The sequence below is a fragment of the Centruroides vittatus genome, unplaced genomic scaffold (assembly GCF_030686945.1).
Source record: "Centruroides vittatus isolate TY-2023 unplaced genomic scaffold, ASM3068694v2 contig_631, whole genome shotgun sequence".
Classification (NCBI taxonomy): domain Eukaryota; kingdom Metazoa; phylum Arthropoda; class Arachnida; order Scorpiones; family Buthidae; genus Centruroides; species Centruroides vittatus.
In genome coordinates this window covers 449,447-521,535 of record NW_027122388.1, presented here as the reverse complement: position 1 = coordinate 521,535, position 72,089 = coordinate 449,447, and the positions used below count along the sequence as shown (strand labels likewise).

General features: G+C 31.1%; 1 protein-coding gene and 1 long non-coding RNA gene across 2 annotated transcripts; one reads left to right on the top strand and one right to left on the bottom strand.

Moving 5' to 3' along the window:
• Window positions 1–9,582: 9,582 nt before the first annotated feature.
• On the bottom strand, window positions 9,583–10,335 carry LOC136979722 (uncharacterized). Its single transcript, XR_010881432.1, has 2 exons — window positions 10,233–10,335; window positions 9,583–10,098 (listed from the first exon to the last, which is right to left on the bottom strand). It is a non-coding gene; the product is annotated as an uncharacterized lncRNA (long non-coding RNA).
• A 9,083-nt stretch (window positions 10,336–19,418) lies between these two features.
• Window positions 19,419–44,002, top strand: LOC136979720 (homeobox protein abdominal-B-like). Its single transcript, XM_067275747.1, is given in 6 exon segments — window positions 19,419–19,597; window positions 31,934–31,982; window positions 35,686–35,778; window positions 38,349–39,006; window positions 41,450–41,664; window positions 41,666–44,002. Coding segments are annotated over 3 exon segments (945 nt in total). The 5' UTR covers window positions 19,419–19,597; window positions 31,934–31,982; window positions 35,686–35,778; window positions 38,349–38,360; the 3' UTR covers window positions 41,750–44,002.
• The last annotated feature ends 28,087 nt before the right edge of the window (window positions 44,003–72,089 follow it).

The following is a 72,089-nucleotide window of genomic DNA, read 5'->3' as shown; positions in this document are numbered from 1 at the left end:
ATAATCCCTCCTGCATAACAGCTCTATATCTGTATATTTACCGTAATAATCCCTGTCTCTGTATACTATAGCAGTTCTTGACTATATTAATCCAATATGATAATCCCTAACTTTTTCCTGTCCTTTCTTTACATGTTAGTCCTATATACCGTAATAATTCCTGTATTTATATAGTATTATCCTATATCTCTGTATAATCCCTGTCTTTTGTGATCCCTGTATAGCAATCACTTTCTCTTTATACTAATCCTTTATAATAATCCCTAGCTTTATGATCCTTTTTAGTAGCCCCTACCTCTACATATTAATCCTATATACCATAATAATTTCTGTATTTACATATTGTAAATCTCTACATCAGCTTCTGTCTCTGTCAATTAATCCTATACAACAATTTCTATCTTTTGATCCTGTGTTTGTATATTAGTCCTGTACACTTTCCTCTATAAGTAGCCTTTGTTTTTCCAAAATTTACTATACACGAGGGAAATAATACACAGTATTTCCCCTGTATAGTAGTCTTTGTCTACGATATTGCAGTAATGCAGTAAAGCTTATAAAAAGAAAGACTACAACATTCACTGGTGTTTTTTTTAATGTTTAAGGGTGTAAAAACTAGTTTTCATTTTTAAAAATATTAATTAAAATTAAACATTATAAATTTTTACAGAATATTTTGAAAAATTATATTAAAAATAAAAAATATTAATTGTTTTTTTGGGAGTTTTAAAATTACAAAATTGAAATTTTTCTATAAGTGAAATTTAGTAAATCGATTTTATTATTTTTATTTAAAATAAAATTTATTTTTAATTTTTAATTATTATTTTTTTACTTGTAATATTATTTTTAATTTAGTATTTTAATAATATTTAATGTTAGAAAACGTTTTGAATACGTGTCTCCAGATGTCGCTTCACTATTTAAAAAGTTCCGCTTTTCGTCGATAGATGGCGCTACTAAAATCATGCCCTCTAGTATTTTCTTTAATTTTTTTTTTTTTTTTTTTGGTCGTAAATTATTATATTTTCCAAAATACGTGCGTCATTCCTGAATTTAAAAACATTAACTTTGTTTCGTGTTTAATTTGCTAATTTGCATAAAATTTTTCAGTCGATCTTAAATGACAGCATGAATATGCATCAATATTTCAATTTTATATAGATATATGAGAGAATAACTGGATGTAATATTTCAATATAAGACTAAACTTTCATAAAAAACCCCATTTAAAAGTTCCATAAGCCAAATAAAATCTGTAAACGCAGAAACTCGAAAAGACTATAAAATCCCGCATTGATGGTGCGGACCTGCACATGGCCTGAAGGATAAATGCTGCATAAAACTATTATAGTTTACATGCCTTAAGCCTCCAGGCTGTATATGCGATAACCTTATCGGCTTTATTAAACATCGTATCAGTCAGCATGCACCTTGAGATGCCTGAATACAGGCCTTTGACCCGAAGACTATAATAACAACAGAACACAGATTAGTGTAAAAGGCCCTAGAATATATACAAGATTACCTGTTTCAGTAATATACATCCTTCAGAATCTACGTATTCGATCAATTTTCCGTCTGTTAAAAAATTTCGATGTACGCATTGTAAATCAAAATTCGATTTTACTAATTAAAAGATACAATTTATTTGCTAAATTTTTAATAAATATACAAGCGTTGCCTTGTTTCATGTGCAGGGTTAAAAATTAATTCGAAAATTTAATACCAATTTCTATGGTTAATGGTGTGTTAATAATACAGTCCTTAAAGAGTCCTTGATGTTCTTAAGATGATTTCGCTCTAAATACTTAAGGCACGTGTGACCATTAACTAGAAAACACCCCTAAATTTTGAAGGATTTAAATTTCTGTAAGGGAACACTGCCATCTGCTGGCAGTTCTCCGAAACGAAAAGACGTTAAATGAAAGTTTTCGGTCTATAGGGGGATAACGTCTCTCTGTGATTAGATGGGGGTCTCCGAGTTATAGCTCGTAAAAGCTGACAGTGGGTCCTGTCGTTAAAACTTTGTCGAAATTTCAAACTTTTCTACCCTAGAAAAAAGCAGAAGGACAAAGAAAAAAAAACAGAAAAATACAGCTAAACTTCTTTACTGTATATAGAATAAAATTGGTGATAAACCTAAAAATTTAATACAAAACAAAAAATTAATTTTAATACATTATTTTTAATTTATAAACTCGAAATTTTCAAAATATTTTTATGGCCTTGTAATTAAATATTTTTTTATATTTATACCTTTATTCAATTTATATTATTTATGCAAAAATAATTAGCTTACATTTTTAATTTTACATTATTCATTTTTATTCTTAAATATGAGGTATTTGTAAAGAAAACGTACAAGATTTCAAAAGTGACAGCACGGTACTTATTTAAAAAGGCGCTTTAACTCGAATGCGCTGTCGATTTTAATGAAATTTACTAGTTGATATTTAAAATGCCTTTACGTGCTGTAAGATTTCTCAGCAAAATTTTAATTGGTTAATAAACCTTTGAGAATTTTAAGTTTTTCTGATATTTCCAAACTTATCCGGTTTTTATTGGTTTTATTTTATTTATTCTCTACAAAATCGATTTCCAATCGTTTATGACTAACGTAAGGCCCCATTTTAACAAAATGTGATTTAGTACGTACAAAACTTTCCATTCTTTAAGATTTTGGAGACGTGCAAGAGCAGTAATGCGTGTAAGAACAGCTAAGGGTCATATACATCTGTGAAAAATGTTAGAGTATATTAATATACCTCCAATGATCTTTAAACACTAGCTATCCTCATTCCCTATGAAAAAATCGTTAATTCAGCGCGAAAAAATGACAATAAAATCGAAATAATAGAGAATTATTGAAGTAGTAAATAGTGTAAAGATTGGTTTATACTCATAAACTGTGCCAGAGATACATGCCTGTGTTAACACTATCTTGTTAGTCGGGTAACGAAACCCGTGTGCAACCAGTGTGCGGTTTATATAGGTAACAAACGAAGCGGCAAGAAATACCGACATAAATTACGTATTTACACAATGAATGACGAGTTGCTAGTGTCGAGATATGACTTGACTACCAAGAGAATCAAGGTGTTTGTCAAGTTAAAAGACAAGTGCGCATACCCGATTGCGAAACTGAGATTTACTATCCTCATTAACTAGAGTACTACTCTAGTAAACACGAGAGTTTAAAGGGGGAGGCAGGAGTTTGACGTCGTACACGAATCTTCGCTTTCCTTTCTTAGAAAGATGGCATTCGATTAATTCGAATATACTTTGTATTTTTCGACGGTGTTTATTGAACTATTTACACCAGTGTTTTAGTAAGTGTTGAGTAACCTTGAACACGGGGTTTGTTATATTCCGTAAGCAAGCCTTGATGTATCGATAGAGACATCTCTATTGATGCTATTTAACCTTGAATATCCTTCATGCTTGATTGTTTTATTGTCTGAGTGCTGCAGTATCGACGGATCTTATATTGAATAAGTTAATACTAAAGTCTAGGGTGTACTGAAGAACTTTATGTATACTGAATAATTAAACAGGTAGAAAATTTTCTGTATTTTTATTAAATTATGCCCTAGATTATGTATAGAGATTTATTTAAAGTAGTGTACAGCTGGGTGTAATAGAAAGTTTGTGTTTTCTATACACATAAGAGGTTCGAGTACACAGTGAAATACAGTTTATGTACTTGACAGTGATACACTGAAGTATAGAAGTTTATGTATTTCCCTCTGATGTAACCATTTAGAAGTCTTTATTTTCTTATAGGTCTGTATTGATGTACTCTTAAATCTTAAAACACTCCCCATTTTAAATTATATAGGCTCAGTGACGCGTTATTCTGTGAGCAAAAAGGGCAATTGCCTGAGGCCCCCACTAACAGGGGCCTCAAATTAATCTTACATAAAAAAATATTTCCTTGAAAAAACTGTCTGAAGTTAACTCCCTAATTTAAGTACTACGAAGATAATCGCGCCCATCTTTCCTGTCTTTATTTTAAACATCTATAGGCCCTTCACACTCCACGAATATTAAGGAGAAGCCAACTTTAAGGTTACATAAACCATAATATCCGTTCGAATATTTAATTATATGTATTTAAAAAATTAGGATAATCTAGTGTTTACTCCTACAGGACTCAAAGTATCCGAAGAATTATGAGTTTCCTTTTCATTCTATCCAAGTTTTAGAATGGAAGAATGACAACCCCCATAGTAACATATATCATAAACCTTAATAGAATGCCGTTAATCCTATACTTTTAAAAGGATAAATCCTAATAATTTGTTAGAAGGATTACAGATCCCAAGTAATATTGGCGAAATAAAATTTTATAATCGATGAGGGGGTAATGTAATGAAAATTTTCTAGTATGTTCGAGGCTCGAGTCGAACTCAAACCAATTTCAGTGTTCTGCCAAGCGTTAAGAAAGAATAAAAACGGTTAAAGTATACCATCCCAGGTTATACTGTGCATCGATCTGGGTTCTGACTTGGTCCAGTCACCATGGCAACCATCGTAGAAATCAGCTTAGGTGGACCGGAAGGAGTCGAGATCATCGGTGCGTTCCAATGGATCTAAAGAATTCCACACAGGAATATTTGATATTTTTTTATGTCCCGTATGTTCAAAAATAGGTTTACTCCGTAGAGAAATGCATCTCCTGCATGTTCTTATACATGTTAATTAATTTGTATTGTTCTGTGAATGTCTCCTTTTTTTTTCTGAGTTTTTATTGCTGTTTAGGGTGATTAATGTTCGTTAACACAACTATTATTTTGCCCGATAAATTATTTATTACGTGTTCGTTCGCGATCCTTCATTTTTAAGTCGGGTATATTGTTAAGTAACAATGAGAAGTGATGTGCTTTTTCGATAATCGTGATAGCGTATTGTGTTTTACGTCAGTTGAGTTGTTATTTGTATTGGTTTATTGTAATAATCGAGATTTTCTTGCTTGTTACAATGGTAGATTCTCTTGTTCGTTATAACAATCGAAACGATGCTTGTAGGTTACAACAATGGAGAGTTTCTTGCTAGTTACAACAGTCGAAATGCTAGTTTGTAGGTTACAAAAATCGAGAGTTGCATGTTAATTACAACAATGAAGAGTTGCTTGCTAGTTATAACAATCGAGAGTGTTGCTTGCTAGTTACAACAATCGAGAGTTGTTGTTAATTATAACAATGGAGTATTTCTTGCTAGTTTCAACAATGAAGAGTTGCTTGCTAGTTATAACAATCGAGAGTGTTGCTTGCTAGTTACAACAATCGAGAGTTGTTGTTAATTATAACAATGGAGTATTTCTTGCTAGTTTCAACAATGAAGAGTTGCTTGCTAGTTATAACAATCGAGAGTGTTGCTTGCTAGTTACAACAATCGAGAGTTGTTGTTAATTATAACAATGGAGTATTTCTTGCTAGTTTCAACAATGAAGAGTTGCTTGCTAGTTATAACAATCGAGAGTGTTGCTTGCTAGTTACAACAATTGAGAGTTGTTGTTAATTACAACAGTGGAGTATTTCTTGCTAGTTACAACTATGAAGAGTTTCTTGTTAATTACAATAATTGAGTTTCTTGCTAGTTACAGTCCAGATGCTATTAATAGGCTACAACAATTGAGTTGCTTGTTATATACAACAATATAGATTTTGCCTGTAAGCTACAACAATCCAGAAGCAACTTGTATGTTATAACAATTGAATAGGATACATATTTAACAATGTAAAAAATAGCATTGTCTTTGTTATGATAAATACATATTTATCTCTATATTCAAATAATAGCTTGCCTACAGCTTTATATCTAGAAAGTTATGGCCTGTACTGTGTAGGAAAAATAAACCGGACTGTAAATTATATTGTAGACCGATAATTGAGAGAATTACCTCATGTCTTTATACATAAGTAAGAACATTTGTATATTTTTATATAACACGAAGCTGGCTGAGTATTTTTGTAATTAAGTATTAGTAAAAAATAAATTTGGGGGCTTCGGACATTAAAAAATCACACATAAGTTCTTACAAATTTATAATAGTTATGTTATATAGAACAAGGCCTGTGATACAATTAAATTTTAACAATTGAACCAGTTATAAACAAACATTTTTTATTGTAAAGACAAAGAGAAACAGGTAACATTGTGCAGTTACCACTAAACTTCCTTGTAGTGTTGTTTAAATTTAAATTTTATTTTTAATCAAGAGGATAAACCCATTTTTTCTTTAAAATTCTGTAAATAGATTATCTTAGGTTTGAACTAGGCTGATAAAAAAATTAAACAGGCAAATATACTAAGCTGAATTTCGTTCAAAACAACGTACTATCAGCGATAAACACACAATTAGGCCATAGCTTACTCTCTACAGCACACACGAGCTATGAAAAAACTGTAAAATTTTACGAAATTTAGGTGTAATTTACAAGTTATACAGTTAAAAAGTTCAATAATAAGCTGCAAGAATGGAAGCCTTAAAAAAACCTTCTACATAAATTACCTATCACACTGTTAAGTAAGTCAAGTGCAGATTAGATAAATGACATTGTATAGATGTGCAGATAATGGTAAAAAACGTGCTAATTAATTTTTTAGGCCCCGTAAAGCATTACCGAATTGGCATTCAGCGAGACTCATAAGGATAAGGTTGAAGTGGGATGATAAAAGATTCATCACCAGCGCGAAGAAGGCATTAAAAATCTTACAGTTTTGATTAAACGATTGTGTATTCAGGTCCTCTCTGTACCAACCATTCTAGGACGAAGGTGAAGAGAAAGTAACTATTGGAAAACATGACTTGAATTGAATTTCTGCATCCAATGCTAGGCACGTTTACATAGGATCCACCGGGACTTAACAGGGGGACCAAAGGTTCGGGATGGGTTATATTGATGCCATGTTTACTACCAAATCGTGCGGGCTCGGATTTTCTCAACAATAAGTTTTCCCCTTTTGAAACTATTTTATTTCTAACAGAAGCTGAAGTAGTTTATATATACACTCCGTTACTGGAATATGTAGTGTTACAGGCTTTGAAACTTGGCTCCTAATTAGAGAAATTCTACAGAGAAGAGAACTCATTATCACAAACACTAGGTCCTAATTAGAGAAATTTCGTTGATAAAGATAATGGTAACAATGAGTTAACAATTAATTTGACACTTCAATGACGATAACGAGCCTTACTTGAATGTACTGTACGCTTGTAAAAATAATCTCTGTGTCTATATGATGAATGTAATAATATCTACAGGATAACCTAGTGTTTATAATTATAGTCTTAAAGTCTATATGATGAGCCTAAAACTTGTGATCTTGTGGTGTAATTAGTATCTACATAATAATTGTAAATCTAAAATTCTTCTAAGTCTATTGTTTATAATGGTAAATCTAGTACTTACGGGATGTTCTAGTGTTTGTTATAATAAATGTTGTGTCTGTAGGATGTTCTAGTGTTTGTTATAACAAATGCAGTGTCTGTAGGATAAGCTAATGTTTTTGATAATAAACGTAGTGTCTATAGGATATAGTGTATTTAATAATGAATGTAGTGTCTATAGGATGTTTTAGTGTTTGCAATAAATGAATTAGGATCTTAACGTGCTTACAGGCTTTGTGATGATTTAAACGATTAAAATCACAATGATAATGATCTTAGTATCTATATTGATAATATAAATGAGCTTATGGATAAACTAGCTTATTGATATTCATCTTTACAGGGCATAAAATGAGAATAACAGAAACCTAATAGATTAAAACAATGATAAAAATCCGGCCTGATCTTGTATTAGTGAGAAGTAGGGACTAGAAAGCTTGAAACCTTATTTAAAATATTAAAACGTATGCATAACAATGATAACAATTAATCTTATATACAGCACGGAACAATGCCAGCTTTGAATTTTGAGTGTGTAAGTAACAATGAACCTAACAATAGTGATTCAATAGAAATTTAAGTTGAAATTGTTATTAAAATTTTAGTGTTTCAGCTAAAAATCTTGGTTAAATTCTAATATATAGCAATATTTAACTAATTTATACATATTAGCACAGCGTAGGGGTCAAAGTTCAACCTCTAAAGAAACGATTTTATATAGGGTTTATAAGCTGAAGATTTTATTGTACTATTTGATAGAAGGCCTAAAATAATCAGAAATTATAATAACAGAACATACCTTTAAGTGAATTCGAGTCATTACACAACTGTAACATAGAGGATAGCGATAGAAAAAGGCTCGTAAAAATAAGTTCGACGAATAGAATAAATTACCCCAATTTACTCTTAGCCCTGCCGAAAAACTAGTCACGTGACAAAATGGACCCTTCATATTGGGCACAAGTCAGTTTTTCTAAGATGAGGGGTGTAATAAATGCTTATTTATGTGAAGTAGGAATCTTTGAAGAAGGAATTCAAAAATATTGCAAAGTATTAAAAGGTCCAATACTCAATAAACAAGCATAAAAACTAATTATTTACATGGAATTAAAGTCGGTATCGATATGACCTTTAACCTATCGAGACCCTAAAAAATGTCTAAATTACGATAAGTTTAAGCATTCGTAGTTTATAACTAGGCTACAGTTCCCTAAATTACAGTTATAAATGAAAATAGACATACCTAGGTTACATATGCTTGAGGCCTATAGAAAACTAGGGCCTCGCGAAGGCTAAAGATAGGCCTAGAGCCTAAGATTAATCTTATGTTATATGTTGTCATTCGGATTAAATCGCATAGAGGTTTACATGTTTATCGTAAGGCCTACAGGCATTTAGTACATAGAAATTATGGGCATCGGTAGAAATTAATAGAGATGTAAGCATATTTATGCTTACACTTGAAAATATAGGCGTATATTTTTATTGATACATTAGAAAATACAGCATCTACATGGGCATTTTATGCAGTGGAAAATATAGATATTTGTACTTTAATGCCTATTTACCTATCATGTATAATACTTAAACTAAAGGCCTTTAGGTATAAATTATGGGCATCTTTAGAAATTAACAGAGATATTGGCATATTGTAACATACAGAAAAATTTACCTATTGATAAACTTTCTAGTGTATCAATAGGTAAATTTCCATTCATTATTATGTATGGAAAATACAGAGAAATGCATTATTTACGCAGAAAATACAGGTATTTGTAGTGTTTGACACAGTAGACATATACCTGGTAACGGACTGGAAAGTGTAGTATTAGCAAGAAACACAAGCAAATTTGCATATAACTATAATTCTATTGCAACTTTAGAACAAATCTCACACTGACACTGTTGTAAGGGGTGTGCTGTATAACTACGAGAACCGAAACAATTAGAAACAACGCATTAAAACGGCGTATCGAGAAAGAAAATCGCTTAGGTTATACGTAAAAACCATAAGTAAATTCCACACGTAAACAATTTTTACAGTATAACAGCTTACAATTATTAAACAATTTACATTCATATCAACTTTAAGAGCCTATTAAAATAAATTTAATCGTGTTTACATAATAATAATAATAGTAATAATAACAATAAAAAAAAATCGAAACAGAGAAAAAATCGGGGTGTATTTTTCATCGCAGATTTAATCATTTGCAGGTATCATTTTTCAGGTATCGTTCTTTACTGTATTCGACCCTATCGCGCGTTTACATCTAGTTTTATATTCGTTCAGGTACTTTACTTTATGCTGGTTAATAACGTCTGTAAAAGTTTTTACGGCTACTCCCTGTGATTTCGCCATCACTAACAAGATTGACGGCTGATAAAGGACATTTACTTATTGTGTTAACAATCGACAGATTAATCTTCGGCCATTTTAAGTTATAAAATAATATTAAAAAAAAACACACACACACACAAGAATACACACGAGCCACCGGTTTTGTTTTCCCTTTCTCTCCCTTGTTTTCTATAAAAACAATAGGAAAAAAAAATAATAATAATAGAAGAGCGCAGCGCACGCTCTTGTTTTGTTACGTCGGTCGGCCATTTTTGAAGAGGCGTGGTTTGGGGTGTCGACTTCTTTTTTCGTTTCCACCAATGGCGATCCTTCTTCCTTCTATCAATCGATTCCTTTGTTGCTGGCGTGGGGGGAAGGAAGGGAAAAAAAGAAAAGAATAAGATGAAAAGAATCGTTCTATGTTATAACTTTACTTAAATTTTACTGCGAATTTTACTATTTATTTTGATTTTTTTTTCCTCCTGTTTTACTTACTTCTATACGTTTCCTCGTTCTGAATATTGTTACGTAGCTGTTACGCCTGTTTCGTAATAATGGTAAGTGCACTGTTTGTTACTTAAGTCTCCTGGTGTTTTATTGTGTCAATTTTTAATTGTATTTCATCGTTAATTACGTTTAAGTCAAGTAAACTTGTACAAATTTGTAATTAAATTAATCCATTGCCTAGATTTTAGATTGTTTTCAAAGTCTTTGTAGGCCTTGTAAACATTGTAGGCCCGGCAAATCCTTAATGACTATCCGAGCCTTAAAATACATAAGATTATTTTGATTTATTCTAAAACCTGAGCCTTAAAATAGTTATCCTAATCTTACAAACTGATCTTTAAGGCTATTCAGATTAAGAGCGTGTTACTTGATCTTGTAAGATTAAAACGGTTGTGAGCCTTAAATAATTCCTGTTATAAGCTGAGCCTTAAATAAGTCTAAGGCTTAGCTTGCTTGATGTTAAAAACTAAAAAAGCTGTGTAAAATCTAATTCGACGGCCTTAAGAGTAGAGAATTAAGCTGGGCCTTAATATTTGAAGGATCTATTTGTAGTTTTCATAGGCTAAAGATAGAAATGAAAAGATTAAGGCTCTAATTAATTCATTAGGCTATAGAAATGTTGTAGGCTTTGTTACTAAATATTCAACAAAGGCTCCTGTAAGGTTTAAGGATACAGAAAACGAGCTTTGAATTCTGTGTAGCCTTAAACCTTACAGGAAACTTATGATAAAATTTATATAAAAATACAAATTATTATGCATTTTATGTAACTTTATCCTTACTCCGAGACCTGATTAATGGCTAGTTTGCCTTTAAAAGCTTTAATAAAAGGATGGCGTGCAAAAAGCTACCTAAACATAGAATTATATATTAGTTTAATTTGTGGATTAGGCCTACACCTAGTATAAAAACTCCTTAAATTCATGCTGAGTCTTATAGCACTTCAACAAACGGTCTAGCCTATACATAGCCTAAGCAATAAACAACTTATTTAAGGCATGTGTATTACATTTTTTATGGCCTAGACCCCTTTTTACTAAATTAAATTCATATGCTTCTTATTATTGTAGAAGGCTACCATTAGCAAATAGTTTTCAGGCTAGCCTTTCACCAAACTCTAAAGTACAAGGCTAAAACAGGCTCTCTCCATCAGGCCTACAAGAATCGATGGTATTGCGATTGTAACGGCTTTAAGGCTAAGTTTAAAATACATTACAAAAGAAAAGCCTGTCAGACAGCCTTAATTAAACCTGTGCTTAAAATTAAGGCACATTAAAACTTATCAATACGGGGGGAAGGAATATAACTGGAAAGTGCAAGTAGGCATTGGAGTATAGAAAGTGAATAGAAGCATGGAATGACCTGTGACACGACCTCGTCATGTGTTGTCACACTGTTTCCGCTAATTCCATTGTTGCCATCTTACTGGTCTGTACCAAGTTGCTGCAATAAACTGATATAATCAAATTTAATAGCTGCTATAATCTGATTAACCAAACAACCGCTCGCCAGTTCAGCTGCTTTGTTTAACTTCCACAATCCTCTTGACTGAGAAAACAAAAGTGAAAAAAGAAGAACACTTTACGAAAAGTTTCTGCTGTGTTTTTAATCTCATTTGATGCTGGATATTAAGGCTTTCTTGGTCGTAATTTTCACTAAAAGCAAACTATACTAACCGACCCCGTACACTCGCTACGCTGTACTTGCGTGTATTTTTCGAATATTTAAGAATAATTTATTAATTTAAGCCTTTTATAAGGCTTTTAATTTATACCTTTAAGCCTGTTCTAAGGCAGTAAATCGAAGCTTTTTGTAAAACTGTAAATTTACGTCTTTACTAAGGCTCTAAATGTAAATCTTTTTCTGTGGCTCTAAATTGAAACCTTCTTCTAAGTATCTAAATTTAAGTAGGTCTATTTTATAAGGCTCTAAATTTAATTGTTTTTAAGGCTGTAGATTTAAGCATTTTCTCAGGCTCTAAATCAACCAATTTTCCCAGAAATTTGCCTTTATTCAGCCTATAAAATTCACAAGGCAATTAAATGTTAATTATAAATTCCTGTTACCTTATCAGATAATTTAAACTTATAAGAAGGCTCATTTTATAACAAAATATGCCTTATAACTATTAGATTAAGTATAAGGTTACAGTATGCCTTATTATATAAGTGAAACAATCGAAAATTACGCATGGAAGTAGCCTTGATAATTGAAAATTACCGCCAGATTAGTCTTTGTAATTGAAAAAATTACACGCACAGTAGCCTTATAGTTGATGTAATAAGGAATTTAAGACACAGTAAGGCTTACAATTACACAATTTAAGCACTGAAAAGTTACATTTTCTTACAAAGTTACACCCCCCAGAAACGGGAAAAAATTAATAAAAAATGATTAAAATTCGTGGAGTACATTTAAAACTTACCTTTAATTTTCTTTTAACCCCATAAAATATGTTGGTAATCAGATTTAACTTAAGGTTTTATCTACGTTTATGCAGCTTAACGTTTATATCATACTTAAAAGATTTACAACTTCCACATCGTTGAGCATGTGATTCATTTTCATTTATCTATACCTAATAATTAGAGAAGATCGAAACATGACCCTATATTTTACCTGGAGGTGAAAGAAATGGTGATGGTTTCCTATATATTCCTATATTAGATAGGAAGGAAGCACGCAGTAAAGTAAGAACGTTAGTAGTAAGCAGAGGTTCAGTTAAAAGGGCCATCATTCTTCTTTCTCGAATGGTCACTGTTAAGAACAAGGAAACTTCCTCCCTGTATATATTTTTTTTATATATCAAGAAAATAAATCTTAATGTTTTATTATTTTCTAATCATGATTGCTAACTGCAATATAACGTAAATCATCAGGAGAGATTGCATTTTTCTTTTGTGTTTTACAGTATGATAAATAAGCTCACTCGTGTTATTTATCATGGGAGTAGCGAGTAAATTAGTTAGATTTTTCAAATTGTTAAAGGTTCTGCGGATAATAGAAAGGCTACAGTTAGCCTTTCACGTGCATAAAGCTCCGAACGAAAACGTTTAAGAGTCTCACTGCACCCTTGGGTCATTTTGAAATGGTACTCGTGAGAAATTGCCATTTTTAGAAGATTTTTTTTTTTTTATTTCCTCCTCTCCTTTCCTTCTCTTTAACTGTTTTAAATATAGAAAAACTAGGAATTTATGTATTAAAAATATAATAAATTAATTCTGTTTAAAGATATCGAGGCTTCTAGTTGGATATTTTAAGCTAACGTCGTTAAATTTTTGTTATTTAATGCTAGAAATAATTAATTCGAAGATGAAATATATTTTTTTTTTCTTTTTTTTTACTGAAAAATAATTGATATTGTAGAAATTTATTTAATTCTAGAAATTGTATATTTCACTCCAGCTGTTTTGATTCGAAAATCGGTCAATTTCGAGGCGTAGTTCTAGAATTAATCCATTTCATCAGGTGTCAATTTGGTCATAACAATTTAGCTCTAGAAGTAGTCAATTTCAATGTCTATTGTAAACATTCTCCCATTGTTATGGGTATTTTAAATCTAGAATTGTATAACTGTTTTTTATATCTCTAGAAACAATTTATTTTAAAAACTGAATTTAGAAATGACAATTTATTGATAACAATTTACCTCTTGTAGTAATCAATTTCACAGTTTTCATTATTACTTTTTTTAAAATCTGTTTTATAGCAAGATCTAGAAGCTTTATATCCTGAAAGAATGTTACTTTCTCATTGCTGTTTTAAATCTAGAATTATAGAACTGATTTATAGCTCTAGGAAATTAGAAATTAAAGCGTGACTCTAGAATTTAAAGCATGATCCTAGAAATAATCCATTTCAAGAGTGATTTTTAAAGTAGTCAATTTCAAAGAGTGATTCTAGAAGTAATCCATTTCCAGAGTGATTCTAGAAATAATCAATTTCAAGCGTAATTTTTAAAGTAATCAATTTCCAAAAGTAAAATCTAGAAATGTCAGTTTCTTGATAACAATTCAGCTCCAATAAATAGTCGCTTTTAAAGTTATTTTTATTATTATTTTAACAATATCCAGTTTAATAGAACATATGAACACATTCAATTTCAAATATTAATTTCCTGAAACTGTTATTTTAATCTAGAAACGTTTAATTTAAAAATATAATTTTTGTTTTATATATTTTAATGTGCTATTTTATTATAATTAAATAAATAACTTTAATAATAAAATTGTTAGTGAAGTAACACAAGTCTGTACCAAAGTATATATTTTAAGTTTGTAAACTAAAATAAGAAATAATCAGAATAATTAATAAAAAAATAATTAAATTAAATGTCAAATTTTAATATTTTTCATTTATTTTTATAAATTAAAATATTTATTTAATTTTTTTTTCTAATAAAAAAATAAATTAGAAGTAAAATTTAACAAAATAATTTAATTGGAACTATTATTTTATAATTTTTGATATTTAGAAACTTAAATTTAAAATTTAGAGTTTTACGGAAAAATTTAGAGGTTTTTAAGAAAATTTTAGATGTTTTTAGAAACATTTAGAGGTTTTTAGGAAAGTTTAGGAGTTTTTTAGAAAAATTTAGGGGTTTTGTAGGAAAAGTTTAGGGGTTTTTATAAAAATTTAAGGGTGTTTTAAAAAATTTAGGAATTTTGTAGGAAAAGTTTAGGGGTTTTTTATGAAAATTTAGAGGTTATCTCTAGAAAAGTTTAGAGATTTTAGAAACATTCAGACGTTTTTAGAAAAGTTTAGAGGTTTTTCAGAAAAATTTAGGGGTTTTGTAGGAAAAGTTTAGAGGTTTTTATGAAAATTTAGAGGTTATCTCTAGAAAAGTTTAGAGATTTTAGAAACATTCAGAGGTTTTTAGAAAAGTTTAGAGGTTTTTCAGAAAAATTTAGGGGTTTTGTAGGAAAAGTTTAGAGGTTTTTATGAAAATTTAGAGGTTATCTCTAGAAAAGTTTAGAGATTTTAGAAACATTCAGAGGTTTTTAGAAAAGTTTAGAGGTTTTTCAGAAAAATTTAGGGGTTTTGTAGGAAAAGTTTAGAGGTTTTTATGAAAATTTAGAGGTTATCTCTAGAAAAGTTTAGAGATTTTAGAAACATTCAGAGGTTTTTAGAAAAGTTTAGAGGTTTTTCAGAAAAATTTAGGGGTTTTGTAGGAAAAGTTTAGAGGTTTTTATGAAAATTTAGAGGTTATCTCTAGAAAAGTTTAGAGATTTTAGAAACATTCAGAGGTTTTTAGAAAAGTTTAGAGGTTTTTCAGAAAAATTTAGGGGTTTTGTAGGAAAAGTTTAGAGGTTTTTATGAAAATTTAGAGGTTATCTCTAGAAAAGTTTAGAGATTTTAGAAACATTCAGAGGTTTTTAGAAAAGTTTAGAGGTTTTTCAGAAAAATTTAGGGGTTTTGTAGGAAAAGTTTAGAGGTTTTTATGAAAATTTAGAGGTTATCTCTAGAAAAGTTTAGAGATTTTAGAAACATTCAGAGGTTTTTAGAAAAGTTTAGAGGTTTTTCAGAAAAATTTAGGGGTTTTGTAGGAAAAGTTTAGAGGTTTTTATGAAAATTTAGAGGTTATCTCTAGAAAAGTTTAGAGATTTTAGAAACATTCAGAGGTTTTTAGAAAAGTTTAGAGGTTTTTCAGAAAAATTTAGGGGTTTTGTAGGAAAAGTTTAGAGGTTTTTATGAAAATTTAGAGGTTATCTCTAGAAAAGTTTAGAGATTTTAGAAACATTCAGAGGTTTTTAGAAAAGTTTAGAGGTTTTATCAGAAAAATTTAGGGGTTTTGTAGGAAAAGTTTAGAGGTTTTTATGAAAATTTAGAAGTTATCTCTAGAAAAGTTTAGAATTTTAGAAATATTCAGAGGTTTTTTAGAAAAATTTAGCGGTTTTGTAGGAAAAGTTTATAGGTTTTTATGAAAATTTAGTTTTTTCCTAGAACATTTTATTTATATAATTCCTATAAAAGTAAATGTTTCTTTATTGTAGAGTCAATTTAGAAAATAATAAAATTTTTTGAAAATATTTTTCTCTAAGAAAACACGGACTTATACTAAAAATGTTTAGGTTTTCTTTAACTAAATTTAGATCCAAGATAAATCAAAGTCGAGGAGAAACACTACAACAAGGGTGATTCTTGTATGTGTTTGGGGGGTTATTTTCGAGGTTTATATTAAAAAAAAAAGTTGTGTAAACGAACATGCGAGGTTGGAATTCATCCAAAATGTGTTTTTGGAAGCAAGATTTGATATTTTTTGATACATAAACAATTTTAAAATTCTATTTAGAGATGTGATATTTTTTCGTCTAAATTTATTCTTAGGCTGTCTTAGCCTTTGTTGACATAAAAGCTAACCTTTTTTATATATATTTTTCCAAGTATTCACGTCTTCAACCCCCTGTTAGGGGTTCAAAAATTGGGATTTTAACATAATTGTACCTCGAGAGATTTGATTTTTATTGATACTTTTGCCTCTTTGGAGCACCTGAGACATAATAGGGGTGTGAAGATAAGGGAGACGAATGTATCTGATGATGCTTGAAGTACAATTTCTCCATTTGCTCTTTTGATACGTCTGCTTCCTTAAAGGCCTATTTCAGGCTGAATTCCCCCTCAATAAATCTATTCTTTATATATAAAGAAACGGATAGAAACCATGAAATTTGATGCCTCATGCGTCTAACAGGAGTGTAGAAGATTTAGAAAGGGAACTGATACAACTATCGCCCTTAAATTTAAGCACTTGAGGCTCGTTATAAGCGAAATAAATAGTAATGTAAAGTTTCTTCGTTTGTTCTGTTGATATTCCTTGTTTTTAGACCCCCTAATGAGGTTAAATTCCCTAATAAATCTACAATTTATACAATTATATACTGTAGAAAACATGAAAGCTGACACCCCATGCTTCTTACATGAACTAGGAATCGAACTGATAGAACTATCACTCCCCTAAATATAGGTATTACGAGTTGTTACATACAAATGAAGCAGTAAATCCGACTTTTGGTACACGAATTTAACGTAGTTGTTTCTTCAGTGATTTGATTTTTATTGATTCTTCTGTCTCAGGAGTCTCTGAGATGTAATAGGGGTAAGAGGATAAAGGACAAAGGTACAATTCCCACTCTTCTAATTTATTCAGGTTCAATTCCAACCTCCAAGGAAGTTCAGTCCCCAATTTATTGGGGATTGAACCTACTTTTTTTTAAATACATAAAGAGGTAGCAACTACGATGCTGTACGCTTCAATTACATGTATCAGGGGGCAGTTACATACAAATTAAAGAGTAAATTCTGCTTATAATGTATATAATTAAGCCTATTTCTGTATCAGCTTGTACAAGTGAACAATATGCTGAAACTGTTACAACAAATTGACCACGAAAGTTTCGAGTCCAGTACTTAAACTAGATTAACGATGTCCGTCTCATTGCTGTAGTAACCGAAGGCTATGTTACGAATCAGTTGTTACGAGTCTCGCGAGCAACTTACTTGGCCCATGTCATTACATAAGAGGCGAGCTCGTGATAACTCCACTCATAAATCCACAATCCGGAAACTCTGATTGCATAAGAGGGAAAGTGTAAGAACTGTTTCCCTCAGCGCTTTAAACTTTCAAAAGTTTGCTTAATTAGTTTGCAGATAGCGAATTCTTGATAGGAAAACTCCAAAAATTTGCATTTACATGATGTTTGGGGGTGTTTGGAGCTGTTACGTCGCTCCTGATTGGTTAAAACCTAGGCAAAATTGAAGAGAAAACCCATCTTAATCGCGTACTCTTCCAATCCTTGAACATTTTCAGGTTCAATCTCCGATCCTTCAATCCCTTGAGGTTCGATTTTCAATTCACTAATTCCTTGAGGTTCACTCCTCAATTTATTAAGAGATTCTACCTTATCTTTTTATACATAAAGAGGTATAAAGCGTAAAATTTGAAGCTCTACAAACATACGTATTATGGGGGTAGTTAGGTTAGGCTATATACAAATTAGATGTGTCACGTGATTGGACAAAACTGACGAAACGTACGGGAAGTGTTTGGGGATTGGACAAATTTAGAGGGATTCAGAAATAAGCAATACGATTGGATAATTTGAAGTAGAACAGGGACAAGAAGAGAGATTGGATAACTTCAAGAAGGGAAGGGAGATATACTGTGATTGAAAACGTTAAATTTATAGGCCTAGTGAAACAAGGAGACGTTTAGGAGATCAGAAAACGTTTATGGTTGGATCAGGAAACGTTAAAACGTAGAAAAAATCCCTATTTAAGTTTGGGAATGGAAGGGATTTGGAGTGTTGTTAACTAAGTTAAATCACAATTAATGAGTCAATATTAAAGAAAACTTGTTAATTTAGATCTTCTGTTAACATTTTTTAGCAAAAAAACGTTGACAGAAGATCTAAATTAATTTTTAAAATTACCTAAGAGCGTAAACGATGCAAAATTCTAGATAATTTTGCAGTTAGAAGATGCTTAAACTAGTAACTAAAATGATATTTCCCTGTGTACAGATAAGGAGGAAGGAAGTCGAGGGATAAAAACACATTTCAAAGATATTAAAAAATGAAAGATACCCTCCAATATCCTATATTTATGGAGCGTAAGGGAGGGAGAAAGAGTTTCCAAAGCGCTAGAGAGCAGATAAAGGGCAGAAATATTGTATCAACTTCCTCTAGAAAGGGGGGCTTAGAGTTATGGAGAAAAACAGGGGGTCGACACCTTTCTCAGCGTGATTAAGTAAGGATTACAGCAAATTTTCTGAATATACTGAATAGGGAAGGTTACACAAACCAAAACTCGAACTTCCTCCCCCGAAAACCCGGAGCAATCAGAGATGCTTAGACAAACCTCTTCCCCTATGGAAACTCGTGACCCCCCCAGCTGGATCGGGATTAGTTGACCGGTGGGAAAGAGGGTGTTTTAATTTACGATTTGTCCCCATCGGGTACTCGAGGGGACTAGAACGTTAAATTTCCTATTGGATGTCCCGCGATAAGTTTTTGGGGGTTGAACGTTAGTAGCGTTAGAGAAAAAGAGGGGCATACGACACTGTGGGGTTATTCTATACGCTGACTTTCAGTACGTTAAGTCGAGCGATGGATAGGAAGATGTGTAATATGACACTTAAAATAAGAAAATCTAAGTTAAACGGGGTTCGTGTGTTGGTGGTGTGTGCGTGTGTGTGTTGTTTGTTAGATCCTGCAAACTCCCACACATGCGTGCTGTGTGCGATTTTCTCATTGATCCATCACAAGCTTCACTTACTGTGCTTCAATATAGAAGTGGGTTATGTAGCCGGTGACAACGGGCCTCCTACAATCGTCCCTTCCCATGTGACATGTCAGGTGAGACTTCTTACTTTCACCTTTCATCCTATAATAACTTACAAAATTACTGCGACCACCTTTACTACTAAACTTTCAACCTTCGACTCCTTTGCGATTTTTCTTTATGATTGTCAACCTATTTTAAGAGATAATATATTAATTTATAGGTCTTAAAATAGTTATTACTCTAAATATGAGGGCAATTTTAAGAGAGTTTGTCATTCTTTACTTACTATAACGTGTTCTAAAATTAAATTTTCCTTGACGATTCTTCCTAACTCTTCTCTCCTTAGTTTCCGTTCCCTAAAATCTGCCTTAAGATTAGGGGTTTTTTAAGGGCCAATTTGCCTTATATTTTACTTACCCCTGCTTAAATGATCCGGTTCCTTGCTGAGGAAAATCGATGTGGATATGCTTACAAAGAAATCCATTTAAAATGGCTGCCATAGAAGGTCTTGAGTTCAGGATGAGTTCCTGTGTTTAGGCCATGACTTTGCCAGAATTTCGACGTTTCTATGACCTCTACGACCTGTAAATACGGTTCATACCTTAAATTTTTACCTTATTATTACCCAAAGCTTGATTTTTAAGCATAATTTTCGGTTTTTATACACGCATTATGCCTTATTTTAGCTATAATTATGAGATTTATGCCCATTTTTGAGCACAAATTGGCATATTTTTTTATGATTTTAGTACATTACTATCCTCAGTTCACGCATTAATGCCGAGTTTCTAACACTTCTAAACCCTGAGCAAGCAGTAAATTAATGCTTTTAAATTGTGATATCTCTACTTATGAACTAGTTAGCATGTAAATTGATGTTTTAATTTAATGATACCTTATTTCTTGGGGTTAAATTAGTGATATCTTTAGTTAGTTCATTAACAGGGTGTTGTATTGATGCTTGTAGTACAGTAAAAGCTCTCAGTTCTGGACTAAAGTAGGCCTACTGCTTCAAATTGTTGATATCTCATGTGTAAGAACTAATGTAGATATCAGAGATATCTGCAAGGCCATTAAAGAACATAAAAACCACTTACAAGTGATGTTTACGGATCAGCGATAACCAGTTCTAGAATCGAGAAATCGTTTGAAAAATCGCAAATTAACCGTATAAGAAATTAAATTTCTAAATATTTAGACTCTAGATATAATTTTTTACAACAGTAGGAGCTATTCTGATATCTAGAACATCATTAATTGCACTGATTTAAAACGAAAGTCTAGGAGTGAATGTGGACTTTATGGTTAAGGATGAAGCAATTAAAATCAACGAATAAATTAAAAAATGAGCAATTTTCTAAACCAGATCAAAAAAATTCGTTTATTTTATTTATTTTCTAGAATTCCAGATTAAAAAATTTCAAGAATTTATTTTATTTTTGGAGAAATAAACGTGTTTTCGTTCTCTTTGACTGCATGAAACGAATGGAGTTTTGGTATTTATAAACCGGTTGTAGAGGTTTTATTCTTAAATATTTTATAAAAATTCTACTAGTAAATAGATTAAAAGTAATATTTACTATCGAAAATTTGTTCAGGGGTGCTTAAAAATTGAAAAATTTGCTAAACAAAATAGAAGCAAACATAAAAAGTGATAAGTTATCCAACTCATTTCTAATTCCAAAAGGTAATGTCCAGGCACGTAGAAGCATTCTAACGACATTTGTCGTGTCCATAACTAAATCATAAATATCTTATCTGAACATGTGGCATGGTCAGCTCATCTCATAAATTATAGAAGGGTGTTATGAGAGAAAAACTTCCTGCAACAAGCTTTAATGCACGATCTTGTTAACTGCTTCCAAAATCTCTGCTACCAAACCTTTAAGAGTTACACTAGAAAGGCTTCTAGATTGGATTTCTCCCTCTAGAACACGTCTAAGATTCTTAATCCTTCTGTTTTTTTTTTTCCTACCAGGGATCTCGTTAATTTGATCTCACTCCCTCAAGTAAGAAACTCTGATCTTGCATGTCTGTCGCAGTTATATATAAGGCCTGTTTAAGGCCTTAACAGGCCAGGCCTTACTGTTTAAGTATACAAGCCTATAAAGGCAAAGTATTATCACTGACCGTGGAGTACGGCCTTGCTTGTATGAACTTTAATGCTTGTTGCTGTTTCATAGGACGTTATAGATGAGATTTTTGTTAAGGTTTTTGTAGGCATAGACTTAATTAAGGCTAATTTTTAAGGCTCTAAATATGTCAGAGCGACTCAGAATTTATGTATTAAACATAATTTTAAATTAGTTTTAAATGAAAAACTATACAACCAGACCTACTTTAAATCGAATTTTAAACAGTTTTAACGCAAAATTGAGGTATTTTTTTAATTCGAAATAAAGAATTAAATACGTTTTAAACCTGAATTTTAACAGTCTCGAGCCAATTACGCCATTTTTGATCGAAATTTCAAGGAAAAGTGAGCAAAAAATTAAAAGTTTTGACTAATTTGCTTAGTTTAAACTTAAAAATGAGTAAATTGTACGATTTTAACGCGATTTCACGCCAAAACACACGAAAATTTAATAAAAATTCTTACGATTTAGCAGAAAACAGGAAGCAAAATACACGATTTTACGTTGGAAAACACGAATTAAAACGAAATTTAAATTAATTTCAACACGGAAACTAGCCGAAAAAAACCGCAATTTCTAACTAGAATATCCACGACTTCAACAACAAAAAAAGAAAAACTGGAGCAGCACACCCGATTTTAACAAGAATCTACACAAAAATCCAACCCACAAAACAGCATTTTAACCATTGTAGGAAGACATTTTCAACAAATATTTATTAAATGTAAGTGTAAGTAAACAGTTGTTAAATTGTTTAAAATTATTTCGTTAGGGATTGTACAGTACATATATATATATATACAGTCATTAAGAAGGGTGTAGAAGTTCTTCGCTTAGTATAATAGATTTTACCTTAGCAATGCGATCTTCTAGTTCTTTACGACCTATCCAGGACTATTCTAGAAAATGAAGTGCCACCGTCGTAAAAGACAACAGCAACATCACAGATTGCCTTACCAACGTACAGATTTACCGCAATGTCACCCTATTTAATCGCTCCATGAAGTGCAGATTTGAGAGTTTTCAAAACTTAGAATTCCAACTATCCTTCTCCTCCTCCTCCTCCGCCTCCTCTCCCCGTCACGTGGCACGTGGGTGTTTCTAACCCCTTACTAAACGAACACAACATCTCCCTCTGTGTGTGTGACGTATCCAAGTTCCTACCCCCTTCCTCACACTTTTTTTATTTTGTTTTTTAATTAAAATTCCTGACGTTCTTGTTTATTGTTTCTGGAAATTTGCTCACCCCCTTTTCCCGTGTTATTTTTTTTTTGTGTAAATAAAACACGTATAAATAAATGTAAAATTAATTTTAAAAGTTATTTTAGATCGTTTTTTAATAGTTTATCTCCCCTTTTTAGAATTTTAATTAATGATTTTATGAGTTATAAATTAATTTTCTCCTTGCTTGGCTTGCTCCTTTTATAATTACTTCTGCTCTTTTGTTGATCTTTTAAAACGGTTTCTCTGCCTTGAAAAAAAGGCTGTTTTAAAGGCTTAAATTATAAATTTACATACTTCTATAACTTAAGAAGATGAAAATTTTGTTTAGAATTAATTAAAAAGATTGTTTGCTAAGTGAAATTTATGGCTAAGTTGTTAAGAGTCTCTAAGGTGTAATGATTTTAAATATAACACCTATAAATTGGTGTTATTGTAAGACCACCTTAAGACGGAGAGGCCCTTCTATAAAGGATTGAAGGCCTTTGAACATACGAGGCCTAGGCCTCAATTATTGTACACTCGCCTGATATCTACAGTATGTCTGTAGTGACGTGAGGAACAATACGCTTTCTAGGCCTTTGTTCCTAACATAAAAACTCATTGAAATTATGTTTCTAACCCTATCATACAGGCTTACTTAGTGTGAAGTATAGGCCTAATATGAGCAGTGAGAGTATGACCTTCGCCCTGTAACATACAGATTTAGTATGTATGTATATTCTAACCCCTTGTTATAACACATACTAACTTTATCCTAGTGTTTAAAAGCTCGTGTATTAAATTAGATCGATCTATAATGACGTTAAGAGCAAAAAATGCGCTCCTAATTTCGGCACATAGCACATAGATATGTATATCATTAAAGCCTGAATATTTAGCCTTTTTTACGTTAAAAGAAAATCAACATTTATCTACAAATTTTTGCGTTTTCTTTTTGTGTGTTTTATTTGTAAATTTTGCAGTATTTGCGTGTTTATTTGCAGTCTTTTGTAAGTTTTATTTTTAATTTTTGCAGTGTTTTGTATGATTTATTGTAATCTTTTCTGTCTTCTCTTTGTAATTTTTGCTGTTTTTATTTTAACTGTTTTCTTTGTAATTTTAACAGTTTTGTGTGGTTTATTTGCACTTTTTGCAGTCTTTTCTGTGTTATCTTTGTAATTTTTGCCGTCAAACTCGCAGTTTTTGTGTTTTCTATGTACTTTTTACTGCAGTTTTTTCTGATCCCTTTGCAGTTCTTCGCAGTTTTTTTTTTCAAGAAGAGCAGCAATCTAAGAAATTTTTAATGGCTGTAATATAAGAAATAAACCTAACAAGTTTTTTTAATTTACAAGTGAAAAAAAAACTTAATTTTCTTATTTATAAAAAAGAATATAACAAACAGGAGCCGGCATTTAATAACCTTTGACAAAAAATGGTTATCCATAAAAATAATAACAAGACTGTTAATAGAGGTGGTAAATAACTGTTTAGTTTAGAAGACGGTTATAAAATTCAATTTTATTGAAAACATTTTTTTGCTTTTTCTTTTTTTACTTTTATGGAAGTGAATAAGGCAGACATTTTGGCCTAAATAAATCTAGGCGTTGACATTATTCTATGTATATAAATGTCTATAAGAATTTTTCGTGGGTAAAATTATAATGTCCCAAAAATTCTCCATGTAAGTTATTAATTTTCTAAGTTAATTTTCTGTTTATTACCTAAAATTTGAATAAAAATCCAATTTGGTTTAGTTTAATTCGGGAATTTTTAAGTGTAATTCGGCTTATACCTAAAATCCAAGTCTCTGCCTGACTTTAGCACTTCTTATAGCCAACATCTTCGTTGATTTGGCGCAGTTTATGGTGTAAACTAAGTTGGATCAGCTTATAATCTAATCTTATGGTTTAAGTCAGTCTGATTTGGCTCATGGTATACACCTTTGTTCATTTGGATCAGCCTTATGGTTTACATCTCTGCCTAACTTGGCTCATCTTATGGCTTTAAATCAATGTAACTTGACTCATCTTTGTTAATTTGCCTCATCTTATGGTTTAAATCAGTCTAACTGGCTCATCTTATGGTTTAAATCAGTCTAACTGGCTCATCTTATGGTTTAAATCAGTCTAACTAGCTCATATCATGATCTATTTCATCGATTTGGTACAGTTTATGCTGTTGTAAACTGTCTAAGTTGGCTCGTCTTATGGTTTACATCTCTGCCTAATTGGATCAGCTTATGGTTTACATCTATGGCTAACTGGATCAGCTTATGGTTTACATCTATGGCTAACTTGGATCAGTTTATGGTTTACATCTATGGCTAACTTGACACAGCTTATATGCTAATTTATTTTTTCTACGAGCTTCAACGCTGTCTAAAGTGGGTGTTAGTGTGCACAGTTTTGTACAGTACTGTACATCTTAGCTTACTTGGCTCATCTTATAGCCTACTCTCTTAACTAATTCACACAATGTATTGTCTAAATCTTTCTCTAATTTGGCTCACTGATTGTATTTATCTTAGTCTAACCTGTCTAATCTAATGGCCTAAATCATAGCTTTACCTTTGTCTAACTTTACTCATCTTGAGCTTCACCTTCACTAGATAAGTAGACGCATCCGAATTGCTATATAACATATTCCCTTTACAATCTGAATGCGATTTTTAAATTAATTATTAATGAAATTTAAATACAATTTAAACAGTTTCTATCTTAGTTATAAGAGTAAACTTGATTTTCTGCTATAACTAAGTTATAAGATAAGCGGATAGGAAAACGATGATTAGCTATAAAAGGTTTAATTGCAAACCGAGAGCCCAACAAAAAATATAAAAGTCAATCTAAAAGATTGCCACAGGCCAAATGAATCCGGATGTTTTATTCCCCTTCCCCCAATATGAGGCTCTGCAACAAGAATTGAGAAAATTGAAGTCACTCGAGTTTTAGAAGGGCTAATTGTCAATTTAGTGGGATACTATCGATAAAATATTCTTTGCTAAATCTCTTTTAATAGGGGTCCTAAAATCTCATCTTTGGTTATGTGCAACTATCCGATTGCAAATCCTACTAAACACTTCTTCAATTCTTTTATTTTAATCCTTATAAATTATGTTTTATAGTTAAATTCACATAGATTTAACATGCTTTTCTTGCCATAAAATAAAGAATTGTGGGTCTAAAATGTCACTAAAATGGTGATAAATTGGTTTTAAATCTGGAGTTTTAACTCTTCTCTTCTTTGGGGAAAAATAATTAACCTTTGACCTCATAACTTCGACTTTTTTGTTTAACTTAGTCCTGTTCTTTTAATTGTATATACGGAACCATCCTTTATTTGGTCTAAGGATGATTAGTTGGATCTTAAACTATTCTTTTTGGATATAATTTAGCCCTGTCTTAGCTAAAATTTAGATTAAATCCTTTAGATTAAGCTTAGATTTTTATATGTAGGGTTACTAAATCTGTTTCCTTAGAATTTATTTAGCAAAACATTAAATTTAGCATAATTTCTAGGCACAGTATTAAGCTGACACCTTTACATCAAGAGTTTTAAGCATATAGTTAAATTTTACACTTAATTTACTCCTAATTTAAGCACAGAACTGAGTCTACGGTTGAATTTAGCCCCATTCTTAAATATAGAACCAAAATTGGTGTTAATTAAGCCCAATTTTAAACCAGAGTCAAAATTAGCACTCGATTTAGCCTTCTTTTAAGGCGCAGAATTAATTCTAGTACTTGATTTTAAGGCATAGAACCAAGTCTGCCGTTTAATGTAGCCCTGATCCTAAATATAGAACTAAGTGTGATGATAATTTAGCCCTATTTAAATCTAAGAATCAGAAAGGCACTCCATTAAGGCACCGAATTAATTCTGGTACTTACGGTAGTGCTATTTTAAAACACGGAACTAAGCCTGCGGATTAATTTATTCCTATTCTGGAATATAGAACTAAATTTTTATCATTAGACGATTTGAATCCAAGAATGAGACCTGGCAGTTGATTTAGGTCTCGTTTAAGGCATAGAATTGATTCTGGTATATATTAACTACTATTTTAAAGTCTAAAGTTTAACTTAGCCCTATTTTAAAGAACGAAATTAAGTCGGATTCTTACTTTAGCCTCATTTTTTAAGCACAGAATCAAATCTAACAATCACTCTAACCCCGTTTTTAAGGGAATAACTAACAGCGAGTAAGACATTTCCAGCATTCAACTCTAAAGAATTATTTAGTATAAGAATTAAAACTAGCCCTCCCCAAAATAGAACCACTTTAAACAGTCTTGTGGGAGAGAAATAAGTTGCATTTTCATAAATCAAAACCCCCTAAAAATAAAGGAAGGAGGGATGAAAAAATACAAAGCTAGACGAAATGGGTATTCTTTTATAGTGTAAGCAACTAAAGCCCTAGCCCTCATGTTAACTGCAGAAGTAAGATTAGGGCGGTGTATGATAAAGAAGAAAGAAGTTCTTTTCTTGAGACAAGAAAAGAATCGATTGGTAGGAGATGAGGTCGAGCCAAGATGAAGGGTGAGCAGCTGCTATAAACGTCAATTTGACGACCCCCTAGTGGGCCTGAAAGTAAACAAAGTCGGTAGGTTTTATCTCAAGAAACAGCGAGAAGGAAATGAAAGATTCCGGAACTTACTCTCTTCCTCAACGGAAATAATCTGAAGAAATAACAACATCTTAAAAAAAAACTACACATTAAGCTCTTATAGAAGTTTCTTTGTTAAAATTACAAAAAATTTAATTAAAAAACCTCCAGTTTCTGTTTACATTTCAGTATTTTACAACATAATTTTCAATTTTTTTTCATGTTTAAATGATATCCAATCATCGTTTCAAGTTTAAAAATTTCTGTAGCAACATTAACCAATCAACGATTGAGAATAACTTTGAAAAAACGTAACAACCAATCAACACGAAACACATTTTAAAAACCGCTCAATATACTCGGGAATTTTAGTTTTAGAGAGCGCTCATTGGTTTGTTTTTAAATTTTAAGTTTATTTATTTGTTAAAATTATAAAAATATGAATTTAAAAACATTAAATTTTGTATATATTTCGATGTTTTACCGCTTAATTTTCAAATTTTCTTGACGTTTACACGCTATCCAATCATCGTGTCGACTTTAAAAACGTCGATTGACATTTTAACCAATTGACGATGAAGAGCAGTTTTTGAAAATATTTAACAACCAATCAACGTTCATATACGTTAGAATAGTAGTTTTAAAGAGCGCTGATTGGTTTATTTTGGAATTTAAAATTTCTTTAGGTGTTTCTCGTAGAAAATTATATATTTTCGACATTTTACGATATTTTTAAGGGTATCGTAAAAAGAAATTTATATTTGATTTAATTAATAATTTATAATGTTATAATTATGTTATATTTAGTATTTTTGCGTAGTTTTACTTAAATACTTTTATATACTTAAAAATGCAAATTTATTAAAATCAGATTTTTTTTCGGTTGAAAAACTGGAAAATTAATTAATAAAATTTTAAAATATAGTAAGCAATTTGAGCTTCCAATTATGAAGACTTTAAATTATTTTTTAAATTTTATTCAAAATTTAATTTAAATTTTAAATTATTTGTTCAATTTTTTTAAAAAAAATAACAAAAACATTTAAAAAATGCAATATCCAATCAGTGCTTAGCTTTGAGTTTCTAACAGCCAATCAACGAAACTTTTCATTGATCGAGAGCTCAAGTAGCAAGCTTATTGGTTAATTTTTTAGCGGAAAGTTTATTTAAATTTAAAATTAACCAATTAGAGTTTCTTAATCAGTAAAATGAATAAATTTATTGTAGATTTTTCTAAAAATTTCGGTTTTATTCGAATTTAAATTAAATTAAAAAGAAATTCAAACTTTTTCAAAGCCTCAACAGATTTATTCGTAGGTAAGGTAGCTTTTTTTTTTTTTTGAATTTTTATGTGAAACGAAGCCAAAATGGCTACCAGTTGTGCGAGTAAAAAGAGAGTAGATGTCTCAGCTGTATATTTAATGAAATACTCCTTATCCTAGGCCATAAGGGAAGGAATGGGCAGTTTCTTCTCCTTAAAAATCTATCGAATTGTCTCTGTACAGGCTGATGTTATCATGGTCCGGTAGTCTGAACCTCACACAAATTGGAACACAAAGACAATAAAATGTTGGAGAAGACCTTTTATTTCCCCCCCTTCGTTTCTACTCCTATACGGTTGAACTTTACCATTCAAACACGTCGTCACCAAGAATAAAATACTACAATTTATTTTATTTTATTTTTTTATATAATAAAATCCTGCATTTTCTTAGCCCGTTTATTAAAAATGCTGTCCTTAAACTGTACTTTTTATATTATCTAAATATTCATAACGTATGTTAAGACCCCATTTTTGATCGTAGAAAGGGAGGTTGATAAGGTCTTTTTCCGTAATTCTTCTAGTGAATTATGATATCGTTAGCCTTCTAACAGGCTAAATTTTTAATCTTCTATTTTTCTATTTAAAAAATAAGATGCGAAAGAAGGAATACCTTCCTTTTTTTCCTTTTCTTTTACAACTCTTCATCATCGTTTATGCATGAAGTAACCCCATATAAAATTTTATAGTCTAAAAATAACTTCGATAGGTTAAATCTTTATAAGAATCTTAAATAGGCTTTCAGAAAGTGTTCATGCTGAATTTCCTTTCTATACTAAGTATAAAAATCTAAATCTGATTCACTTTCATTTTTATGGAGGACCAGAAAATAATTGGTTTCTTTCTTCTCTAGTCTAAGAAACCATACACTGTAGACTTACTATAAGAAATATGTATTTAGTAGGCTACTTATATGATGCTATACGCTGTCTTATATACACTGTATAGGTTCAGTACTTTAAGGAATAAACATATCATGCATAAGTTCTATTCGTTAATCTGTAGGGCCTATAGCTTATGATAAATTAGGGTATGTAAGGGCTAGTTAAAGGGTTTATTCTTTTAATATTTTGGATATAGCGTATAGATTTCGTTCCTTATAAAAAGCTCTTTAACCCATAAAACTTCTACTACTCACAAAATCCTGTATTCCGCTGTGAAGATTCTGCTCCTTACAAAAGTCTGTATACAGCCTACAAAGATTTTATCCTGTAAGGAAACACGTGTATCCTCAACAGATGCCATTATGTCTAGTGTATAACCCTTAACATGCTTTAGATATGCTGATCCTAAGGGCAATAGATGTAGTACTTTACACAACATACAAGTTCTGTTTTGTTAAGCAGACTTATAAACCGTATCCCTACTTTCAAAAACAATAAATAATTTTTCTAAAAATCCCTTAATAAATCTAAACAAAGGGAAATACCATAAAAATTCTTCTAAAAATTCTTTTTCCTACCCCCATAAAGCATCAACGAGTACAACGAAAACGAAGGAAATGAGACATTGTTATTATCCCCGAGGAGAGGGTTTAATAATTAGAAAGGGTTGCATTATAAATTTTAAAATTTTCAACACAAAATTTCAGCATGGCATAATCATTAATGGAGTGTTAGCAATAAGTAAGAAAAAAGTTCTTCTAGAGAAAAACAAAGAAGGCAGGAGAAAGAGGGGGGTCGAACGTGCTTGTAGAATGGAGTGGGTTCGAGATAAAGCCAGTCGATTCGCTTTATGTTTCTCATTAAGTCGAGAGACTGGTCTTAATCTCGGTCTACCTGCGGCTTGACTGAAGATACGATCAATGGTGATTAATGGGGAGCCAGAAGTGCGGAACTAGCCATGCGTTAATTAAGAAGTTAATAGATAATAAGTAATTAGGCGAGTTAATGAAGTTCAGAACTGGTTGTTTGCGCCGGTATCTACGAAAATTACAGCATCTATCCTTTTATTCTGTTTAATCCCACACGCTACTAAATATTCCTACCTGTATGCCATTTTAGAATCTACAGTAAATCTTCTGTGGTATGTTTAATATGTGTATTAAAATAATAAAAATCACCTCCCCACTGAAAAATGCTTATTTTCTTCTAAATTTAGTAAACTTAATCCTGAATTTATAAAGGATTTAATTTTTGGCCTATAAGCTACATTGTTGTGCAGCGTTTTTGCGTATATATTTAGCTGTATATATAGAAAAATGCTTTTTAAATGCCTACTTATAAAGTAAACACTACAAATGTTTTGATGTAATTTATTCTTGTGTACAGGATAAAATGCAATTATGTTAAAATTTAAATGCTTTATCAGCCACTTAAGTAGCTGAATATAAGTAAAATTCAATTAAATTTAAGAAAATTAAGTAATTTTAAGCTTAAAAACGTAAAATTTCTTTTAAAACCACTAACAACCAATCAGCAGCGGTGACACAAATTCGTGTTCTAATTGGTATTTTGATTTATTTCACTATTCTACGACGAAAACATAATTATAAATTAAGTTACCGTTTTATATTTAAATTAACCAATTAATTCGCATTTTTCATGTCAAAACGCAAGAAACGAGTTAATTGGACAATTTAAAATGTAATCGACCAATAAGCGCTAGCTGTTCGTTATTTCAAAGTTTAAACTGACCAATAGTGAAATTCTAAAGATAAAATGAGGAGAAATTAAAATTTTTAATTATTAAATTATTATATAATTAAAATAATAGAAAATTAAAGAAAAATAAATCATATTTAATTTAATTTTCAGTGCGGTTAGTTTAAAATATTAAATTTTATTGATGGAAGCAATAAAAGGTATCAGGATACGATGTAAGGTGGGTGTAGAAGTTAAAATGAAAGGCTGATAAGGCTCATACGTGAAAATAACATTAAAATTTCATTAAAAAAGAATTTTCTATCACTTTACTTACATCAGGTATTCACTTTTAGTCAGGATAAATCTTTTTTCTAAAGGTCAAAGTAAGAGGTCAATGGCTGATATGGTTTTAAAATATGCCTTAAAATGATTTAAACCTTTAAAAAATTCTGATTTAATTTATTTATATTTTTATAAATTTTTTACTTTTATGATTTATTTCTTTTTTTAATGCATGAATTATTTTTCTGATTTTAGAAAATGACTTTTCTTTGATAGGTGGTCCTCTGTCAGGATATGAATTACTGTGTCCGTGTCCGTAAAGAAGGCAAGTAGACAATATAATATTAAAATTATCTATGTTTATCTATAGCCTGTAGGCTGTAATTAATTTCCATTTTAAGTTTTCATCTATTTATTTATTTATTTTTTAATTTATTGTCTTTAAATTCTTCCACGATAAAGCTGTATAGATAAGGACTAATCTTGCCCATTACTTAGCCCAAAAAAATCCCTATGTGGGGACATATTATTAGGAATTTTTTTAATCTACTTCAAGGTTAGATAATAAATTTTGCTCCCTCCCTACAAGGTTGAAAAATTCAAGGTTAATGCGGATCTGCATGGTGAGGTCAGGGGTCAGCTTTTTAATTTTTCAACCTGTGATTAACTATGCGTTTTTTGGCAAGGGGACCACTTTATACCCCACTTAAACGGTTATAAATCTACAGATTTAGCTTCTTTTCAGACTAATGCTGCTGTGAAAATATATTAATTTGTATGCTACGAAAGGAGGGACGTTTGTAAAAACTACAGAGGGGGATCAGTGTTTCTATTACTCATTATCCTGGCATTTCTCGCCCTCATTTGCATATAATTAAAGTTAATTTAAAATATTATGATGTAGAACTCGTCAATTCTACTGTTGTAATTAAGGTTATAGAGTTTTTTTCGTGAGAAAGTTCATTATTTTTATTGTTTCAGGTAGATGATTTGTCTGTTAACAGCCTGAAAGCCTACAGGCCTTCATATCAGACAAGTTTTCTTTGTTATAATTTAACTTTTAGTGTATTACGTAAGAAAATTACGTAATAAAATGCTAAATTTATTAAATTTCTTGTGAAATTCAATCAGGAATCTCGCTTAATTAGCGCTTCAATTTTATTCTTTATTGAAATTTAATCGGGAATTTCATTTAACAAGCATTAAATTTCATCGATCTTTTAAAGAAATTGGGCCTTTGAGCCTAAAATTAGCAAATTAAATTTTCATTTTTCTGTGAAATTAAGGCTGAAGTATTTATAAATATTTCGAATTTGTCAGGGGTTTCAGAATTTAAAATATTTAGCTGTTGCACGAAGTCGATAATAGATGGCGACTCTAGCGCACCCACTGTATATTTAAATGGGAGCTCTTGTAGCTGTATTTTTCCATATAAAACCATTTTTAATTAATAAAATTTAAAGTTTTAATATTTTAAACATGTTTAAGCATTTAAAAGAAATTTAATTAAATATATTTTAACGTTAATGTGAAATTAATAATGTTTTTATAAATTACAATTACATTAATGTAGTTATAGGACTTTTAATTAATTTTCTCAACAATTTTAATTATTTTCATTAATTGGGTTACATGATAATCTGAATTAAATATAAATTAAAATTATTATACCGTCGTTAGTTTAGTAATCCTGCAACAGATGGCGCTAGCAGTGGGTGAGAAACTGACAATATTTTTAAATAATTAAGTAATTATTATTGTATTTTTACATGTGTTTTACATATATATGACGACATTTCGCACATTAATGATGAGACACATTAATTTATACAATTAACTCAAACAATTTTATAAAAACGCTCGTGATAGGTGCTACGTTTCAGTCCATATTGGCAGGCGAAACAGCACAAATATATCCTATTTTTCCCAAAAATACTCATTAGGGGGCCTTAAATTATAAAAATAAACAGATTTTTCCTATAATTAAACACTACGCTCTAGTTTTACACAGCCAAACTTCTGTAAATCTACTAGAATTAACACCTCAAACATTGCATTTTTGAGCCTTCCAAAGGCTCAATGAGCCAAAATATAGGCACAAAACATTAAAAAACTAAACAGTTTAACTATCGAATTGCTTTTATGAGTTGTAATTGCGCTGTAGCTCGGGAATACGGCTACAAATTAAGGTACGAACTAGAGTCTACTATTGGCCAAACCCGATACCTATGGGCTCTATTATAGGCTATAGTGTAAGTTAATATTGATTATCGAATGGTGACGTAGAGTCTATGTATAAAAATCTATGCAAATAGTGTTCAGACGTCTTTACCTGATAGCTGTATTAATAATGATGGAAATCACAATTCAATTTTTGAACATTAGAACAGTTTAATGAGTCATTATCATAGGGAAACGATAGTATTAACGATCGCAGAATCATAACTCTTACTTATATACGTGACATTTAACTCATATAAAATGTTTAGTACAAATGGGATACGTTACCCTATAAGTGCTGGCTTCTTTTCAGGTATTGTACTGTACTTATTATATACTATAATTTAAAATGTATAAACTTGTTATAATTATTTACATAAGGCCTTACTTATAGTTTAGTTTATAAAATCTTTTATAAGGATTTATCTCTATCTTCATTACATCTTCATCTTCTTTATCATTTTAAGCACTTCTACATCGTCCTAATTCAAAAAAAAATTAATTTAATTTATTACTATTTACGTCTACAAATTATCTTAATATTTATCAATTTTTAAACGAGGAATAATTCGAATTACACTAATATATATACATGTCCACCTCGGTTAACCTATAAAAAGTCTAAATTGTGGCCTTACTTTACTCAAAAATTGCCGAATTTCTTGAAAATATATACGATGAACTGACTTGTGCCCGCGTGTGTAGCTCGTGTACAATTAAAGTTAGCTTAATTAACAATTTAAAATTGATATTTTTAATTGTATAAATCGAATTTTATAAAGGAAAATTCAGTATTAATAACTTATACTCTTTATAACTAATTTGTGTTACATAAAGTAAATCTCTGCTATAAAATCAATATTTAATAGCTCTATTTTTAAAATAATATGGCCGTAAAATTAATATATGTATATTAATAGACAATAAAACATGTTTCCGTTTTTTTAATGATTTATTTTTATTTTATTTGTATTTTTCTGTATCAATTAAATCGTTACAGTTTTATTTGTTTCTTTACGTTGATTTATTGTAGTTTTCAACAATGAAAATACATAGTTTTATTGTTTAAAAAGTTGTTCAATTTCATCGCTTGAAATGTACTAATTAAAATCACGTGCCACGATTACGTGTCGATTACCATTTGTAATTATTGTAACTGACACATATAAGCTCGTGTATTAAACGTAATTAAATATTTTATTGTTATATATTCATTATTACGTAATACATTGTTGAAATATACATAGGCTAATACGCTTGTTGTAATGTACAAATTTATGGGTTTTTTTTATTGTTTAGTTTCATTGTTACGTAGTTTCATTACTGAGATAGTTTATAATTTACAAACGAACGTAATAGAAATAAAATATATTACGTAACAATGAAATAAATTATACAGAAAATTACGTTACGAGATAATTATTACGTAAGAAACGTAACAATGAAATAAAATGACGTAACAATTAAACTAAAAAGTAATTCAACTGTCCAGTTTCATTGTTACGCGATTTGTTTTATTAAAATATACACGAGAATAAATCCAATTGTTGAAATGTACAGATTTATCGTAACAATTGAATATATTCTATTGTTACGTTTTAGTTATTGAAATTTACATATTACAGAACGTTTAAAATGTGATGAAATGTACAAATTTCACTTACAACACATGAAATTTCCACTCGAACGTAACAAAATCCATTATTGAAGTATAAAAAAACGTAATAATTATACTGAAGCGTGCATTTTTATGAATATTTTTTTTTTAAGTGTTATGAAATTAATATATTTTGGTCTGTTCTATGCAGAGGCGTGCCCGACGTCAGCAGTTAGCCAATTATCTGTGGTCAAGTACAACCCGGTGGGCTACAGAAACCACACCTTCTAGGCCTCGCCATAGGGTGAGTAGAATTGAATTACTTATCTTTCAATCCCCCTGCCAACCACCTGCAGACTGAAGGTTATACAATGCTAACTACTTAAAGCATTTTTAAGCTAGGCGTGATGCTTGGTTCGTAAGCGTGTCTAGACGTATAACTTCGACTTATTACTCACAGAAACTGCCGTTTTGCTTCCTTAATTATGTTTCAAATTTAATTAACTTCATCTATAAATTATTTATTACGAGATTCGTGCCTGTTTGTGAGATTTTTACAACGTCACTACACACGTAAAATCTTCATGCAGGCTTATGTAATTCATCCATGACTCGATTTATGTTATCATTTTGAAGTTTACTAGGACCTCGTTCAGGCTACAGACTCAGTTATAGATAAGGCTAAACCTTGGCTTGGCTGCAACTATAGTCATAGCCGTTAAATAGAGACTAGCCTCTTGTTTATCTCTCTGGAATTTGATATTTACAGAATATTCAGGCTTATGCTCATAAATAACTTAAGGCTTAGTTTCTGACTTATTTACTGTCATATACCAGTATAACCTTTCGATAATATATTGTTTTGATACGAAGGCAACAGTCTTTCGTATCTCTAGTTGTCTTTAACTATAAAAACTTCCTTCAGGCTGTACGTAAGGCTAGCCGAATGCTAAATAATCAGGCTGATTAACGCGACTAACTGAAGGCCAAATAAGGCTAACTGAAAGGTAATAAGGCTTATCAAAGGCTACTTGTTAAGGCTAACTAAGGCTAACTTTCTGGCTCGGTTTTTAATCGTTATACAATGAAGCGATCTTTAAAAATGCTTAGATTGCTTTGAAACGGAGCGTGTAGTCTTTTGTGTTCCTTTGAACATGAATTATAGAAATTGTATGAATTACTTCCAGTTTCCAGGCTATGTGCCTATAAAATATACTCTTAAAAGTCTGAATTTTCAGCCTAGGATAAATGATTTAAGAGTTATCGATTGTTAAATATTGTCATTGTAAAATAAAATACACGAGTTGCTGTTGAAATTTTTATAGAAATCGATTGTCTTCAATCAATACCAATATATGTAAATATATCGAGAGTGATTTACTTTCCGCCTTTTTATGTAAGAGTTTTCATAAAAATTTGCTAATATTTTCTTGTAATTAGCCTTAATTTTTAAATTATGGTTTCTTGATAAGTAGCTAAGTATGTTTCAGGCTATTCAGTGGCTAAGCTGCGCTTTATTCAGTGAGTTTCTAAAGGTTATGAGCATCTAGAGAAGCAACTTAAGGCATCATGCTGAAGAGTTAAGGTGTTGCTTGAGGCTATCAGGCTATGCTATAGCCTCAAGCTACACCATGAGACTATGAGGCACTTATGAGGCTAAGCCAAAGTCTTATAGTATAAGACTCAGGCATAGCCTCAAGAATCTCAAGCACTTAAAATTACTATTTTTTATACAGTGGAAGGGCCTCTTATATGTTAACTTAAACCTTAGCGCCTCTACAAGTCTAGAAATTTTGTTATATCCTGTCGAGTATGGGCATTAATACGTCGACAATTTTAGCCCATAATCAGGTCCATGAGCCTTAATTTTTATCAACAGGTCTTTGCTGTAAATAATGAAATTATAAGCAAGCCTTACAATTCCTAAAGGCTTGTAAGGATTTTTAAGCCTTTAGTACATTAAAAGCCTTATGAATTATTTTAATTTTTATATTTTTACAATCTTTGTATTTATAAGGCTATGAAATTTTATAACATAAAAAAATAGTAGATTTAGGACAGATTTTATTGTGTTCTCATCAACTAGACAAGGGCTAAAGTAATTTATTGCAAGTCTATTTGGCCCACTACACTTATGTAGATTTTAAAATCTACTGATCCCCGACATAAGTGTAGTGGGGCCAAATCTTCAATTATTTTTAGCAAATTAAATTGTTTCTAAAGCCATTTTTCAAGTAAGACGAAGGCTCGAAAGTATTTGAGTTGACAGGACCCTAAAATTAGACGAGGTGTTGAGTAAGTTTTGTGTATTTTTAAAGTAGAACGATTGTCGAGTTTATAATAGAGTTTACGGTTGTAGAGGAAGCTACAGACGTATCGTCGAGCAGTTTGGAAGTTGTAAGGAGTAGCTAGACAAACGAACAGATGAGCTTAGATGCTAGCACCTAGACCATTCGACCAATCTGTTAGCGAATGAAGCTGCGCTGCACTTGAACCCAGGAGTGAGCAGACTCGATGACGTCAGAAGAAGCAGTACACGATTCCAAGGACGGTAGCCGTCACTAGATGGCGCTAATGGGGCGGTACAGCTGGCAGACTCGTGTCCGGTGCGGGTTCATTCGGTAGTGCAGCGAGGAGTTGCTGAGCAGTTGATACACAGTCGTACATTCAGACTGACGATTCGTCATTGATTGCAGTTTATACTCCGGCCACACTAGCAATTTGTAGCCTGACTAAAGGCCAGCATAGGTCACGTGGTGGTGCACCTCGATGAGAGGTGTCGCGCACAATGACTGCCACGTGACACAACCGCGTGTTGATTGTTGATGTGTGCGTTGTGCGTTGTGATGTAAAAGATCTGATTCTCTTACATAGGACCGGGAGAAGATGATGAACGGCTCCCTATACGAGGACACGTCAAACAGTAGGTCGAGCCTGGACACGGTGGCCACCAGTCAACAGCAGGGACCGCTGCACATTCCAGCCAAGAGAGTGACCGCTACAAGTTTGGCAGTGTCGTACAGCCACCCCGAATGCGGAGGAGTGGACACGACTTCGGCTGGTGTGATACGTCACAGCCACAGCGGTCAGACGTGGGGTTATCCCTCGGACACTCACGCAGCATTCGATCACTCGCAGTACAATCAGACCTTGTGTAATGTGCGCGAGAGCATGGCACCCGGATACTACTACAATGACCATCCTGGCAGAGTGACTGCCGACCGAAAACCGCCACCAATCAAGCTATGGTCGAACAGCCCGTACGACTTACCCAGTGCAGGACCGAGCAGCGTAACACCTGCGGACACGTGTCAGACATTCGCACCACAAACATGGTGCAACTACGCACCGTACGGCGGCAGGGTGGCAAGTCACATGGAGGCTCACGGACCCCAGCCCGTGCCGTACATCACGAGCGACGACAGAACGAGACAGACCATGGAGGCTTTCACCCACACGGATGGATATTCTCTACGTCCCTTTGCAGGAGCCGAAACCCACGCACCAATGCCATACATGACTGCAGGAGCTGGTAAGTGTTTCCTTCTTTTAAACCTTCTCCGACGCCACCAATGGCAATAAAAACCACTTTAATATAGAGCGGGGGAGGTGTATGAACCCGTCCCCACATTGGGGACTATTTTAATAGTCGTTAAAACCCTGTACAGGTTTAAGTTTATGGCCTCCTCCATTGTGTCTTTATTTACACTGGACTTCTGACCCCGGTGACGTAGCTCTTTTTTTCTCTCTTTACTGATAAATGTCTAGATAACGGGTGTATAGAAGCTACTTTATATGTAATACATCTCGTGTTTAATATGCCAGCAAAGCTTGTAAATGAATTACTACCACGTTAATTGGTTTGGAGGATGTTCGTTGGCTTGATCCATACCCGTTAACACGTGTTGAGTTAAGGTGTATTCCGGCAGCAATGAGAATGGAGTGTAGTGTCTGACCTTGCTGTAAGGAGCACATATATACGGTACTTTTACTAGCTATAAAATGCCACGATTGCAGTTGTCGGGTACAAACACGCCGTTGTATAGCAGCTGATAACTTCTATCTTAAAAACACCAGCTTAATTTTTCGTGATTCATGAACTGAGGGTGATTTTTTTTTTTTTTTTTTTTTTTTTTTTGCTCTTTTCGACTATTAAAACTCTTTCTTCTCGTCCATTTCCCCTATTCTTCTACCTCCGTTTTTTAAATTCCTCCCTTCTATGCGCGTACAGGGGATAGATATTCGTGTATTTTAATTAGTCAGCACCCTAAATTGATGATTTCGACCGGTTTAAACGTCCAAACTAAGTTAGGTTAAGTAACGTGTTTACCAGACTATTAAAACGCCTCTCGTCTAACTCCCTATTCTTCTACCCCCATTTTTTAAAATTTCCCCTTCTAGGTGCGTACAGAAAATAGAAATTCAGGTATTTTAATTCACCAGCACCCCCTAAACCGATGGTTTAAACCGATTTAATCGTAATTAAAGCCAAACTAAATTAGGTTAACTAACGTGTTAACTAGTGTTGCATAGATGATACTACGATGGTGTAGGGACGAACGGTCTGAAACGATCCCCCCCCATGCCACGAATTGTCTGGAAAATCTTGTTTGAAAATGCGTGTTTTAGTCACCCAACGCCTTCATCCACTTTTCTAGTATAAATTTTAAGCATAAGTTGACCTGTGACCTTTGAAAGATTAAGGATCCGTGGCGTAGGATTTAGCAAAACGGTCAATTGAATATAGAAATGTTTCATTGCTATGCAATGCCTAGCAGGAAAACAGCGAATCGAAGTATTGATTTTTGTAGACCCCATATATCCCGACATGATTCAAAACTTCGTATTGTTTCCATTGAGAGTGATGCAGTTTTATATCCCTCTTGCATAAAACTCAACAAAAGTCCTCCCCTTTTAAAAATCTTTATACATAAAACTTTGTATAGATTTAAACTATACTTAAATTTATTAATTTTTTTTTCAATGACCTCCCCTCGACTTTCAGTGTTATCATCACTAAGTCACCTTTGGTGTGATTTAAAGTATATTTTAAAATTTTTTGGGGATTTTTAAGGGAATTTTTGGGATTTTTAGAGATTTTTCGGGCTTAGACTTAGGGGAGTATTTTGAAGTTAAGAGGAGGAAAGTATCTTTCCTTTGCTACACAATAGTTTAGGAAAAATCACAAAGATTAGCATTAGGAGGACTAGTCCATTGTATGGCGGATGGGAAAGGATTAGTAGAGCAAGTGTCGAAATTGTCACATCATGTAGGGGGGGAAGAAGTCGTAAAACCCGTACGGGAGATCCCTCTTATTGCAACAGCCTGATTTTTCCTTAACTTCTTTACGTCTCTTTCCTGAATAAATTACAAAAGTCTCCCTTATACAGGAGCCTTTGTTTCACGCGTTAAGGCATAATTAAGGCTAAAAAGTTCTCCATCATATATAAAACTATCGTTTAAATACACATAAATCTACTTTAAACTGTAAGATTTATAGCTCTTTCCTGAATAAATTGCATACACAGCCTTTAACAGCCTTTAAGGCGCAGTAAAGGCTGAAAATTTTATAAAATTGCGTTTAAATATACATAAACCGATGTTAAATCGGTTGTGTAATAGTAAATTAAGCTTAATTTATTCAACTTCTATTATTACAATAACAAGATTAGCATAATTTATTCATAAAGAAATTGAATAAATTATGTTAATGAGTAGAGATTGTTACGTAATTTTTAACAAAGGAAAGCGAATTGAATCAATTTCGCGCGAATGAAATTCGCATAAATTATGTTAATTTTATTGCAATTTAATTATGATTTTTTTGGGTGTTTTTATTGTTCAATTTAATTGTGTTTTTTGCGTGTTCATTGTCAAATTTAATTGTTTATATTTTAGTGTCTAAATTTAATTGTATTTTCTTATGTTTATTGTTAAATTTAATTGTGTTTTCTCTTGTTTTTTCGCATGTATAGTGGATGCTTTAACATCCAATCCATTGGAGTGGACAGGTAATGTTACAGTTAGGAAGAAACGCAAACCTTACTCCAAATTCCAAACACTGGAACTGGAAAAGGAATTCCTCTTCAACGCTTATGTATCGAAACAGAAACGATGGGAACTTGCACGTAATCTTAACTTAACAGAAAGGCAAGTTAAAATATGGTTTCAAAACAGAAGAATGAAAAAGTAAAAAGAATTCACAGCGTAACGCAGAAAACAATCAAAATGCAAACGGTTTGGCCAATGGTCAAACACCAAGTGGTGCCAAGTGACCCCCTCACGTGTAAACAATTTTTTGATCATTTCTCTGGAAAGACACCACACACAAACACAAACACACATCCCCCCAACCCCCTAAAACAGCAGAAAAAAAGGTTTATGTGTTGTGATTTCTTTGTGAAAGAAGAGAAACGTCACATCTCGCTCCCCCCTTTAAAACACTACTTCCCCAAATTTAAGAGGTATATTAAATCATTTCTGACAGAGTTAATGTGTTAATTTAATAAAAAGGAAAAAAAATCCATCTCATTTATCATTTTTTGTATAGTATATATACACACCTTTGTTCATCAGAGTCATATTTGTGGCAAAGTGCAGTACTTATGATCATTGTAATCAAGACCATGCTGAAGAGTGCCCATGAAGAGTGGTTTTTCTGATGTTTATATCTTATGTGCCAACACGTAGTTCTCATAGGAGGGCTCTAGAATATGAAGAAACTCGTACTGTAGAAGGGGGGTTCAACTTTGTTATTGTAGTCAGGGACTTTGTGCTCGACTTATATATATATATATATATATAAACACATAAAGGCCCAATGGGGATCTAGTTCTTTGTGTTAAAGATATGGGGCCTTAATATATATATAAAAAGTAATAAAAAAAAAAAAACATTCAATAAGGCTCATGGGCATAATCAGCAAGGTCCTGAATGTAAAATAAGTCCTCTTCTTTATGTTGAACGATACATTTTTGTTGAACATTTGACGCGAAACAGTTCACTATTGTAGTTTAGAAATTTAAAAAAAGTAAAAAAAAAAAAAAAAAAAAGATTGTGAGAAAATGGTGTTGTGTTATTAAAAAAATTGAAAACAAAGAAAATTAACGTAAAATGTTGTGTATAAATACATAAAATACATTAAAAAAACAATTTTTGTCTTCTTGTTCCTTGTGGTAGCTCCTGTGTGGATGAGACATTTCATATCTTTGTCACATTCATAGGCCAAAAAATAAATAAAAAAACCAATTTTGTGACCAGAAAATTCATTTTATGTGTTCTAAAAGTATCATATTATGAGCTAAGTAAGATATTCTTAAGTTAAAAAGTGAAAATCGCCCCCCACTCAACAAAATTCAACAGGGTTACAAGTGAAAAAAAAAAGAAAGAAATGTTACTTTAATTTTAATTAATGTACAAATATATTTTAAGAAATTGTTTAATGAAATTTCGTGTGTTGAGAAATTTATTAAAATTTCAATTGTTTTCGCGTATTTTTAACACTACCGTAAAGCACGAGAATTGTTTCAGTTGTTTCCATAACGTAACACCAGAAAACACTGAAAAATTTCGGTTATTTCTAGTATTCACTGTACTAGAAAGTTTTTATTGTTTTTTTTTTCCTTAGTACTGTAACACCAGAAATTATTGAAAAATTTGCGTGTTGTAACGCAGAAATGTCTATAAATTTCTATTGTTTTGAGTGCTGTAACACCAGAAATCACTCAGATTATTTTTTGTATCGTTTCGTGTATAGAATAACACCAGAAGGCATCAATAATTGAAATTTTCCATTGTTTTCAGCTTTTGAACACAGGAAATTTGTGTGTTTTACATTAGAAATTTGAAGTTTGAGTGTTGTAACACCGAAAAAACTTCAAATTTTAATCATTTTTAAGCTAAATAAGGGTGAAATTTTCAACATTATAACACTACGAAACATCTGAAAATTCGTAGAAACTACTGTTTTAGTCATTTAATTAATGAATTTTTAGTGCCAACTGTCTTTAGTCCCGTTAAAAAAAACACAAAATTAGACATTAAACACTTGTAAAAACCAAAAATTTTGCCAAAAATCTTTAAGAAAACCTTATTTAGCTCCGTTTTCCTTTGTTCTTAAGATGAAGAACAATTGTAAATAGATTTTAATTTTAAAAAGAACACATTGTACTTAGTAAAATATTGTTAACAATAGATTTATTTGAAGATTTGTATGTAAAATTTCAACAAGACATCGAAATTCTAAAAAGAAATCACCTTACAAAAGTGCAACAAAGTGGCATTTGTTCAAGAGGAAAAAACACACACACACACACAAAAGTGAGTTTCTTATGTAACAGAACAGAAAAAAATTATGTTCAATATTGTTTAATTAGGTGCTGGAACATCAGAAATTAAGTTTGAAATACTTTTTTTTTTTGTTTTTTTTTTGTGTTGAGGAATTGTTTTCCTGAAGACACACCTTGTACAAAATTGTGTATGTACGTATTGTGACCTGGTTTTAATAAATCTTTATGTGTCCAAAAGTATTATTTATTGTCTTTTCTACCCTATTCAAGCATTATTAATCGATTACTTTCGTGATATTTTATCAAAAACTTCGATTTTAGACAATTACTAATTAATGTCATTTTTCTGCTATTCTATTAATATTTAGAGAACTTTTTTAAGTAATTCGCTGTAGAACGTGTTTATAAGTCTTACAGATTCGATAAAATAATTTAAATTCTTTTCAGTAAAGAAATTTAAGGACATTTGTTAAGTTGGCGCGTATGAAAATTGCGGAAATTTTCGTTTTAATTTGATATTTAAGAAAGAAAAATTATGTTTAGGTATAAATTATGTTTGCCATGAAGAAATACACTCGAAATTGCTTTTATAAGACAATTTATGAGGTGTTTTTTTAATTATTTTTATACATAAACAAACTAGATCAGATATCGCACAGTTCTGTATTTCAAGCCGTTCAATGCTCTTAAATGCCATTTTATATAATTTTAATTAAGTAAAAATTTACTTAAAAGCATCCTGAACATAGCTTTAAGCCTTACAAATCTTAAATAAGTTAAGAATTGTATTTTAACTCACTCGAACACCTTCACATTAAGTGTTTAGCTTCTGTCTGTAGATAAATCACGCCACCTACTCAAATTATTAACAATAAAAGGCGTAAAAGTATACGTAACTAATTTAAGGCCCTTTCGTATGAAAATTTTAAGGTTTTAACACACAAAAAAAGGCCCTATTGTGAGTCTGAAAACAACTATAAAGCCATAAAATGCACCTATTTTTTAGAGCCGCGCAACACTTAACAATACAACAAAATTAGGGCCTCGAACACATAAAAATTGGGGTTGCTGATTGTGTATATCTTTCTATAGTGGCTAACTAAGGCCCTACTTTAAGCGCGTGAACTGGAGGAGGGGTTCTCTTTCACTACATCACACAGAAGCACGTATGTGTCACAAGGGGAGTTTCCTTAAGCAGATTAAGGCGAAGGGAGAATCTTTTTTTTTAAATTAATTAATTAAAAATATGTAAATTACTTAATCCGTAACGCAAATTTTGCAGGGGGGCGTAAAATTTCGACAAAAATCGATAACCTAGTATAAAAATATTCGCAAAATTGTCTCAACAGATGGCAGGACCTCAACCGTCCGGAACAAGGAAGGAAGTAAAGCACGTGGTACCTTTAAGGAGGAAGTGCGTAAATTATTATTCATAAAAGAAGAGAATTGACTAAACTACACACAAAAGAACGTGGGAAAATTTTTCCAAAAAATAAAAAGAGAGAGAGAGCGAGAGAGAGAGAGAGAGGAGGAGGAGGAGAAAAAGAAGAAATGACCTTAATCTTTCAGAGATAAGATAACTCCCTTTGGGGAGGATGTCGGAAAACCGGTGCGTGTTCTCGTGACCTGTGACGTCACGGGGGCATTGTTTCAAATCGGAAGTAGATAGGAGGAAGTTTAGGATCTTGTTCCGGATTATTCAGTTTCCTCTTGTTGTTAAAAGTTTGAATTTAACGAGTTTTCTCATGGTTTAACGCGTTTTGCTGATTAAGATTTATACATTTTTGAGGTCAAAATAAGGGAAAAGTTACGCCGTGTTAAAGAATTCTGGTCACGTATTACAATGATAAGCGAGGAAACACGGTGTCTTGAGCGAATACATTTGTGGGAATTCGATTTATTCAGTTAAGATCGCCAGTGGTAACTTAATTATAACTAAATTGCCATCTTCAATGGTAACCTCAACGTAAAGTTAATATTAATCTAAATTCTATCCTCAATAGTACTTTTAAATGATAGCTTGAATAGTCAATTAAATGCTAGCCTCAATGATAACTTTAATATAAATGGTAAATTAAACATAGACACATACAACACACCTTAAGAAGTCTATTCTAAGTTTTCTGTATAAAGAAATTTTACCAAAATTGTGTCCAAAGGTAGCCAGATTATGAGCTAATTCAACTCTTTCATCGGTATTTCATAGAAAATGAGCGTGAAACGTATGTTAATATAGTTATTAAAGATTTTTCACGTGTATCCTTCTGTGTAGTAGTATTAAAAGAACAGAATATGAGGTTAAACTGAATTTAAATGAGGTAAAATATGAGGTTGAGGTAAGAAAAACTAGAATAAAGGTGAAGAATTAGTGTTGAAGTAAGAAGCTGGACGATAAGTGATAAGGGCAGACGTGGGTTCGGTTCTTTTACAGAATTAAGTATAACTTACTTTGATTCTGGAATTCCAGAAAAAGAAATTCAGGAGTAATGGAAGGTCGAAAGTAACTATATTCTGCTCATTTTTTTACTATTTTTAGAAGTTTAAGTGGAAAAATATAGAATTTTCTTGAAGATTTTAAGGCTAAAAAAGGGGGTTAAAGTATAGAATTTTGGCCAATTCGAGTGGAAAATTATAAAGAATTTAATTGAAAACAATTATTTTTCCAAAAAAACCCTTAAGAAATGTTTGAGAGTCGATTTTCGGTGCCTTTTTTTGGATCGTCTCGCAGAAAAAGCATTCGAATCTACAATAAAGTAAGTTTTTACCTATAAAAATCGAAAATGTTTTCGACTTTCGAAATTGGCCAAATTTTGGACATTTTCCAAAAAAAAATATTGTAACAAACTGGTGGAAGGAATAAGCTGGACGTAAAGGAATTTTGTGATAAGTCTATTAAATCTATAGAAAGGTATAAAATAGACTACTCTCCCCTGTTTCCAGTGTAAAGTATCGGATTTATATAAATATATATATATAAAAACTGTGCCTATTCGAGTGAATAAAAAGGCTATTTTTTAAAGGAAAATGGCTAAATAGAAGCTTTCGAAGATAAGCTACCAACTGTAAAAGTAGCCTTTTTAATTTGGAAGTAAGAAATACAACACTAGCCTTTCTGGCATTCTAACTAACTCACTAAATTTTCTAATTTATGCCGTATTTACAGTCTATTTTATTAAGAATAATAGCCTAAAATTTTTAGAATACAAGCTTACTAACATACGCCTTCATCTAAGAAATTAGCCTTATTAATTTGGAAGCAAGAAATAATACACTAGCCTTTCTAGCATTGCTAAGTTACTTCTAAATCATGTTCCATTTACACGCTATTTTCTTAAGATTAATAGCTTTAAACTTTCAAATTAGAAGCCTTTCAAGATGAGTAATATCTAAAAAAATTAGCCTTTTTTAATTTGTAAATAAGAAAATGAAGAATACCCTTTCTACCGTTGCTAATCTACTAACTTAACCTATTACTAACTTACTAAACTTTCTAGCTCATGTCCTATTTACAGGCTGTTTTATTAAGAGTAATAGCCTGAAAATTATAAAATACAAGCTTTTTAAGATATTTACTATCTAAGAAATTAGCCTTTTTAATTTGGAAGTAAGAAATTGAACTTTACCCTTTGTAACATTGTATATGCCCTATTTACAGGCTATTTTCTAAAGGGTAATAGCCTACGAGATTTGAAAATATAAGCCTTTATGGAACATAAGTTAACCTTTCTAGTTCATAAACAAAAAATTGTACAGTAGCCTTTCGAGAATAATAAATTATTTTTCACTTCAAGGCTACTTTCTGACAGATAATAGCATAGAACTTGAACTACTTATTGCTTTGATTAGGCATAGAATTAAGCCTATATTCTTTGTATTAACGAAAGTTAAAGTAGTAATTTTGATAAGCCTTTGTGTAAAAAAGGCTAGATAGTTTCGTTTTATACAAAGATTTATTGTATAGGTTTAAAAATAAGTATACCTTAACAGAGCTGCAGACTTTGCTTACGGGTACGGTCGCTTATATATATATATACTTTCACAATAAATAGGCTTATATATAGGCAATAAAGGCTCATATATGCGCTTATCACGGTAAATAATTTATACAAAACTGCTGAAAAGTTAGATAAACAAGAGCCTTTTCCCTTATTATATCAAACTTTTAGCCTTATGCAACTTCTTAAATAAGTGTTAAGATTCTCTAATCTGTTTTATAAAGTACTTAAGAGGCTCAGAGTGTGTTATCGCGTTTTTCTCCTTACTTTTCTATAAAACTTAAGGTCATACTTAAGAAAAAGTGTTAAGATAAGAAGGCTCCATCCTATTTAAACACTTATTTCAACTTGCATGTTAGCCTAAATTTAAGGTTTATAAGAAGGCTGATGAAAAATAAGGTTATGTTTAAGAGAAATAGCAAATTTTCTGTGCTATTAGACTCGATTTTTCTTACGTTTTCAGTAAAATTAATAAATGCACCGCTTAAAAATCACCTAGAATTTAGTTAAATTTAATAGTTTAAATCAACAGTATTAGCCTTAATCAGGCTTAATTGTGTAAATAAGGCTTCTGGGTTTGCCAATAAAGAAAATTTGAAAGGATCTGCAAAACTTTTTATGAATCATTTTTACAAAATGATAAGAAAAAAATTTTTTTCTCATTGACTAAACAGGAAAGAACAGAAAAATATAAAATTAATGAATCACTTTAAATCCCCAATTAATGATTAATCATAGTTAATAGAGATCAAGATATTGATGGAGATAGGGAAAAAAAAGTTTACGAATAGCCTTCGTGAAGCTTTCTTATATCATATATAAGCTATCGTATATATATATATATAACCTTAACGTTTATACACTTTTAGCTTGATTTATAAGATAGTTTTTAAGGCTAACAATAAAAATTTGAGCCTTAATATATAAAACTGATAATAATTATTATAAATTTAGTTAACTTTTTACGCGGAGCCTGTTCTGTTAATGTACTACTCTGATAAGATGTGAAAATCATATCAGAATAGTGTCTAGATCTTGAGAATAGAATCGTGTGAAAATTTAGAAACTCTCCTCATAATATCTAGAGCATGTTTATGAGAATCTTCAGCCTGTTTTATGAGAATTTAGAGCCTGTTCTTATCATATCTAGAGGCTGTTTCGTGATGATCTATTGCCTGTTTTGTAACGATCTAGTGCATGTTTTGTAGAAATGTTTGATCATATATAGAGCTTGTGCTTATCACATATAGAGCCTGTTCTTATCATATGTAGAGCCTGTTCTTATCATATGTAGAGCCTGTTATTATCATATATAAAGCCTTATTTGTGAAAATCTAGAGCCTGTTCTATAATGATTTAGAAGCATATGTAATTCTATCAAAAAAAGAGTGTTTTAGAACTGATTTTGCCTCATAAAGCAAGAAAATTAAATTTAGAACTTTCTTATTAAGGAATATGGCCTAAATTTTCGGTTTATAACTGTTTTTTATGGTATAATTTTATCTTTTCACTAAAAATTCAGGATAAAAATATAATTTTCATTCATATAGAGCCTGAATAAGGTAAGAATTAAGATAATGTTTAAGATGAATGTTAGAAGATGCATTAGGAAAAGATGTGGATGAGAAAAAAAGAAGTAAAAATTGTAAATAATTTTTAAGATTATGGATAGAAAAATATAAAGTAGAATTAAAAGGATGGATAATGAGCAAAGAGATTGCCATAGATGAAGTAGGAAGACAGATAATAGGAATATCTACACAGATATAAGGTTTAATATAACCTTCATCTAGACAGAAGCTTAAAGTGTAAAATTTTATTATATAAATGAATAATCTTAAATTTAAAAATGCTATTTAGTAACCTGTAACCGTAAGATTTTGTGATAATGTAGAGCCTGTTTTGTAAATATGTAAAGCTTGTTATATGAAGAAATAGAGCCTGTTCCGTGAAGATGAAGAGCCTGTTCTTAAAGATATAAAAGCATGTTTAGCTCTATAGATAAACACGAAAAGCTTATGACAGGGACTAAAATTATGTATTATTTTCTCAACGAAAGCTCACAGCTCTTGTTTAACACTCGTAAAATATTTAATCTTACAAGGATTATAAACCTTTCCTCCTTATCGCTAAACCATCAAAAATTAAATGAATATCCTTACCTGTTGAATTCTTTACTGATAACATAAATATTTATCTGAATTTTATAACAAGTAGGCAACGGTTGACCTACTCGAAACATAGATAAGGTACAAAGTAATGTAAAAGTGTGGTGACGTCAGTCATTGTTACTGCAATAATTGTCACAGGGTACCACACCCTGTTGACACTGACATTGACTGATGACCAATACCTATGATCCATACTTTCTTGATGTTTTTGTACCCTCTTCTACTTGAATTATTTATGTGAAATTAATTGAGTTTAGGTACAGGAAACTCTAACAATAAACTTCTGTTATTAGAATATTTAAGAATTTCCATCAAAATTTTTTGCTAATAATCCAAATAAGCCAAAAATTTGGGATTAAAATAACATTTTCGAGTTAAATTTCTAATAAACTATACAAAATTCGACTTATTCTGCAATTCTTCAGCATAAAATCTGCAACAAACCGCGATAATACCCTTTAAATAGAAAGAAAAATGTATATAAAATGACCTTCACCCGATTCAAATTAACTTAAATAACGAGATTTTTTGGCATTTATACTAAAGAAATATACAGAAAAATCATATTTTGGGGATGTAGGGAAGATTTTCGAAGTATTTTAGACAATTTTTCATCGATTTAACAGTAGATACGACAAAGATTTCATAAAAGTTTCATCAGAAACTGGATCTTGTATGATACCATAAAGTGTTCGTTTCGGAAGAAGGAAGCTGGAACCAAGTAGATAGCATCTTTATAGCCAATCTCATGTTCCCTGCCGTGTAACCATTTAAAACGTACACTTATGCTTCTCCACTTTTGATATTTTTTCTTCCATCACTCGCTTCACCAATAGTCGTGTTTGGCATTCTTTCACCCGACCAACCCTCTTTACGCATCAGGCAATTTTTTTCCTTCTTTATTTAAACTCGAAACCAATCCTTCCAGAGGTTAGATGAAGTCTAAACGTCGTTTCTGCATCCTCAGATCTTTGTCGGATTTATATCAAACAATAAAATCTAAGTAAAAGGCAAGTCTTGCAATATATATTTTCCTCCTCCTCTTCCTATCTTCCTCCTCTTCTCTTCCTTATTTGCATAGATATAGAACCTGGAGAGAGATAGAAACATTTTCTTTATTCTAAAATTAATAAGTGTAATCGTTAGAATTTTAAATATTTTATACATTTAACTCGATATGCTTCATTGGTGGTTTGATACTTTACGTGTGAGTTTTAGCTTTAACTCTTAGGATTTTTGAGAGTTTTGTGCTTAAACTGGTTAATTTATCTACTTATAAACGTTAAGGTCCTAAACTGGGCCTTAATTAATGTAATTCTTAATAGTTTTGACTGATTAGTACAGTTTATATGACGAAACGTTCGGTTAAATTTACCGCATTCTTGTACAAATGCTACTTTAATTTAGCTTTATTAATTGTTTTACTTATGATAATTTAGTTGAGGCACTTAATTATTATGTAAATTTCATTAATTTCAATCAGGTTAACTTGAAACGTTGCTTCTATGCCTATGTCAATAAGTAGGCCTATCAGCTTAGGCATAGAAGCACACGAATAAACCCCTTCATCATATTTTATTCAATCAAAAATACGTTTGTACACTCTAATTTTTGCTAAATATTAATTATTTTAGTGCCCAGCTCCAGCTAAATTAGTAATATTCAATTGGTTTTTCTGTGTGAATGGAAAATTCTGGTATGTATCATGATACCCTGATAGAACCTCATGAATACACTTAATAATCATAAATGTAAGTTTCATTAACGTTTAGACTTATGAAACCTGTCTAAATACTTATTATGTGTACGTTTCATTAAGGTTTTTCACTTAACATACTTAAAGTTTTATGTTGTTTACTCTTGACTAGTATTGTATATACTGTTTGTAAGGTCTTGGACTTACGTTTATAATACATCACAATTGTAAGATGTAAATCAATTCATATTATGCTTGGTTTACTGTGTAGTGCTTTATATTTTATAAAACATGATATAAGAGGCGGTAAGAGTATTAGTAAACTAAACACTCTTACTGCATACTACACTTTTTCCCTGTAATATTATGTAAAGGAACAAGAAAACATAAAGAAACCCCCTTTATAGTTCTGTAATCTTCTGTACACAAGCATTACAGAGGATAGAACCTCTTTTAGAGGTTCTATCCTCTGTAATGCTTGTATACAGAAGATTACAGAATGCTTGTATACAGAATGCTTGTAAAATGCTTGTATACAAAATTGCTTGTATACAGAATGCTTGTAAAATGCTTGTATATAGAACCTCTAAAAGAGGTTCTATATACAAGCATTTTACAGGATAGAACCTCTAAAAAAGATTCTATCCTCTATAATGCTTGTATACTTAATATGTATGCAGGTTATGTAAAATACTACATATTATGTATACACTATAACGATGTAATGAGATAATATAGTGAAAGAAAACACAAATCTAAAGTGGTATACAAGATAAAGGATTGTTCTCTTCATTATAAAGGATAAAACCGTTAAAACAGGTTCTGTACGTCATAATACTTGCATATCTTGCATACTACTTTGGATTTGTATTGCCTTTTACTACATGCTTACTATATCCTTTTCAGAGAAGTTGCTACTTTTGTAAATGAATAAGAAAATGTACAATAATTTCCTTTTCATTTCTGTAATATTTTGTTTACAAGAATTATGGAGGATATTTTTATAGGTTCTATTCTGTATAAGCATTATGTATATAAGCATTAAGGAGGAGAGAACTTCTTTCAGAGATTATATCTTCCACAATGCTTTTATACAGGATAGAATATCTGAAAGAGTATCCCATAATGCTTGTATGAAGGATATCCTCTATGCTTGGATACAGAAAAGTACAGAAATGTAAAGAGAATTAATTTACAAATCCAAAGTAGTATGCAAGATATGCGTCATAATGGCGTATAGAACATCTTTTAAAGGTTATATCTTTTATAATGAAGAGAACTATCCTTGCATATCTTGTATACTACTTTGGATTTCTATCCTCTGTAATGCTTGTATACAGAAGATTACAGAAATCTCCATAATGCTAACTACTAATCTTCCTTAACGCTTCATATCCTGCATACTACTTTAGATTTGTATTGCTTTCCACTATATGAAGCTGTTACTTTAATTAAGTAATTACAAATAGGCTATTACGTAAACATTTTTCACACTTTCTCATTCACCCTATTTGCACAATACGCTATTGAGACCTTCTCTCATCTTTCTGATCTTCTAACTCTCTTCAGCTTACCCCTTTGAGTAGACTCTACCCCCCAATAATAACCTTTTAGAGATTTGTAAGGCAGAGTTTGCAGAATATTAATGACTTCTGCAGTGTTCTAGAGATAATATTTTCTTTTAAACACAGGACGAATGTGTGCAAATTACTCAAGTTCAGACGTGACAAAGTTATAATTTAGATGGGATATTGAACAGTAAACTTTAATAGTTTGATAACTGTTACGCTTTAACTCGAGTAATCGCAGAATTCTGTAACTTAATTATGATTTATTAAGTCATCTGTAAGCCATTTTAATTTCCATCGAATGGCATTACACTGAGACGTAGAACAGGGTCAAAGCTCGTCTTTCCTCATTATGTTAATTATTTTATGGCCCAATAGCAAAAACCTCATTGGCCCATTCGGTGAAGAATTTTTCTAAGCGACTAATCGGAAGGCGTTACTTTAAAATAATGAGATGCCAACTTTAATAAGGTTGTTACCTGTTTTCCTATCATCTTCTTTGATACTTTTCACTCTCGCCTTTTAACGCGCTCTTCTCCTATTGTTTATGGCTCGTATAAGTTCGACTAGCCAATAACATCACTCTTAAAATGTTAGGATATTTAACTAGGGCACGGGATAATGGTAACAGCACCAAAGAAATTCTTCAGATATTCATCTGCTCTCCAATAGTTTGCATGTAAGTATCACTACGCCTTATCTACATATTTTCTATACAATACTAGAGGATAAGCTATTTTTGGGATTTTCTAGGTAAAATTTAGACATAAATAAGCAATTTAAATTGATTTTCAGGCTAAGTAATGCCTTATTTTATTAATATATTAAAATTTTAATTATTATTAACGATTCCATTTATGAATTTATAAAATCATTAATCCTTTGATCGTATTTAATATTAAAATATCGCTTCGTAGGAAACAATTTGAATTAATAATTAATTCTTGTAGTTTCGAAATTATCATATTCAAATTATAATTAATAGATGAATATGTCCCTTATTAATATAAATCCTTAAGGAAAATCCTATATTTTTTACACATCAATCCTAATTACCCCTTTAGCATGTAAACTAATATAAACGTACGATAAGTTTTATTTAATTACAATTAAGTGACAATTTAATTGCTTTTCTTAAATTATATAATTTATCGGGCTTTTTTATTTATTTAAGTATTATTAATATTACATCTATTACTTTACACTTAAGTATTAGCCTATATTAACTAAATAAGATTATTATTTAACTAATTACAATTAACATGAGTTTAAGGTATTTAATTATGATAAGTGAGAGGATTTAGTTATTTTATCTTAAATTTCTACTTGCATATGCCTTAAGAAGACTGATTAATTAAGTATTGTCGTTCTTAAGATATTCGGTTACAATTAAGTAGGCTCACAGGCTATAATTATATAAGAACTTTAATTATAATTAAGTGATAGTTTTAATTAATTTACCTTAATTTCCACTTACATAAAACTGATTGTTTAGACATTAATGTGCTTAAGATATTTTAATTACAATTAAGCAGGCTCACAGGCATCTAGCCTTAAATTTCATTTTATTAAGGCTGTAGCCTAAGTTAATATTACAAATTTAATTATTCGTACATTTACCGTAGGTTTAATACGCTCGACAATGAAAAATTAACATTTTGGAGTATTTATATGCATTTCACAAAGTTCAATAAATTTGACGGTGTGGTTAGACTTTATCATGTTTCTTGCGATTAATTTTAAATGTTTTATTAAATATTTTTATAAAAATAAATATATGAAAAATATACTTAATAATTTTATAGAAAATTTTAATATTACTTAATAATTTTATTTAATAATAATTAAAATTAAATTAAATTAAAATAAATTATCCGTCGATGTGAAGAGTGATTTATTATGATAATGATGATGATAAATATTAGAAAATTTAATTTTATTAAAATAATGTATGTAAGAAGCTCAAATAGAACGTTGTTGACAGGACCACTTAGTAAGGCCATTGGCACCGAAAGGGCCTTCGAAACGTAACGTTTTTAAGTAAAACACTTGACACACAGGTGACGTAAATGATGCAATTGTTTTATTAAATTTTTTCACAAGAATTTCTGAGAGAAGTGATCTCAGACTTATACATTGTGGAGTCTTTTTAATTGTGGAGCTATTAATGGCTTTTGCCTATCTTGCCTCTTAGGCCCTGAATGTAGGCTACTAGAAGCATCAAATTTCACTCGTAGGAAATTATTAAAAATCATAAAAAGTTACATGTGCTCTCATATTTGATATTAATTTATTTAAATTATTAACTTATTTTTTTTTAAGAATTCCATCGTTGAAAGATTTGAAGAGAGATGCTCAATACTCCTACAATCCTAAATTAGTAGTAGCTAGCTAAGATCCTAGAAAACAACAAAGGCTTTGATAGAATCTTATTATTCATAGGAACCAATACTATCTATAATCCTAAAGCAGTGGTAGTTAGAAAAGATCCTGCTAGAAAACTAAGGATTTGACAGATTCTTATTATTCCCAGGACCCAGTACTAGATAAAATCCTAAACCAGTAGTGGCTAGCTAAGATCCTACAAGGAAATGAAGGATTTTAGAGATCTTAGGAGCAAGTAGTAGCTAGGTTAGGTTAGCTAGAAGGTCCTACTAGGCAACTAAGGATTTCATAGATTCTTATTATTCCTAGGATCCAGTACTAGATAAAATCCTAAACCAGTTGTAGCTAGCTAAGATCCTACAAGGCAATGAAGGATTTTAGAGATCTTAGGAGCAAATAGTAGCTAGGTTAGGTTAGCTAGAAGGTCCTACTATGCAACTAAGGATTTGATAGATTCTTATTATTCCTAGGACCCAGTACTAGATAAAATCCTAAACCAGTAGTGGGTAGCTAAGATCCTACAAGGCAATGAAGGATTTTAGAGATCTTAGGAGCAAATAGTAGCTAGGTTAGGTTAGCTAGAAGGTCCTACTAGGCAACTAAGGATTTGATAGATTCTTATTCCTAGGACCCAGTACTAGATAAAATCCTAAACCAGTAGTGGCTAGCTAAGATCCTACAAGGCAATGAAGGATTTTAGAGATCTTAGGAGCAAATAGTAGCTAGGTTAGGTTAGCTAGAAGGTCCTACTAGGCAACTAAGGATTTGATAGATTCTTATTATTCCTAGGACCCAGTACTAGATAAAATCCTAAACCAGTAGTGGCTAGCTAAGATCCTACAAGGACAATGAAGGATTTTAGAGATCTTAGGAGCAAATAGTAGCTAGGTTAGGTTAGCTAGAAGGTCCTACTATGCAACTAAGGATTTGATAGATTCTTATTCCTAGGACCCAGTACTAGATAAAATCCTAAACCAGTAGTGGCTAGCTAAGATCCTACAAGGAAATGAAGGATTTTAGAGATCTTAGGAGCAAATAGTAGCTAGGTTAAGTTAGCTAGAATTTTAAGTATGGGATCGTGATGTGTTCGAATCTGAGGCCTAAACTCTATCTTTTTATGTAGGGCCTCACTTTTTAAGCAGACCTTATACATTCATACAATTAATCACTACCAAATTCTTCATTTAGCAAAGAAAAGGAATTTACTGCTCTTCTCATCCTGTTTGAAGCCATCATCCGAGATTAGTTCCTAACCATTGGGATGCGGATGTTGCAGTCAGGAACGTGACAATGACGATATAAATTCATGAAAAACTCATTCCTCAAATTGCTTTACATCGATTTAGTGAGAGGTTTCTTTTGTAGTTAGCCCCCCAGAATTTGGATAAGTTGTTAAAGAAGTGATAAATCTGGAAATGGAATCCGTAGAGCATTACAATTTTTGTCACGAAAGGAATCTATAAATCATTCCTTGTAGATATCAGGAACGGATAAGGAAGTAGTAAAGAGAAAGAAGAGGATTATACGGCGCCATAGGATCTATTTCCTTTCTGTTTCCTTTATAAAAAAAACAAGTACTTATAACTTCTATCACGATACAAAGGATCATAACTATGCTCGTGCTTAGGATTAAAGTTTTGATGAAGGATATTCGCATCACATACGCCTTAATTCACTTTCTATAATGAAAAGTATGCAAGAAAATACTGTTTTCTTCGAATTTCCAATCTTATTTTTATATAAATTTTAGTTTTATTTAAATAATTTGAGGTAGTTTGCAGTGGAGAGTGAGTAAAAACGGGACATGACTCCTTCATAAGTATACAAGTGCCTGTAGCACAGGATTAAGGAATATTGAATGAAATATGCATTAAGTCACTTTCTATGATAAAAACTAGACAAGAAAATGGTGTTTTATTCGAATTTACAAGCTAATTTTCTTGTAAATTTTAATTTTACTTAAAGAAATTGATGTCGTTTCCAGTGGGAAATAATTAAAGAAGGGACACCATTCTTTCACTTTTACTCACCTTTTTTTAAAAAATTGCAGCTGTAGAATGTTAAATATGTGTGTATTTTGTAATGTTTGGTGTGTTTAGATTATAATTAAGTAAAAACAGTTTTATTTTTATTAATATTATTTCTTTAATTTTCTAAAAGTGTTGCGTTACTTCATGGACTCTTCAACAGAGTTCAAGTGTTGAACAATGTGTTTTAGGGTGTAATAAATTGTATTTTTTTATTATTTGTACACATAAAAATGCAGAAATTTTAAACTTTTTTAATGAAATTAGTATAAATTTCAGAAATTATACTTTTAAAACGTCATTTATTGTCAGAATCGTAGGAAACTTCCTTAAAGCTTTAACTTGCTACATTGCTTTATTTTATTGTCAATTAATTCATTATAATAATAAATTTTACAATTTTCTGTTTATTCTTTGAAGTTATGGAGTTAATTTTACAGAAAATTGAACAAAATTAACAATAATTTCGTCTATAAACCGCTTCAAAACACCGCTATTGGCCTACGTATTGTTGTACACTTTATCTCATTTTCTTACAAATTAATAATTCCTGGTGATAAATTTTATACATTTTTCTATTTTATTTTAAATTTTGGACTTATTTTTGCAGTATATCCTTTAAAATTATGCAAAATTACAGGCAAAAACACCCAAAAACAGCTTTCATGTTGTCGCATCCTCACACATGATTTACCGATAAACACAAAAACTTCTTGACGTAATAATAAATCGAATCACGTGTTAATGTGTCACTTAACACCTTAAAACATGATTTACACATTATTATAATTTATAAAATACTTTTATTGTATAATAAGATAATACTCAACAATGAATTATACAGTTCTCTTATGATATATATACACTGAAAACACATAAATTTAACTTGTTTTTAAAAGGTTTGAGCCCATAAAAAGGCATTAATGTCATTGAAATTCAAGATTAAAACTAAGTTTTACAGTTTACTTTCTTCTAAATGTATTTTATAATATATACATTTTATTGAAACTCAAAGGCCTTTACAGGCAGAGGCCCTTGTAGACATCTTTCTAAGGTCTGTTTTTATATTCTGGCATTCTTTAGAAGGTTAGAAAGATACCAAACAGCATTGTAAACTAGAAAGGCCTTTCTGTATTATAGAGCGTGTTATTCTCTATCATCCCACTATAGCAGCATTCTACAGTTATTCCAGGCCCAAATTTGTATGAAAGCTAAACAATCTTTGCCTTATGAGTCTGTAGTTTAGGGCCTTTCACATGTAATGGAGGAGAAAGGCTTGTTATACATATTGTATCTTAGAACTACAAGACTAAATCAAGCCTTTCACTCAAGAATGATACCTGTAAGGCTGTTTTCTGTTATATTTTAAGTTTAATTTTGGATTTTTCGGTTACTTTTACCTTAATTTTACTCGATTTTTCACTCAAAAACTCCATTTTTCCTTAAAAATAAGAGCGTAACATACAGACGTTTATTTCGTAAAAAGTAATTAGGCTAATTTTTAAGTGTTGTATACCCATATTTTTCTATTATAACCTGTTATAAGCCCTGCTTTTTCTATTATAACAATCATATTTTAATTATATTCCCTATTATAATCGTTTATCTGCATCACAACTTCAGTAATTTTATATGTAAAATAAGCATTTGTGTGTATAAATTTGCACAGTAAATTTCGTTTTGTATAAAAATACACTGGCTTAACCTTATTTTAATTATATATTCGCATCATTTATTGTGATTTTTTTAAGACTTAAATGCTATTTTTATAGGTAAAGTAGGCCTAATCAGTTTTTAGAGAACGGTTTTCATTAGAAGTCAATCTAGTTTACTGATAAATTACTGTTTTATGTCAATTTATTTGTAAGTAAATCTAAAAAATATCCTAAAAAATCTAATCGGGAACTGTCTACGAATCTAAAAAAACCCAATTTAGGCACATTTAGGTTTAGAAATGGGGTTAAATTCGACTTAATTTCACATCAACCCTACCCTAATCTGAACTTTTAAGTACTTAGTTTGCATTTTATATAAATAAATTAAGGGTTTTTTTTACATATTTTAACAAGTTCTAGATATATTTTAATCATAAATCTAGTCAAAAATCTAGAAAATTTACACAAAATTTTGTTTTAAAGCCTAATGTAAGTCCTATCCTTTGTTCAGTTTCGAGCTTGTAGCATACTTTAAACACATTTTTCTATAATTTAGAGCCTTAAAGTGGGTTTATACTGATATATTTTACTATCCTAAATCTGTTTTACACATAAATTAATATAAATATTTTAAAAATTCGCTAATATTACAGCCGTTTGACACGGTTTTACGAGTCAGAAAAGGTGTTAAGTTTACAAAACTTCCACTCGACTTCTACATAAATTAATGCTAAATAAACCTAAATTACATTTACGTAAGGCATAAATTAGGCATAGGAGGCATAGAAATGCCGGTTTTCAGGCAAAATATGCTCTTATGAACCTATCTAAAGTACAGGCACGTTACCTACCTCCTATACATCTTCATATATAAATATAGGTTGAAAGAATGCCTAAAAATACTTTATAAAGATAAAAAAGGCAGTTAAAGTAGGCGAAAGGGCCACTTAAACCCTTAGATCTACTCTTATGTATTTTTTTATTGATGATACTGCTAATGGCCAATGGACGAGGTGGCTGTAAAGTGACGTCAAGGATGAGTTTTGGGAAGGTGCGAGGGTGTCATATGGGGTTATACAGCCACGATGGAGGCTGGGTGAGTATGAATATTCATTAATTATGCTTAAAATTCTATGCCAGATCCCTACCTACTTAACACAATCGCCATAAACAGGTTATTAATCTAACGTTTTACCTATTGGCACTAGGTGCATACAAATTACATTCAGGAGGTAGGAAACGTTGTTTTCTTTGTTAATTTATACGAAACTCTGATTCCTTTAATGAATTCTGGTTGATTTTTCGATGATTTAATCATCCTACTTCACTAATTTCGTTTGTAAGGAGCATACAAACTCGGAATCAATATACGGGGGGTCGATGATAAGATCTTCATCTTTATCGCACATTTTGCGATTTTTAAAATGATTTATCATCATTTCGAGTGTGGAAATTTATTTATTCGCTAATTTTATAAATAATTAATAAAGTAAATGGATTTTTATGAGGTATTAAGTTCGATTTTTTAGTCTATCAATCCGTAAAAACGAACTTGTGTAGGTAGCCTTTTACACGGGCCTGGAGGGTTCCTAACCCCAATTTTGTGCTAAATATTAAAATTAAGGATATTCTAATTTTGTAAGCCTTAAAATTAAGGCTCATTCGCTTATATTATACGAGCCTTTAGGATAGAAATAAGGTATGAAGAAACAAATTAAAGTCGCGACTGTGTGACAAATTCCTGACCTTTCATCATAAATTCTAAAGATTTTTGACTAATTTATTGCTATTTAAGGCACTAAAAAATTAATTTAATGTATTATTGTATGGCTAATAAGATAAATTAATTTTTATGAGGTATAAGTTCGATTTTTTAGGCTATTGATCAATAAAACTATTCTGTTATAGACAATCTCCTAGCCTTTTTGACTGGCCTGGAGGGTTATTAAGCTTGATTTTACTGCAAAAAACAAAATTAAGGCTATTATAAAAGTGTTATCCTTAAAATTAAGGCGCACATACTTATAACATACAAGCCTTAAGGCTGTGATTAACGTTACATATGTGAAACAACAGAATTAATGCCCAGATTCTGTGACAAATCTCTAACCTTTCATAAAGATTCTTGACTAATTTATCGCCATTTAAGGCAAAAAAATAAATTAATTTATTATTTTATTGTATAATTAATAAGATAAATTAATTTTTATGAGGCATTAGGCATAAATTTTTAGGCTATTAATCAATAAATTCAGCTTATGTGCAGGAAGATCTTTGTATCATGTAGGCCTGTTGAGGTTAATGGTCTTTACGATAGTGCTAAAAAATTACATTTAAGGCTTGTGTGAGCCTTAATTGTAAGGTTGAACATGGGATTCAGGCTCTTGCATGATCGTATTTGAGACGATTATGAGAAGGCTTTACATCCTTCAGGCTTAAAATGGACTTGCAGGCATTGTGATTGTGATAAAATCCTTCAGATGTGAGCCTTCGTACCTTCTTTCCTAAAAAATAAAATTAAAATAATTAATTTAACAAATATATTGTATATATAATCATAGTAATTTACTAAAATTTTCTTATATTTAGGCATTAATTAGCTTAACATTTGGGTTTTTAAACACATTTAAGCATTGATTAATGTACATATCATATATAAATTTGGATATTAATACCTAGACATTTAGGCATTAATATTTAAGTTCATTCAAGTATTAATCTTGTTAATAATTGGGTATTAATTAACGAAAACATTTGGAAATCTAGACACATTTAAGCATTTATTAACTAAATATTTAGGTATTTACGCACATTTAGGCATTATTTAGGTGCCAATCTTGTTAAAACTAAGCATTAATGCCACTGAAAACCTGAAGATTTTTATAAAATTTACGAAGGTGTAACAATGGAGGAAGAGTAGAAAGAAGAGACAACTTATTATTTCCATTTTTTTAAAAAAAAACTGCCTAATTAATGCCTAGTTAATGCCTCTGTAGACTGGAAAATATCCAAATTAGGCAAATTTATAAATCCACTTTACAAAATTTGTCTAATAAGAAAGACAGAAGGAAGGGAGATGCTGGAATAAAGAAAGAAGATAAACGATCCCACAAATTAAATCCTGTCATGGCATATCTATAGAAGGAACACAACCATAAAAATGCCTAGATGTGGGGGGGATTCACACTAACACCCGCGATATTTATTCAAGAAACTGCCGCCACCATGCAAATTCGGGGCGAGGACACTCGAAATTCGAAGAGGAAATGTAGCCCCAACTGAATCCTCCGTACAGCAGAGGGTGCAAAGACGTTGTTCTTCTTCCCCCCCGCCCCCCCGTTCGATACATAAAGTTTAAAAGTAATTAAAACTATGGATGGGGATTTTGATTTACACGCATATACGGCATTTTCATTCCATTGTCGCACCATAGTAATCAGTTAAACACATCTCTTGGTTTCTCAACCCTGCGATCCATCCAATCAAACTAAACTCCACCCCATTTCTAGATAGGCGCCATGTTGGCTCCTACAGAAAATTGATCGGGTGCCAAGTTGAATGGAGTTTTGGCTATAACCCAGATGCAATTGTTTTAATTAACATGATGAAAATACGAGGTTCGCAGAACCCTCCCCCTTCTCCTATACTCTACTATTGATAGAGTTTTATGAGATAAGTAGATTAGAAACTGCACCAATTTAATACGGTAAATATGCAGAAATCTACTGTCGTAAGCGAGTTTTGAAGGCATTTGTTTGTAAATTTGTCCGATTAAGGCTCATTTTATGTCTCGAAAGGCTAATAAATGTATAAATTCGTTTCTTACAGCGGTATTAAAGTAGTCTCTATCCATACAAGGGGCTAGCATCGAGTCGGATTTACAAACATTTTTAAGGCTTTACAGGAAGGTTTAAAGGCTTAATAATAAATTTTTTATTAAATAACACATATATTTGTAAATGTATCTTATTAAGGCTCGGATTTATATTTCATAAGGCTAATAAATATATAAATTAATTTCTTATAGCGCATTAAAAATAGTCTCTATCCATATAAGGAGCTGACGTAGAGTTGGATTTATAATTTTTAAGGCTTTACACGAAGGTTTAAAGGCTTTAAATGTAAAAGATTTATTATTAAACAAGACTTTAACTGTATTAAAAACTTAAAATAATTATAATTTTTTAAATAAAATAGAAAAATTAATAGCCTTTGTTTAGCTTAGGGAGCTTAGATTAAGGCTCACTGTCAAGTTAAAATTATTTAAGGCTTACTCCAATATCTAAAAAATGAGAATTTATAAAGGCAAAAGGTTTAGGCTCAAGTTGCTTTGTATCTTCGACGAAAAAACACAGAAAATCGTTGAATTTGTAGATCTGGATGCTCTAAACGTGTAAAATATCAAGGATTTTATTAAAGTGTTTATTATTTAAAGGCTAAAAGTAAATTAAAATTTTAAAAGGCACATCTTTAACTTTATGTAAAGCAAAAATTTGGTATTTTTAGTGTTTCTACAGCCTGAAAAACTTTAAACAAGGAAGAAGCATAAGAGCACTCCTACTGGATTTCTAGGATATTTCTAAAATTTTAAGGCTTATTCATTAGTGGAATTTAAAAGGCTCAAGTTTTACTTAATATAAATTAAATCACTTGATTATTTTAGCCTTATATCAATCTAAACATTGGGTTAACAAGAAGTAACATCATAAATCACGATTTTCTTAAAACTCTTACAAGTAAGCCTTTTAAAACTTAGCCTTTAAATTTAAATTTAAAAAGGCTAAATTTAAAAAGGCTTACTATTATTATATAAAACAAAAAATCGGCTTTTAGCACTTATTAAAAGTGCCGCATTAGAACATTTAGTAAGTAAGGAACAGAGTGAATTTCCTTAAAATCCTTATAATTTAAGGCTCGGTAATGAATTGAAATTTTAAAAAAGGCACGTATTTGACGATCGTTAACGCAAACATTTCATATATTTTAGCTTTAATAAACTCGAAAAATGCTATAGAATGGAGGTAAATCGGAACGTCTTCCACGTCCTTACATAGTTGAGTCTCTCATCTTGTAGATAAGAAAAGTGTCACTTGAAGACGTCACCCCTAATTTATCCCTATTTGAGACAATTTTCGAAGAATCGTTAATCAAATTCCGAATATTTTTTTAAGTAACAGGGAAAAAATTCTGTAATTAAAATGTAATTTATGCTCGGTGTACACTCCTCTGTACATTAATTCTCTGAAGATGTTGGAGAGAGAGAGAGAGACTTTCCTCCCTTCTACTGTACCATGACGGGTCACGTGATTTATATCTCGAAAGTGCACATGTCTGCTTGCTTAGGAAGCCATTTTTTCCCTTCTGATTATTATTCTTTTCGTGAATTTTTTAATTAAAATTACTTCACTCCACTTTCCTTTTTTCCCTTCCATCCCCCTTCTCTGTAATTCAGAGAATGTTAAGGATTAATTAATTTTTTCTCCCGTCTTCCAGCTAAATTTACGTCAAAAATCTGAAATTTTTTTTTCTTTATCAATTTAAGCTTTAGATCTAAGCATAAATTAAGGCTACAAAGGCTATAAATCACTGGTGTAAGTAGGCATTCTGGCATGTGTATCTAAGCTTTGTAAGTGTAGAAACTGCGGATTTATAAGCTCAAAACTTTTTTTATCCGAGTATTTTCAATAATTTAGCCTGTTTTAAGGCTTATTTTAGTCTAAGACTGTTAACAAATCTCTCACTGTAAAGTAGATTTAACCTGTGCAAGTCTCCTTAAAATATTAGATTTGTATATATTATTGTACATTATCAGCCATAGTTCTCAACAAAAAGGCTCATAATTGCCGTATTAAAGAGTAATTTATAATAAAAAAGGCTCACTTTATGTGTAAATTACAAAAATTATGCTCAGATTTGTTTAGTAGTTTACCTGCAACGTTATTTTCAGATTTGGAAGAAATTACAGGATCATTTTAAGGCTGACCATAGCTGGCCTTAGGATGTAAGCCTTAAAATTTCGAGTTGTAGAAGATACTGGAAGGGTGTATAGCACCTTTTTTAATGCTAGAAATCGTTAAAAGAGCTGCCATTGATTAACGGAGGGAGGAAGCGAGGTGCAGAATGTCAATTTATTCAGCTCTTATTAATCTTCATTCAGCTTCATCTGAATTCTGATAATGCTCAACCCCCCCCTGTAAAAGTACATCGGCTCTAATAAAAAAAACGGTTACAACCTTGGAAGAGTTACATATTTGCATATATTCCCAAGACACGAGTAGTGTAATGGCTGAGCCGCGAATAGTAAGTTTATGGTTGCAGTTTAAAGGCTTCACACCCCCCATCTCGCCATCCGATTCGATTTCTCCTGTGCTTCTCCCTCCCCTCTACTATATACGACAATACCAAAGGGTCTTTTGGTGTAAGTCTTAGTCCATAGTGTCCAAGCAAAGTGGACATCGGAGATCGGAAAAACCTCTTCTTTCAATCAGGTACGAGTGACTTTTTTCCTATGTTTTCGCTCTTCTACGGAATTTGGGGCCTCTCGGAGGCTTATACACGGTGCGGATTTAAAGTAGGCATTAGCCTTTTTAATATTGTCGGGCATTTTTTTTTTTGTTTCGATACATCTAAAGGTAGTTTCACACTTGTTACAAGCTCTGTAACCACTAATTAACCCGCTTTGCTACAGAATTTGGGGCCTCTCGGAGGCTTAAATACGGTGCGGATTTAAAGTAGGCATTAGCCTTTTTAATATTGTCAGGCACTTTTGAATTTCGATGCCTCAATCTACTTTTAAAGGAAGTTTCACGCTTGCTGTAAGAGCCGTAGGCTAACGACACTTAAACTCAATTAACACCGCTTTGCTACAGAATTTGGAGCCTCTCGGAGGTTTATGCACGGTACAAATCTAAAGTAGGCATTAGCCTTTTTAATATCATCAGGCATTTTTCTCTTTAGTTATCTGTATATATTTTAAAATTTAGTTTATACTTATTAAAACGATCGAGTGCTACTCAATCTTAACTCTAATACCGAATAAAGGCTTTTAAGGCTTATAGGCCTTTAGCTAAAGTGAATATTTTATAAAAATGACTTATAATAGAATTTTTTTCATTCATTTTATTAATTATTAACGTTGAAAATACGATCATATTCCTGGAATTCTTTTAGAATTAGATACGGTGATTATATCCATTCAGACATTTTATTTCGAAGGAAATTACTCTAATGCCAAATATTGGCCTAGGCCTGTAGGCCTCGTCTTCTTTACGAAGAGTTATTTAAACACACTAACGTATTTTTAAACGTTTAAAACAGAAATTAAACCCGAAACTCTGGGGACTATTGCCATTTTAAATATGTTTATAGCCTTTAATTATGCTCTTCGAGCCTTCCGAAGGCTTTAATTTTCAATTATTTACTTTTATAAACAATAATTTCTGTAGGCAATTACGTTTTGCAATTAAAATTAATTAAATTTCCGTAGTTTTTCTCGAAGGCCATTAAAATTCGGGTGAAACAAGTTGAAAATTTGCTAATTTCTTTTACTTTAAACGTAATTTTTCTTACTAGTTTCATGTTTTCACTATCAAATCCTTGTTTTATGAACGATTTCTTATGTCTTAGGGAATTTATATACGTAGGTTTTCATCCTCATCTTAAAGAGGAGGATGGAAGATTACTCCTCATCTTATGGACGAGGGAGGAAGAATCCTCGTGTTAAGGAGATGAGGATGAAATCTGATAAGATCTTAGGAGAGAGATCTTCATGTAAAGAAGGGAGAGAAGTGAATGGGGATGAGATGTGATGAAAAAGAGAGGGAAAAAACCTGATGTAAAAGAGGAGAGAGGTATAAATTCCTGTATTAAGTGAATGAGGATAGAGGAAAAGAAATCCTTACGTTAAGAAGGAGGAAAGCGAAATTCTTGTGTTTATAAAAGAAAGTGAAACGTGAGGAGATGAGGGAGGGAGAAAAATCTTTATATTATGAAGAAGAAGGTAAAAATATTCCGAGAACACAAGGGGAGGGATATATATATATATATATATATATATATAAGACAAGAGAAATTTAACATCCCAATAGGACATGTTAAATTCGTCATTAGTGCTGCTCTACTTAAGGAACTATTATCAAATGTCACATAGCTGCATCAGAAAATTGGGGAACATGCGAATGGTATCAAAAGGATCGAGCCCACAGGGACTATCCATCACCCAACGGATATACTTAGGGTTTTTACAGGCCCCGTATATCACTCGACTTTGTTAAGAAAAGGCAAGGAAACGTCAATCTGGACAGGAAACGGCGCTCTCTTCCCCTCTCCTCCAATAGGGAGGAGGCAGAGAAAACCGTATTTTCTGTCCAAAAATGGCATGGTGGAAGGGTCACGTGACGCGAGAAGGAGCCAAGAAGGAGGAAGGAAGTGAAAAATTTACGAGGGGGAGACGTCACGCGGGTGGTTCCACCGGTGTTTCCCCCCCCCCACTTAAAAATGTCCAATTAGATAAAGAAAAAACAAAATTCCGAGTCGAGTTGATCCCTCCTGTTTCTAGGTCCAATTAAAGTAGGTTTTTTGGGGGTAGGTTGTAAATTTCATTATCGCCGTCCCCCCTTACTTTCTTTTATCTTCTTGAGTTTTTCGGCAGAATTCCCTTAGTTTCTATATTAAATTAAGGTTTCTTGGAAGAGAATGGTCCTCTTAATTTCTACATTAATATAAGATGGGTTTTTTTGGAAGAAAATGGCCTTATTTTGGCAGAATTTTTTAAAATCTCCTCCATAATTTTATTATTTCTCTTTGTTCTTAGAGTCTCACTACGTCGGATTCTCTTACTTTATTCGATGGAAATAAAAAAAATCAAATTATAATCCAAAAAACTTAATTATTTAGACAAATAATTTTAAAATTTTATATTTTCTTCGTTAATTAATTAATATTTAGCATTTTTTTAAAGTAAATTATACGAATTTCCGCCATTGAGACCCGTCCAAGTGCGGCATGAACTTAAGCAATGCCCAAATTAAAATGAAGTTTCGCGTGGATTTTATTAATTAAATTCAAAAAAAAAATGGTAGAAAATGAAGAAAATTAATTAAATTTTATGTCTTTTATGCAAAAATTTGATTATATTTCTTTTTTTATCAACTCTTTCAAGACAGATGCCAGACTTCAGGCATGTGAGAAGTAGTAGGTAGGCCTATGGATTTTACGTGTAATTTATTTAACTATTTTATAATTTTTTAGATTAATTAACTTCTAATAAATCGAAAATTGTGTAATTTATAAGATAATTAAGTTTATTATTCCGATTTTTAAAGAATTTCTGTAAGCGTATGTGTGTTAAGTTGTTGAAGACACGGGCTGTTCTACCTTCAAAAATTCATTCTGAGAACACAAATATAGCCTTTTATACATTATTTATAACATAATTACAATGTTCTGGTCCTTTTACAAGTGCTGGGTCCTTTTAAAAACACCAAATTATTCCAAAAACATCGAATTTTTCATCAAACTTTCAGCGCTCTCAGAACGAAAAAATTGTTTAAATTCTTGAAAAAATATTATTTTTTCAAGCAATTTTTTAGATTAAATTGATAAATAATCCTTTATTTTATTAAAATTTCGTGTTATTTTAAATTTTACGCGTTAATATTTATGCAAAATGCCCTTTTTCAAGCTGTGGTATCGTCTAAGATGCGCTTTTTAATAGGTAACAACTAGTGATTTTTTAAGAATTTTCACGCGAACAATCTTAAAATTCACTCGAAAATTAAAATATTTGTAAGTATTTTTGTCGAAATAAATAAAAAAAATTAAGGGTTTTTGATGCGCTTCTGGTAGATTTAGCATAGACACATTCCTCTTCTTTCTTACTCGTCACGTTATTGAACGGAATGCTCTTAGAAAATGACTTAATTTATGAATAAAAAATGATAAAATTTACTCAAATTTCAAAAATTTAATTAACTGGCAGAGATTTTTACCTATTTATCACTTAAATTTTCCATAAATGTGCTAATTTAAGCCGTGAACTGGCTTCAAAAATGAACAACGAAGGCCTGCAGACCTGCATCATTAATTTAGTTTCTTAGGCATAAACTCTTGTAAATTTAAGTTATTTGGAGGTAAATTATAGGGCCTAAAGGCACAAAAATTAAATTTTCAAGCATTCTGCTTCGTTTTCTTGATTGATTTTATAAAAATTTCATCATATTTTCAACGGAAAGTTGGAAATTCTTGTATGCTTTAAAGGTCTCAATTTTTCTTCCTCTATGCCTTTCCTGTGGATTTTAAACAATTTATAGGCATATTTTAACAGAATTATGAGTTAATTATATTCTAAAATTATATAAAATTGACATATTTTACAGTGAAATTTGTAATTATCTTCGTTTCATCTCAGGCGTAGGCTTGCTTAATAATGAAATTTGGAGCCTTTACGCTTGATAAATTGTCTGTTTTTCTATTAAAATATATCAAAAACGTTATGTATTATATTATATAAACTATAATATAATATATAAATTGCCTTATAATATAGTATAAATCAAATAAAATTCATCACTTGTATACTACGCGTGCTTTCAAGGCATTTTTAAACTCATGAACATGCTTTTAATTAATAAACGGCTTTATTTTTATAGGCCTAAATAGGTTTTCTAATTGTAACTAAGTTTAATTTGCATTATTTTGCTTAAATATCTTTAATTAAATCTAATTAAAACATGTTAGTTTGTATGTAAAAGTGTCATCAAGAGTTGAATTTAAGAGATTTTTTTTATTAATTTCCCATAAAAAATGCTTATAAAAGACTAAAAATTGTTAATCATTTATTAATTTAGCTTTATTTTAATTAAATTCGCCTGAAAATAAGTTAATATGCCTGTTTAATTACGAAAGAATGCTTGAGACCAACTGCGATCAGGCCTTAAGTTATATGTGAAATCTCGAGCTACTAAGGCAATTTAGGCTTAATATATGGTAATTATAATTAATTTATAACTGTAAATTTAATAAAATATTATAAATTTATCAATAAATTAACCAGTAAAGGCTCAAATAACTAAATTATAAAGGTATAAATTCCGTTGTTTGCGCTGGAAGCTCTGCAAAAACTCTTCACTTAAATGTTATTTTAAATGCATTTATCTCCTTAATTATAATTAAAATTAGTAATGAAACCTTTCCTATGTTCGTTAGCTTAAATTATATTTGTTTAAATTATATAATAATTAAAATTAATGGGGTACGAAAAGGCTAGAGTTTATTCAACAAAATTTAGTTAGATAAGATTTAATTTTCCCTAAAGTTGCTTAAATCTAGTTTTAGGTAGTGTCAGCAATTGAATAACACTTAGAATTAGCATTTTAGACTTAAATTTTACTTACAAGCAGCATTAATGTATGCATTATAAGCGGATGATAAGTGGCAAGTATCTATAGATTTAGTCGAATTTAATGAATAAAGCCTTAGTTTTCTATAAAACTAATGCTTGAAACTAATTAAAACTATGGTTAAAATGTAGATAGGACCTTGATTTAACGTTTTCAATTGGAATTTTAATCATAAACAGCACTAAAATCTGAGCGAAGTTATCCAGTTTGATAGGATTTAGCTAATTAAACCTTTAGTTTTCCCTAAAATTAATGCCTGGCACTTGGTTTAAATATTATATAAACGTACCTAGGGTTTGTAGTCAGTGTTTTAGACATAAATTTTATATAAAAAATGCATTAAAATCTTTAAAACAAGTGATAAGTTATCAGATTTAGTTACGTAACTTGATAGGATTTGGATAACTAAATTTTAATTTTTTCTAAAATTATTATTTTAAACTGAATATAAATACTTATTAAATGTAGAAAGGATGTATAATTATTATTTTAAACTTAAATTTTCGTCATAAATAGCATTATTATTTACATAACAAGCAGAGAAAGAGTGGCTTCTACCCTTAGACTTGGTTGACTAGTTTTCAGGATTTAGTGAACTAAATCTGTGTTTTACACAAAAATTAACGCTTGAAACTAAGTTTTAACATTATTATAGTATTTAAATGACTTAAAATTAGCATTATAAACTAAAATTTTACTCTAAACAGCATTGATAAATGCACAGAGAAAGAGAGTGATATATTCTTAAACCTAAATTAAATTCAGTTAAATAAACATTAGTTTCCTGTAAAATTAGTGCTTGAAACTAAGCTTAGCTATGAATATAATATTGAGAGAGTCTAGAATTATTATTTTATACATAAATTTTCCTCATAAACAGCCTAAAAATCTATAAAACAAGCAGACAGAACGTAGCTTCTATCCACAGACTTGATTAACTATTTTTTAGATTTAGCCTTATTTTCCCTAAAATTTTCGCTTGAAACTAAGTTTACATATTATCTAATTGCAGCTAAGAACTAAACTCAGTATTTTAGACATAAAGTTTCCTCATAAACAGCATTAAAATCTATAAAACAAGCAGACAAAACGTAGCTTCTATCCACAGACTTAATTGACTATTTTTTGGATTTAGTCTTATTTTTCCTAAAATTTGCACTTGAAACTAAGTTTACATATTATCTAATTGCAGCTAAGAACTAAACTCAGTATTTTAGACATAAATTTTCCTCATAAACAGCGTTAAAATCTATAAAACAAGCAGACAAAACGTAGCTTCTATCCACAGACTTAATTGACTATTTTTTGGATTTAGTCTTATTTTTCCTAAAATTTGCACTTGAAACTAAGTTTACATATTATCTAATTGCAGCTAAGAACTAAACTCAGTATTTTAGACATAAATTTTCCTCATAAACAGCCTTAAAATCT